Source organism: Peromyscus leucopus, chromosome 22, assembly GCF_004664715.2.
Source record: "Peromyscus leucopus breed LL Stock chromosome 22, UCI_PerLeu_2.1, whole genome shotgun sequence".
Classification (NCBI taxonomy): domain Eukaryota; kingdom Metazoa; phylum Chordata; class Mammalia; order Rodentia; family Cricetidae; genus Peromyscus; species Peromyscus leucopus.
This window is the reverse complement of record NC_051081.1, coordinates 29671599-29743687: the sequence shown is the minus strand read 5'-3', so window position 1 is coordinate 29743687 and position 72089 is coordinate 29671599. Positions and strand designations below refer to the sequence as shown.

At 40.8% G+C, this 72089-nt stretch overlaps 1 non-coding gene across 1 annotated transcript; it reads left to right on the top strand.

Annotated features, from left to right (window-relative positions):
- Window positions 1-54123: 54123 nt before the first annotated feature.
- Window positions 54124-54196, top strand: Trnak-cuu. Its single transcript has one exon. It is a non-coding gene; the product is annotated as a tRNA-Lys (tRNA).
- Window positions 54197-72089: the final 17893 nt, after the last annotated feature.

Genomic DNA, 72089 nt, shown 5'->3' with positions numbered 1-72089 from the left:
TGTATCCCCCTTTCCACTCACCAGTTGACAGAGACACAGGTTGTTTCCATTTCTTGGCTACTGTGAAGAGAGCTGCCCCTCAAGACTGGGGTGCAGTGACCTCAGAAAATAACCCACTCACTTTGATTTCGGCATCTAGGGTAGCTGTCATATAACCTTCCTGCTTAGATATGCCAGTGTGGCATGTTATCATACACTGTACATTTCTGGAAAGAACCTCTGGGCTTTGCATGGCATCTACATATGGAAATACATAAACTTATTCTTGGAGCATCTTCCACAGAGCAGTTAAGGCACACTACTTGTTTACGCATTTATGAACCTATCTTATATTCCTCATTGTTTTCTCCCTTTCTCTTAAGTTCTAGTTTGTGACCCGATACACATATGCTTCACACAGTCCTTTATTTATTTATTTTTTTGGTTTTTCGAGACAGGGTTTCCCTGTGTAGTTTTGGTGCCTGTCCTGGATCTCGCTCTGTAGAACAGGCTGACCTCGAACTCACAGAGATCTGCCTGGCTCTGCCTCCCGAGTGCTGGGATTAAAGGCGTACGCCACCACTGCCCAGCCTAGTCCTTTATTTTTTAAAGTAACCTATAGCAGTCATGCTTCCTGACTCATCGTTGGATGAGCAGTAGACACAGACTGGATTAAGATGCTAGAGATGTACTACACCTCTTATGATTTGAGTCTGAAATGTCTCCATGGGCTACAGGATTGGTTGACAGCTCATTACATGCCATAGTACCTCTACTCATGTTTGATGATATCATTTAAGCGTTGATTTGACTTCTGTGTTAACCTATCTGGGAGCCACAACACTTTGGGATTTCCTTGGTGAACTAATGTCATGGTGGCTATTTTGAATAATTTTTTTTTATTACTATTCTATGATGTTTTACTTTATACTGTTAGAGAGTGAATCTGTGCTCTTCCATTTTTGCCAAGTCTTTAAAAAAATATTTTAATCTTGTGTATGTATGTGTGTGTCTTATGAGTTTTCACAGGTAGGTGCGGTGTCCAAGGAAGCCAGACGAGGGCACTGGATCTTCTGGAGCAGGAGTTAAGGCAGTTGTGAGCTCTTTGATGTGGGGTGCTGAGGACTGAAGTTGGTTCCTCTGAGAGAAGAGTGAACATTCTTAACTTCTGAGCCTCCCCTCCAGCCCTTGCTAACTTTTTTCTATACCTCTTTGGTCACACTTACAATCTTTGTATACCCAAATTTATAATGATGTTTAGATTTCCTTGAGGGCATGGAATTTACCGTTTCCATATTTGTTGTCTTGGGATGGTGGTGTCCACAGGCATACATGCAGCTTCATCTGACCGCCCATTCCAGTGTTTTGTATTCATCCCTTCTATCACACTGCATGTTTAAAAAAGATATTTGATACTGTAGTTTTCCAATAGGAACTTATTAGGATCCAATTAATACATCCTCGCAGCACCAGGATTCATGAAGTAGAAGCAAGAGAATTTCTGCAAGTTCCAGGTTAGACATCTATATAGTGAACCTGCCTTTCAAAAAATCCCAACAACCAACCAACCAACAACCAAACAACCAAACAAATAAAACATTCAAAATTACTTTTTAAAAGAAAAGTGCTTTTCACTGAGAGCCCAGCATTTGCTAGTTTCTTGTGCTATGGATGAGACTCCTCCACTAGATGGTGCTACTACATAAGCGATCATACTTGGAACCACACAGGGACGCTTTCTTCTCTAATAAGTAATTGTTCCGGAAAACCTTTGTTTCCCAACTCCAACGCTGCCAGCTTGATCACCACTGTAAGCTGTCCTAGAGTGAGTCACCATTAAGATTTACGGGGAGGGGGAAGGGGGGAAGGACAAGGGAATCCGTGACTGATATGTAAAATTAAATTAAATTATAAAATTAAAAAAAAAAGATTTATGGTGAAACTTTTTTGTGAAATAAACAAGATGATCAATGGGATAGATTGCTGGTAGTTTGTTTCTGCAAGGTACAACATGAGCTATTCTGACGATGACTGAACCCCTTTCAGAAAAGCCATACAGTGCCTGTCAACCAGGAATCACAATTAGCATGCATTTGAAATATTTTGCATTGTAGACAACATTTATTGACATTTGGTATTTATAGAGTTTTGCCAGGAAATCAGCCACTAATCTGGGCAAGTCTAAATGTTACAGACTGTGCACTTGCCAGGAAGATTGATTTAATGGGGGCAGTTACCCAGAAGTCTCTGTGTATGTACTATTGGCCATGGAGTTAGTTCATCCCTGTGTCTATCTCAAAGTTGGAGATACTAGAAAGCAACTTTTTTTTTCAGATATGTATCCTTGGAAGTAATTCAAGATGAACCTGCATTATATAGAATTTACTTTATCATACCTCTAGAATAGAGTCTCAGAATCACCCAAGTACTGAACATTTGGGAGATTCAAAAGCATGAGTAGAAAGGATAATTGTACACTCATTATAAAAGCAGCAATTACGTTTATCAGCACTATTATTTAAATGCTGGAAAATGTACCATAAGTGACATAATGTTATAATAAGTTAATACTTACTTTTCCCTCTAAGCTTTTAACACGCTGCCCCCCACCCCCCAAGTCAAGAATTCTTAACCTAGTTCCCTCAGATGTTCAGAGCTAGAACCCTGTGTGCAGGAACTTTGAGTGGAGAAATTATACCTAATAGAAGTGCATTTTTTCATTATATATATATATGTATATATATATATATATATACATATATATATATATGCTCAGTGAATATCATAAGAAATCACAGTTGTTTGATGCTATACCGTCACACTTGTAGCATATGGAAATATCTCTCTTACTCATCATTAAAGTCATAGTGGTGATCCCATTCTGTTGATGTGTTTATTATCATGCTAACAAAGAAATGCATATATCATTCCACAATACTTTAGAAATAATTTTTTTTATAATTTAATTTTATTTTATATATCATCCACGGATTCCTTGTCCTCCCTCCTCCTGCCCCCATCCCGCCTTCTCCCCAGCACACCCCCCATTCCTGTCTCCTCCAGGGCAAGGATTCCCCTGGGGATTCAGCTCAGCCTGGTAGATTCAGTTGAGGCAGTCCAGTCCCCTCCTCCCTTCACCCAGGCTGAACAAAGTGTCCCTGCATAGGCCCAGGCTCCAAACAGCCAGCTCATGCACTAAGGACAGGTCCTGGTCCCACTGCCTGGATGCCTCCCAAACAGTTCAAGCCTGTCACCACCACCATCCACTGGTCAGTCAATTTTGAGTACCTGATTAGACTCAAGCATGGCCTAAGGATCTTTCTCAAGAGTGCTTCGAAGGATCTTCCCCGTCTCCTCAGCAGAGTTAAAGTTGAAAAGCCTCCGTTTTGCTGAGACAGCTTCACTTTAGAAATAGGACCTGGCCCATGCAGACAAACAGGAGAGCAAGGGCTGGAACAACTGTTGATGAGGATCCCTGCTGTCTTAAGCTTTCTCCCATAGTGCCTATAGTTCCTAAAGAAACTTAACTTCCTGACTATTAACTTCATTTTATTAGAACACTGCATTTGAGTGAAAACATGCAGGTGTCAGTGGAAGAGAATGCTTTGCTGAGGTAATGGCCTCCCGCTGCCACCTAAATGCTGAAAGGAGATTGAGGTGTTCAAGGCCAGCTTCGTGGGGTCACTGTGTAGTGACTTCATTATACCCACCCCTGGTACAGCTGGGGACTTTCCCTTGTAGAGTGTTTGCATAGAAATAATTTAATCGTGCATTTAGAAATACGTTTCGGACAGAGTTTCATTAGTTACACACACACCATTAAAGAATTCCACAATACAAAAGTCTTCAAAACCCCTGATGGAAGTTGGTTTTGAGAGAGGGCTCTGGATGACCTGAGCACTGTGTTCTCTTCCTGTACAAACCCAGCATCCCTCAGAAGGTATTATCTAAGGTCGTGAATGTGATACAGAGCAGTAACCTCAAACAGAAGCCGTGGTTGTCCTTTCATTTAGCTTTAGAACTGAGTTTAAAAAGCAACAATTTCAAATGAAAGAATGCTCATTTCCCCCTAAATTTATCAAAACTCGAGCTTTTGTGTGTGTGCTTGTGTGTTCATGTATGTGCAAGGGCATGTGGGTGTGTGGGTATACGTGCATGTATGTATGGTTCAGATGTCAATCTCAGGATCTGCCCACCTTGGTTTTTGAGAGAAGATTTTTTCATTGGCTTAGAGTTTGCCATGTAAACGTGGCTGATCATCCATCCAGACATGCCTGTCTCCTCCTTCCTAGGGCTGGGATTATAAATCAAGACACTGACATCTGGCCTTTTAAAAATGTGAATTCTGAGGGATTGGATTCAGGTCCTCATGCAAGGCAAGCATTTTACCACTGAGTCATCCTTTCAGCCCTCCCCCTTAGGGGGAACATTAAGAACTCAGGGGAGAAAAGGCAGATTTATTGTTTGTCTACTTGGTAAAAACAAAACAAAGCAAAACACTGTGGTACTGGTTCCTGATCTTGTAAAGACACATTTATTTGGTAAGCATGAATGATTGCATGGCCAAAGGACAGCTGTTGATGCTGTCCCCTCATTCTAAAGAGCCCTACCTTGTGACCAAGGTATTTCCAGGTACTGTGGCTCCTTTACATGTGGGAAATCCTGACTCACTGCTAGGGTTGTGGACTCTCTGGCTTATATTCTGAGTATCTTTGCCTCTTTAGACATTACCTTCTTATTTTTCTTAGACTCTTCTTTTCTCATTGTCTCCAGGGATTGCTGTTCCCCTCACAGGGCACTGCATAGTGATTGGAGACATATACTCCATTCTTCCTACTCAGTCCGTAAGAGCCTGCATTACGGATGCTGGCAAGATGGTTCAGTGGTTAAAAGCACCTGCTCGACAAGTCTGACTATCCAAATTTTGTCCCTGGAACCCATGTGAAAAAGTGAGATGCAGTTCTGTATGTATATCAATAGTCCCAGAACTCCTATGGTGAGATGAAAAGCAGAGGCAGGAGGATTGCCAGGAAGGAAAGCTCATGGGCCAGCCAGGCCTGGGATTTGCAATGCAGCAGAAACAAAAAAGACTGCATCAGCGTGGTGCAAGGAGAGAACTGATGTCCAAAAGTTGTTCTTTGATCTTCACAGACAGACAAAAGACAGACACATGTGCACACACACGCACATGCACACGCACGCGTGCACGCACACACCCACTTCCTTCATTGTGTTCATCAGTTAGGAATCTTCTAATGCTTACTCTACACTGTCACAATAGTTTTCCAGTACTCGGTCCTTGATGACTTAGTACGTGTCCCAGTTAGTTGTTATTGTCAATGTGATACAACCTAGAGATACCTGGGAAAAGGGAACCCCAACCGAAGAATTTCCTAGATCAGATTGGCCTCTGACCATTCTGTGAGAGATGGCCTTGATTGACGCTGACCACGAGCCAGTGAGAGAGCGTGAACTCCTCCATGGTTTCTGCTTTAGTCCTGCCTTAACGTCCCTCAAAGGTGGATTTGACCTGGAAGTGTAAGCTGAAAGGAACCCTTTCCCAGCCAAGCTGCTTTTGGCATTGGTCTTTGTGACAGCGACAGAATCAAGCCAGAATGGGATGCTGTATGCATCACGGTTCTAGACCAATGAAGCTGTCTGTCCACTGGGGCTGAGACTCCAGTCTCATTGGGTTTGACCACGCATCCTCTTCTCTTCATTTATCTCTCTTCAACACCGAAGGCAGTGCCAGCCGTTTGGATTGCCTCTGAAGTCATTTCAATTCCTTGAATTCTTCAGGAGTTTTCTGTTTCCCTTTTCATGGTTCACATCTCTAGGGTCATCAGTATTGACAGTACCAATTCTCTCACATCCCCAAATACATCTTTCTGTGCTTCCTGGAAATATGTCCTTATTTTATCTGTCACTCATTAGTCAAAGTATCTCCAGTGCTTCTGTCGTATGACACACTGGGTACATGGCTTGCATGCCATGTGAACTTGTATTCCAGATTTTTTTCTGAAGCCTTTCTCATTTATGAGAAGAAAATGCAGATGATTAGACCATCACCAGTCAGTACCTCTTGGTCAGTGCTAACATTCCTCTCTTGCTTACAGGGTTGGTGGTCACAAAGGTTTCAGGAAAGAATTTGCCAACACATGTTTTCACATGTTGGCTTCCTTAGGTGTTATTGGTTCTACTCCATAAAACATTTAATAAAAAATTGCAAAAATGGAGACTCCATTGTTTAAAATACTCACTGCTTTTGCTGAGGACTTAGGTTCAATTCCTACCACCTGTAGGGCAGCTCACAACTATCTGTGACTCCAGTGCCAGGGGATCTGATGCCCTCTCCTGGCTACATGGTACATAGACACACAGTGAGGCAAACACACACACAACACACACACACACACACACATACACACACACACATAGAAGAAAATAAAAGTTTAAAATCCTACAAAGTTGCCAGTGAGGATTAGCCGTCACACACCCCTATGCAGCCGGACGCACACGGTTTTTGTGCCTAGATCATGATGAAATCAGCTCTTCAGATCAAGACAGTGAATCTGCCAGGACCAGCCAACTATATAATGACCACTTGTTCTTGGCACGCTGGCTCAGACGTTTCTGCAACAATCATCACCCAAATGCAATAAAAGAAGCTTTTTGACCATGACTGATAACGGCACTAGTCTATGGGTATAAATTCAAACACTTAGAACATGTCATGTTCAGGGAACATTATGGAAAGGGCCTGGAATGGTAGGAAGAATCAAGGGACAGTAAGGTGTGCTATGAAATGATGTTCTCTGGATATGACAGGATTGTTGCACTCAAGAGCAGGTGGAGGGCTGGAGAGATGGCTCAGAGGTTAAGAGCACTAGCTGCTCTTCCTGAGGTCCTGAGTTCAGTTCCCAGGACCACATGGTGGCTTCACAACCATCTGTAATAGAGATCTGGTGCCCTCTTCTGGTGGGCATGCATACTTGTAGGCAGAACACTATATACATAATAAACAAATTAAATAAATCTCCAAAAAAAAGTTCCTTTAAAAAAAAAATGGGCAAGTGGCAGCTGTGGCTCTCTGCACATGAGCCCCCACCCCAAAGACATGAAGGCAGGAGGAGGGCTGGTTGGGAACCATCAGGATTAGGAAGGGGACCGGAGAGACTAATAGGGGTATGTACGATAACAATAGCTTGTATTTACACGTGAAAGTGTCAAAATTAAATACAAGGGGGGAAAAAAGCAATTCCAATCAAAATGTCCTTAAACAAAAGAAGAGAGAGTAAATTCTTTTTAAAAACAAGCTAGGTTTGGTGGCTCATGCTCATAGTTCCAGGATGCGGAGGCTGAGGCAGGAGAATTGCCTCAGTTTTGAGGCCAACTGGGCTACAGAGAGAGACCTTGTCTCTAAAACTAAACCAAACCAACCAACCAACAAAAACAGCAAAACAACAACAAACCCCCAAACAAACGAACAAAACAACCCCCCCCACCAATGGGAAATATAACATACCATTGCATTATTTTCTAGGCTTGTCCTTGCAATGCAACCACTATTTCTGACCCCTCCCCCTAGTCTCCACTATGGCAGTGTGTGCCGTAAAAAGGGTAAAAACTGAACGTTGACCTTCTTCTGGATTGAGAAGCCCAAATGACTACTACGCTAAACGACTATTTATTTAATCAGTACAACCTGCACACTGAGCATGTACTTTAATTTTGTACACACTTCCCCTGTTTGAGAATCTTTTCATAACGCTATTAGCTATGACTTGGATTACTTTTTTCCTATGGTGTGTGTATGTCAGTTTAGGAAGCAGCAGCATTTACATATAGAAACCACAAGGAGGCGCTCTGAACTTACATAAACAAGGGGAATAAATACTTTTTTTTTTTTTTTTCTCTTTCTCATCTCTCATCTCTGCATCTGGGGACAGAAGGACTGTCTTGAAGGATAATTACTTCCAAGATAGAATTTTATCAGCTGAGTCTTGGGGGAGTGGTAATAAGCAAATGCTTATTAAAATGTTGTGGTGGGAGGTGGCAGAATTCTACCTAAGTCAAATTGGACAGATGCAAATAAAACCAAAAGCCTTTCTGGGCTTGTTTATTCCTTGGTTGAAGGTGGATGTGATATGGAGGATTTCTGTCCACATAAGAGACAGAATGGAATGAGTAAAGGAAACTCAGTTTATCAGTAGTTCTGACAGACAAACAGACATGTAAGCAGCTTAACTCTCCAGATAGAATGTTTCTCCTAGGACTTTTTTTGGGGGGGGGGTGCTATTGAGCTGTTTTCCATATATTTATTCTCAGATCAGGGAAGCAGGAAGTAAAGTGCATCATGAGATGTTTCTACAAATATTAATCAACTGAAAAAAGTGTGTTGTAAGCGGGCAAGATGAGGCAACAGACATGGAAACTTGCGAGAGGGTCAAGGTGTGTTTGTTGGTCTGTGTTTTTGCCTCTGTGTTTTGTGTCTGTATAAAGGTCTTTTCCGACAACTGGAAAAAAAAAAAAAAGGGAGGGTCAAATTGGAGTCAGGCAACTGCTGGGCAGAATTGGGTGGAACTTGGAAATGCCATTGTCTCTTTGATCTGCGGTCTTGATTCCCCAACTTGGCTTTGAGATAAGGGTGGGGAAATTGGCCTGCTCCACTCCTGCGGCATGACTCAACACTTCCTTGGTTCTCCGTAGTTGGGGCATTTGGGAGGCTTCTTTCTTTCTTTCTTTCTTTCTTTCTTTCTTTTTTTCTTTCTTTCTTTCTTTCTTTCTTTTTTTCTGCTTTTTTAAAAGCATTGTTCTAAGTTTAGTAGAAGTAAATAGGGAAAGAGCCGTACTGGGAATTGCCTTCGTCGCTTTCCTGTTGCTGGGATGAGACACCCTGGTAAAAGCAATGGAAGGGAGCAAGGCCAGCCTCTGGCTCACAGTTCAGTGTTCTGTCCCTGGAGGTGGGGAAGTCCAGGCATCTGGAGCTTGAAGCAGCTGGCCCCAGGACATCCAGAGTCAGTAAATGGAGGGGGGCGAATGCTCGATGTTGCTCAGTTCCTTTCTCCATTTTCTGCTGTTGGGAATCCCTGCACACAGAGCGGTCCTGCCCACAGTTAAGATGGGTCTTCCTATCTTCATTAGTGTAACCAAGATATCCCCTCACCCCGTGACAGGTGTGCCCGGAGGAGGCCTGATCAATTTTCTAGGTAATTGGAGAGTCTGCCAAGTTAATGATTAACACTAATCATCACAGGTATGTTTGATATTTTTTTCAAAGAAGGGCTGTTTAGACCCATAACCAAAAAAAAAAAAAAAAAAAAAAAAAGACCTTTCCAGCAAGGTGACATTGGATACCCTTCTGCTATGACACCTTTGCCTTCCTTTTATTTCTGGCATCTGAACAGATGGTGTGCAGTTGCTTGTAATATGCTCCTACCGCAAGAATGCAAGCATCCCTTCAAAGTCAGTGACTTTGCTTTGTGTACAAGTCCCCCTAGAATGCAGAACTCCTGTGCAGAGGGAGCTCTCAGTATTTATTTGTAGCATGAGTACATGGATGAATGCATAATGAACACGAATCATTTTAACTTCTTTTTTTTTTTTTTTGGCATTTGAGGTCTAATTCACAATATTTTAATGTGATGTCTTTCCTACTTTATTATTAGGAAGTAGGTAACCTCTCAATGTTAACTCAGGTTTTCACTACAGAAGGAAATCTGCACCTTCCCATTAGAAGTGTGGGTCTACCTTCTACACCAATGGAGATGTAAATTAGTACAGCCATTATGGAAGCAGTATGTAGTCTTCTCTACTACTAAAAATAGACCCGCCACCCTGCTACCAATGATGAACCCAAAGGAAGTGAAATAAAACCAGTATGTCCCAAAGTTGCTTGAAGAACTGGGTATGATGATACATCACTACAGTCCCAGCACTTAGGAATCTGCACAGGAGGACAGACAGCAAGGCCAACCTAGATATTGAGGGTCTATCTCAAAACAAACAAACAAACAAACAAACAAAAAAACAAAAAAACAAAAAATAGGACACAGCCATATTTTGTTTCTTGCAGTTCTATTCACATCAGCGTCATTTGCCACAAACATCAATGTCTACCAACTGGTTGACCTGTAAAGGAAATGTGGTATACACACACACACACACACACACACACACACACACACACACACACACACACACACACACTCATAATTATCAGAAACCATGGATCCTTTCATTTGCAAAAACATGGACAGAGCTGGAGATCCTTAGGCCAGCACAGGAAGGAAAACATCATATGATCTCCCTCATGAGTAGAATCTTAAAAAAAAAAAAAAAATGTAGAAGTTGAGAGCAGAATAGTGGTTACACATGTTTGGAGAGAACGGTGGGATGGGAGAGGAAGTTCATGGCACAAAAATTATTGCTTGATAAAAGAAATGAATTTTGGCGTTCTGCAGGAAAGTGAGGTAAATATAGTTAATAAAACACGCTACATATCTCAAAATGGCTAGAAGAAGAGTTAGATTGTACTCGCTGTAGCAAAATGAATGTAGTTAAGGTGATGGATATGCCTTTTACCCTGCTTGCTCACTATCTGCAGAGTAATATAGACATAATCAAAGCATCACATTGCATGGCGTAAATATATACAAACATGATATGCCAATCAAGAAATTAATTAAAAAAAAAAGGTAGATCTGCAGATCAACAGCCAATGACGCCATCTGGGGATCCCAGTGCAGGATCCCTCAATCAGAATCTGCACTTTCACATGACAATGAGATGAATCATGGATATTACAATGTAAGAACTGGAAAGTCAAAAATAATCAGGACTTTCAAGCAGACATATGACTAGATTAGTTTGGCTTTAATTTCTCCTGAGCAAAGCAAAAGAAGAAAGAAGTGGGGCTTAGACAAAACGGAGACTTCCCTCTCCCTGCTGGGGGAAAACGCATGGCTTTGCACGCGGTTAGCACAGACTTCATCGAGGAGCTGCATCCCAGACCTCATGAGGGGAGTACTATGCACAGTCTTCATCACATTGTCGTTTTATCCTCAGCACATCTATGTCATGTCCTAAACTGCAAGTCTTTGATATTTATTTTAAGTTTATTTTGGCAAGAACACTTAACATGAGATCTAGCCCCTTGACAAATTAAAGCGCCTGCAAGGCTTCTGCTGAGAAATCTGCTCATGATCTTATAGAAGTTTCTAGAAAGTGACAAAAATATGTCTGTTCTTGCTGCTCTCAAAGTCCTCTGTCTTTGAAAGTCTGATTATAATATATCTGGTATGGACTTCTTTACATTTTTCTTCATAGCTTTCTTTGGATTTTTTGAATCTGTATCTCTAAGTCCTTTCACAGATTTGGGGAGTACTCGGCTATTTCTTTGGCAGTGGTCTTGAGTTTCCATAACTTATGTATTGGTCAGTTTGACATTGTCTCAGATAACTTGAGTAGTTTTTTTTTTCATTATTCTTTTTGTTCCTCAAATTGAATTATTTCCAAGGACCTTGAATTTGCTTATCCTCTTTTTTTTTTCCTACTTGATCTAACCTGATCTTGAACACCTCCTGTGAATTTTCAGTTAGACTATTATCTCCATTATTTCTGGCATATACTTTTCAATGCTTCTCTAAAGAACTCTTTGTTGGGGATAGAGAGATGGCTCAGTGCTAAGAGCATTTGCTGCTTTTGCAGAAAACCTGTGTTTGATTCCCAGCATCTATTTGTTGTCTCACAAATGCCTGCAAGTCCAGTTCCAGGGAATCTAATACCCTCTTCTGACCTCAATGGGCATCAGTCACATATCTGCTACACACATATACACACAGGCAAAACACTCTTATACATAAAATGAAAAAAATTCTTTAAATTTTTTTTTGTTGAAATTCTTCGCTGTGTTATTTTCTGGAACTTTGTTACTTTGAATTCTTTGTCAGGGAAGTCATATAACTCCAATTATTCATGTAAATTGATGGGGATTTATGTTTTGTTGTCAGGAATATCTTTGTCCAATTCTTCTTTTTCCTTTACTTGGTGTTGGTTTCTGAGGAGTTGAGAAGGCAGACACCTTTCACAGAAGAACTGGTATTGAATGGAAGCAGACTTTCTCAGAGATTCTGGGGGACGACTATCAATTATTTTATTGCTGTGAATTGATCTCTTCTTAGTCAACTGCAGTTGTATTTGGAGTTTGAGTTCTGGTGAAAGGGTGATCAATACCACTCTGCCAATTTTGAGGTTCTTGGCTCTGTATTTGTTTGAGGTGTGTCTTTTAACTAATTCTTGAGTTTCTCAGATAGGGAATTTATTTGTGAGCTGTTGTTGAGTCCAGATGTTTATGGGTGAAAAGTGGATCTAGGGCTTCCTACTAAACCATCTTGCTAATCTTTCTGATTGGTTTCTTTCATCTTTTTTTTTTCACATAAGTTTATTTTTCTCTGAAATTTGTGTAGTTCTACTTCATGGTTAATAAACATATGGATTGTTTTGTGTCTCATATAAGAGTGTAATTTATTTAAATGTCTTGTCCTAAAGATCATACCTCTGTATGCACTAGTATTTTCCTCATCTCTGTCAGATGTCAGAAAAGAATTTCAGTTCTTCCAAACACCTTTTACGAAGACATTCTTTGTCTTTGGACTACTGCTTCAGAAATAAATGTTCTCTTTGGACCTGGAGTTTCTTTGCCTTTAGTGGTTTAGAAGTATTTACTGGAGATTCCTGAAGTGGCAGTGCATTTGACTAAGTAGTACCTTCATTGTAGCCTCTGCAAAGGTTAATTTATAAGTATTGCCGATAATCCAATAAAAACTCATTCTTGAAGATGAAGGAATGGGCTTGAGAGCTGGCTTAGTGGCTAAGAACACTTGCTACATGAGTATGAGGATCCGATTCCAGCACCTACATGAAACATCAAGCACGGTCACACATACCAGCAACTCCAGGACTATAGTGACCTAGGCCACCTAGCTTCAGTTCAGTTAAAGATGCCTTCTCAAAGGAATAAGATGGAGAGTGATAGAATGGGATATCTGAACTCTTCTTCTGGCTCTTGTGTGTGTGCACACATACACACACACACACACACACACACACACACACACACACACACACGCACAGTTTAGAGAGGGGAAGATGCTAACTGCTTTGAGGGAGAGGTCACACAAATGTCCTGGGCCAACATCTTAAGATTTTGTTGTGTGTTGAGCTCAGGGAACCTTGCAGAAGAGGATCCCGAAGGCATGGGAGAGACACAGGGGACAGAGGACACCAGGAGAACGAGGCCCTCTAAAACAGCTGAGCAAAGCTCCTATGAGCTCACAGAGACTGAAGCAGCAGGCACAGGGCCCCAACAGGTCTGCACCAGGTTAACTGCATATATACTACATATACTATAGCTTTCAGTTTAGTAGTTTTCTGGGATTCCTGAATGTGTAAACTAGGGGGTTCTTGATGTTCCTCTGGTGGCTCTTTTATTTTTCTGTTGACTTGTCCAACCTCAATATGATGATTTTCATTTTATCTTATTATATTTTATTTTACTATATTTTGTTGTTATCGCCTAGAAATCTGTAATTTTCTAATGAGACATGAATGGATGGGAGAGGAGGTGGGAGGGAACTGGGAGGAGTAGAGGGAGGGGAAACTCTATTCAGATAAAAAAGAAAAATAAAAAGTTTTAATTTTTTGTTAAAACAAAATAAATAAATCTCCTTTTCTTCACCATTCCTATCTTCTTTGATGGATTTTTTCCTGTTTTGTTTTCTGGAACACATAGGAAAGTACTGTGTACTTAATAGTGCTCACTAGAAATACATGATGTGAAATTTAAAAGATGACTCAGCTACACCTGGAGAAAACAATGGACAGACAGAAGACCCAATCGGACAAATGTGCCATGTATTCTGAAGACAGAATCCCAGTTTCAAGGACAGTTTACGACAAGTTCCACACACTTCCCCCATCCCCTCCACCCCATGCAGTACTGGGGAACCAAACACAGGCTGTTGCATGTCCCAAGCAAATGCCATTCCACTAAAGCATCATCCAGTCCCTCTCTGGAAATTTTCAAGTTGTTCCAATAATTATAACAATGATTGGAGATGACTACGTTGCTTAGCTAATATGTCTTTATTGTCTGTAATCATGCACACACAGATTTCATTGCAAGGGTGTTTATTTCCTCCGGGAAACTGTATTCATATATTCATCTAGGTAAAAATTCCAAATGCCAAGAGACCATCATTGTGCCTCATTCATATTCTCCAGTGATGATCACATCATCTTTCCTCGGCTGAGTAACAAAACACAAGCTCTTTCTTCTGTCTCAAAAGGTGAAGGGGAATGCACTTGGCTGCCTTTGTTTGTTTTTTCCCTTGTGCCTTGTTAGTCTTAGAGAAGTCAGGACCAGCTCTTCCTTCCACTCTTGGTGGTGCTCACACACAGGGAAACAGGGTGTTTTCCGTCTTACCAAGGTTAGGAGGGTGACTATTTAGAAAATAGCCTGACAAAAATAAGTTTTGGCAAGTAGGCAGTAAATTACACGGTGATGCCAGGGTTCTGATACGCTGTCTATAGGCAGCAGCATCACATTGTGAGGTTTCCTTACAGCTTGTTTTCTAACTGACACAAAACACCGGTACCCAGTTTTCATTTCACCGAGTTTCTGCCATACTGGGATTTTTTTTTCTCCTTGATTTTTTTGTTTTTCATGCAGATAGCTGTGTTCCAACTGAATCCTGCATATATTCACTATTAAGGTCTGTATGTTATGCAGATACTTTGATTCAACTATAATATGAGAGTGATGGGGAAAAAAAGTCAGCAATGGAAATAAAACCACAGTTTAGATGAAGATTCATTAAAAAAGCAACCCTAAGACTACAGCGGAGGGAGGGAAGGCTGTGTGAATTTAACTTTTCCTTTTCTCATCTTTATACTTATTTTGTCATTGCTCAGGCATATGGAAGATTAAAAATCGTATTTGATTTATCCTTTCCATGCTTGCTATAGTAAAATAACACTAATAAAATGAGATATCTGGGATCACAGAGGGTGACAGGTCTTGATATCTCCTAAACCAAAAAGAAATAGAAAATGTACTGCTATACCTTAAAGTCAGGGAGAAAAGAGGCATTCTTAACAGATCACAGTCTAAGGTGGCACATTGAGAATCGAGAATAATGGAGTAGGAACCCCCAAAACTGACTCCTCTGTAAAAGTAATGAGAACACAAAAATTTTAAAATAAACATTTTCAAAAATCTGGAAATTAATCAAGATTTGCGATAATTTGTAGAACGTCTAATATTCACTAAGATTGGTTGGATCCCAGCAAAGCAGCAACAGTCACAGTGTTTGAATTTGCCCTCTGACTAGAAGATAAGCCAACTGGGATTTTCTAGCCTGAAAACAACCATAGTACAACAATCATAACAAACAGCAAGTAGAATAAGCCTCAGAGACATTCAGCATACTGTGAAGTGTATCAATGAACACATAATGGCATCTCAGAGAAGAGGAGAAGGGGTTCGGGGGTGGGCAAGAGAAGGTTAGAGGAATAATTTCCTAGATGGGCTGAAAACCATCAATCTATATATCTAAGAAGCTTAAAAAGCCTTCGTTTAAAAAGAAACCCCAAAGAGACACATTGAGATACAACCTAATTTCTGTTGACATTGTTGAAGGCTAGGAAAGAAATAGGCAGGTTATATAAAACAGAGAAATAAGTCACCATGTACACTGTCCAGTATGATGAACAGCTAATTTCTCAGTAGACACACTAATGCTGGGCATGTATGAACATTAGATATGCTGAACATGGAAGAATGTCAGAAAAGAATATTATATCTTGCAAAACTGTCCTTCAAAAACAAAAGGCAAATGTAGGCACGCTAACAATAAATAAAAGAGAATAGTTTCCTGCTACTAGATTTGCCATATGTATATATAGTATATATGTACACACACACACACACACACACACACACACACACACAGTACTAAAGAGAGTTCTTCAGCTTAATTGAAAGGACACTGGAGAGTAATCTGAATCCACACAGAGAAGTAAAGAACATGATCACATGATCTAAGGAAATAAAGATTACAGCAGGGTGAAAGTTGTCAAAATCAAAATGGAGTCACTTGTGTCAAACCTTAAGTGGGGTGGGGGTGGGGATTAAGGCAGGAGGTCATGAAAGAAGGGATTTCGTGAACGGGTGCTTGCTAGCAAGGGTTGGCACAAGACCACCAGAGCTACCACCCTGAACAAAGGTAGACACAAACAGTACTCCTGTGAGGACATAGCCACCATTACCCCTTCAGACCTCAACTGACTCCACTTTCATGCAAATAATGATTGTTTTCATGTACTATTTTCATTCCTCCCGTGACTTTAAACCTTACATATTTTATTTCTGGACCCTGGAGATGCTAACACCTTTTTTTTTTTAATTTTTAATTTTTAAAAAAATTATTTTACATACCAACCACAGTTTCCCCTCCCTCCTCTCTTCATTCCTTTCCCCTCACCTTCTTTCTAACCCTCCCCCCATTCACACCTCAGAAAGGAGTAAGGACTCCCATGGGAGTCAACAAGGGCATGGCATATCAAGTTGAGGCAGGACTAAGCTCCGACCCCCTGCATCAAGGCTGAGCAAGGCATCCCACCATAGGAAGTAGGTTCCAAAAAGCTAGCTCATGTGCCAGGAACAGATCCTGGTCCCACTGTTAGGGGCTCCACAAGCAGATCAAGTTACACAACTGTCACCCACATGCAGAGGGCCTAGGATGGTCCCATGCAGGCTCCCTAACTGTCAGTCTAGAGTTGGTGAGTTCCCTTGACCTCAGGTCAGCTGTCTCTGTGCGTTTCCCTGTCATGATTTGAACCCCCTGGCTCATACAATTCGTTACTGGATGAAGGTTCTATGATGACAATTAGGGTAGTCACCAATCTGATTACAGTAGATGGTGAGTTCAGGCATCCTCTCCACTATTTCTAGGAGTCTAAGCTGAGGTCAACCTTGTGGATTCCTGGGAGTTTCCCTGGCACCAGGTTTCTCCCTAACCCTATACTTACTGACCCCCTCTATCAAGATACCTTTCATTGCTCTCCCTCTCTGTCCCTCCCCCAATTTAATCATCCCGATCCCTTATGTTCTCATCCTTCATCCCTTTCCCTCTACCACCCCCTCCAGTTTACCCAGGAGATTTCATCTATTTCCCTTGCCCAGGGCGATCCATGCATCTCCCCTCCCCCTTTTTTTCCAGAGCTGAGGACCTAACCCAGGGCCTTGCACTTGCTAGGCAAGCACTCTACCACTAAGCTAAATCTCCATCCCCACATTCCCCCCCTTTTTTTTATTACAGTGTTCATTTATTAGTAAATTTATTATCTTGGGAGAATCTATGTTACTTAGGTTGACAGTAGGAAAAAAAGCAGAACAGAAAAATAATAAAGCAATCAATGAAAAGAAGTTTGACTTTCTAATGTTCAAGAAAATTGACAAATTATTACCTAGACTGAATTACTGAAAAAGAAATGAGACTTAATTACTCAAAGCCAGAAATTACATAAATCACTTTGACCAACAGGGTTTTTCATAGGAATTCAAGATGACCAAGAGAACTGCATACGCAGGGTTGGGGGGTAAAGGGACCAAAATAACCTTTGGCATCGGAAAGTATTATATTCTGGCCCAGATGTGAAATGCTATTTGCAGAGCATGACACAGCAGTTGCAGACATGACCTCACAGTGGCTGCGGCTCCCTGTGCTGGACCTGCTCGAGACTGGGTCTGTCCATAGCCAATCATGGATCTAGAGGGGACATGGGTCCCTACCACTAACCGATAAACTTTGAGCAACTATGGAGTCTGAGGGAATGGTAGGTATTGATTTTAGTGGTTAAACCCACCAGGATCCAATGGATAATTCCAAACCTGTGGCCACACAAGCCGTCCTGGTTAAAATCAGAGGGTCACAAACCAGAACGAAAAGGAATGGATATAGGAAAGGACCTGTGAGGAGGAGGGGGCTGGATTATAGATGTTAGGGAGCTAAGGGATGGAAAGAATGAAAGCCTGTACATGTGTAAAATGTCAAACAACAAATTTTATCAATAAGGACAATCTTTACAAAGCTATAGCAATCAAAGATTACGTGGCATTTATTGGCATAAGAAAGAAACACACAGATCAATGTAATCAATTTGGAGTGTAGAAATAGCTGCCTGCTTCCCTTCCCTTTTTGTGACCTGGTCTTGCTTATCTTCATACTTGAAATCTGGTCTCAAACTTGAAGCAATCCTCCTGCCTCCACGTCCCAAATTCTGAGATTACAGGTGTGAGCCTCCTCACTCACTACACTTCCTATTTTTATAGTTCCTTCACCTTTGGTAGGGGACCCAATGCAACAAAGAGGCTAAAGGAACGTATTTCAGCAAACGTGCCAGCTGAGAATGAAGTCGGATGACTCCCATGTCGTGCTGTATAAAAAATTAACTCCAATGAATCTACATGTAAAAGCTAAACTTACAGATTCCTGTAAGAAATAATAGAAATCAACTTTTGTTATCTTTGTATTGAGGAATCATTTTTTGGTTATGACAAGAAAGTATAAGTGATAAAAGGGAAAAAAAACAGAAAAAAATTAACTTCAAAATGCAAAACTTCTGATCTTCAAATGATACTACCAAGAAAGTGTAAACAATCCGGGTATGGTGGCACACATCTGTACTTCCAGACACAGTGAGGCAGAAACAGAGAGATCTTTTGAGCCTAGAATCTTGGGGCTAGTCTGGGCAACAAACAATCAAAAAACAACAAAAAACAAACAATAACAACAACAACAAAATGGAAAAGAAATTTAAAACAGCTTACAGAATGAGGAAAATATATTTTAATTTTTATTTTTTATGGGTGTGAGCATATGTGTGTGTACTGACTATGTTCAGGAGCCCAAAGGATGTCAGAAGAGGGAACTGAATCCCCTGTAACTGAAGTTACAGTTCTAGGCAGTTGGGACCCTAACATGGGTGCTGGGAATCGAACGTGGGTCCTCTGCAAGAGTAAGTAAGAGCAGTAAGTGCTCTTACTGGCTGAACCACCTCTCCAGCCTGCGGACAATGTTTTTATTTATTTATTTATTTATTTGGGGAGGTTTTCGAGACAGGGTTTCTCTGTGTAGTTTTGCGCCTTTCCTGGAACTCGCTTTGGAGACCAGGCTGGCCTCAAACTCACAGAGATCCCCCTGCCTCTGCCTCCCAAGTGCTGGGATTAAAGGTGTGCGCCGCCGCCGCCGCCGCCGCCGCCGCCGCCGCCACCACCACCCACCAGTATTTTTAAATCATTTACTTGATACTGGATTATGTACTTCACCAAAAATATAAAAAGTATCTGTTATAACCTAAAATAATGTGACAAGTAACTGAAATATGATATAGGCAAAGAATTCATGAGGGATGCTTATCCAATATATACATTATATACCATCATATTATAAATATACAATCAACAGTTGAGCAGATGTTCAATATCATTAGTCATTAAAAAATGTAAATCAGAACCATGAGATGCCACTTCCAGCCAACTGCAATGTCTGCAGTTAAGAAAAGGTAAGCAGCACATTCCCACCACGATATGTTGAAATGACAGCTCTTATACATTGCTGGTGGGTTGTAACATGGCGCAGTGCTTGGGGAAAGCAGCTTGGCAGCTTTTCAAAATCCCAAACTTACAGTTAGCTTAGGATTCAGCAGTGTACACCAAAACACACACCCAAGTAAACTGAAGAACTACCCCTCAAACCCTGGACATCAGTGCTCATGGCAGCTTTTCTCTCTCCCTTCCTTCCTTCCTTCCTTCCTTCCTTCCTTCCTTCCTTCCTTCCTTCCTTCCTTCCTTCCTTCCTTCCTTCCTTTCCTTCCTTCCTTCCTTCCTTCTTTTTTCTTTCTTTCTTTCTCCTCCTTCTTTCCTCCCTCCCTCCCTTCCTTCCTTCCTTTCTTTTTGTTGTGTTTTTCTTTTAATTCATAAGATTGTGATACTTATCTATGTTGACTATGATCCTTCCATTTTACTGCAGATAGTACAGATAGTACTAGTACTATGCTCATCATTGTTTAATATGCCACAGTATGAATGTACCATTATTTTTTTGGCAGCTTTATTTATAACAGCGGAAAAGCTGCTCAAATCCCCATCAGTTCCTGAATGGGTAAAGGAATGTGTTATAGTGAACGCTGCGGTGTTTAACAAATCGGATAAACACCACCAGGGATGCTATGCTATCTTCTACACCAAACAACCCACCTCTGTGTAAATTTCTAGTTGTGTCAATGCTTTGGGTTTAGAGTTAACCTTTGTCATATAAAATACAAGGGGTTGTTTTAGTTTTGCCTGTTTTTACATTTTACCTTTCCTATCCTCTGGCTGGATCATATTAACCTAAACCTAGAACCTTTCTGTATTAGTTGCTCATGGGTGAAGTCACACAAACTTCATCTGCTATCATCTGGGAGGCCAGGAGTCTAAAATATATTTTTATTTTCTTATTTCTTATACATTTTAGAATTATGATTACATCACTTTCCCCTTTTTCTTTCCTCCCTCCAGTTCCTCTCAATTCCCCCCTCAACTCATACCCCTCTAAATTCATAGCCTCTTTTTCTTTGATTATTGTTGTTATATATATGTTTATATATATATACACATGTAAATATACATACATATATGCATATATTACATATAAATATGCATTAATACAACTTGCTGGATTTGTTTTGGTTGTTTGTGTGTGTATGGTTTTGGTTTCATTACCAATTTCTCTCCAAGGGAGGTATTACCTGAGTGATCTATCAAATTAGAAAACTAACCCAGTTGAAGTCATTCTTGCTGATCTATAAATGGCAGGTGATGAAATTTCCTTTTGTAATTAACCTATGAAACAGAATACTTATTAATCCAAGAGATATGCAATGATTAACATTTTACACCTTGGAGCTGTGTAAGATAAAGCAGATATTTTCCATGAAAACCTCAGTATGTGAGACAAGGGTTTAGATACACACAGGATAGCAATACAATGTGAGGCGAATGAAGTTGCATGGACAGGACATGTCTGCTGAAGTATCAGGTTTTGGGGTGATTTTTAATTTGAGAGGATCAGCATGGGTGCTCTGAAGAGAGTATTTGACTATATGGAGACTTAGTCATGTCTAAACTTCTTGTTAACTTGACATACTTGGGAACAGGGAACCTCAGTGGAGGAATTTCCTCCATCAGGTTGGCCTGTGGCCATGCTTGGAAACGTTTTCTTGATTATTGATTGATGCAGAGGGAACCATCCCACTGTGAGGGTGCCTTCCCTGGGAATGTGGTCCTGGGTTATATAAGAAAAGCATCAAAGGTCACAGAGCAAGCTGGGGGAGCGGCCCAGTAAGCGGTGGTCCTTTCTGCTGTTTGCCTCCATGTTCCTGCCCTGACTTCCTCTAACGATGGCCTATGGCCAGTAAGCCAGATAAACTTGGTCCTCCCCTAAGATTATTTTAGTCTGCATTTGGTCACGGCAACAGGAAGCAAACTCGTACAGGCTTCCTTTCAGGCACTTACAACTTTTTTCAGTATTATTTTCTGGAATTCATTCACCTTTCAGGAAATCCTGGAATAACTCTCTTGCTTGGCCAGGGAGAGATATTTCCTTTCTGGTATTCTGGACCTATCATCATAGTGGTGCACATGTGGAATCCCAGGTGGGAGGCCGAAGCAGAAGAAGGAGGATAGAATTCTAGGCCAACCTGAGTTGTACAGAGTGACTCTATTATTTATAAATACATAAAATGTACAGGGAAGGAAATATTTTTTTTCCCCACTACAAATCTCTGGAAATATTTATGTTCGAAAGAGGGCCATACTACAGGTCATGCAGTAGCTTCAGATAAAATATTGATGGTAAACCTGGTAGACCTCACTGAGCAAACAGCATTCTTCACCTTTCTGTTTTGTGGATGGAGCTCCAATATGACATCAATTCTTGCTATTTCTAACCGGTTTTGAATAGTCTTGGTAAAGAAAGCCAGCAAGTCAGAAAAAAAAAGTTTAAAAACCAGCATAAGAGAGTGGAGTTCCGCTGGCGGTGGTGCCGCACACCTTTAATCCAAGCACTCGGAAGGCAGAGCCAGGCAGATCTCTGTGAGTTCGAGGCCAACCTGGGCTACCAAGTGAGTTCCAGGAAAGGTGTGCAAAGCTACACAGAGAAACCCTGTCTCAAAAAACCAAACCAAACCAAACCAAACCAAACCAAACCAAACCAAAAAAAAAAAAAAAAAAAAAAAAAAGAGAGAGAGAAAGTGGAGTTCCTCACTTTCCCATTCTCTCTGCCTCTCTTGACATCTTAAATCCATCCAAGCCACAGTGAGAATGCTGCTTCAAATGGAAACTGTAATGCATGGGGTACTGAAAGCTATGCCACACAAGAAGAATTATCTTCATACAAAAATGGAATCGCCAGGTTAAAGTTTAAATTTGAGCTCAACGTTAGTATTATGCATCTTTATCTCTTTGAAGTTCTTTATTCTGGTTGACTCTTGGCTCCAAAATTCCACAAGGTAGTGCCATGAATGAATTTGTTTTCTCCTTCTCTCTTCCTTTCCCTTCCTCCACTCTTCCCCCTTTCTCTCCTCTTTTCCTCCAGTCTCTCTGCTTTCTCCTTGTACTTCCTGCCCATCAGTGTTTTTATTTTCTTTCCACTGTTAAAGACTAAATTCGTTGACGCTTTAGTTTTCCTTGATCTATTGTTGTAGCCCATGTTTTCATTAACATTCTTATCTCACCCTCATATTAATCTTTATTTTATTTTTTGAAATTAAAATGTAATTACATCACATTTCCCCATCCCTTTTCTTCTTCCAACACTTTCCATGTACCCTCCTTTCTTGCTTTCTCTCAAATTAATGGCCTCTCTTTCTTTAATTGTTATTATATAATTTATTACATATATGAAATATATAAATATAACCTGCTCAGTCTCTATAATGTTATTTGTATGTATAGGATTTCAGGGTTGGTCACTTGCTCTTTGAAGCATCAGACATCTTTTGTGCTCAACATGACTGGGTCTTTTATAAACCGATTGGCCCCAGTTTTTCCAGTGTGTTTTTTTCCTATCAGTCAGGAGTTCTTAGCCGTCTTTCATGGGGAAGATAGGTCCCATCTGAAACCTCAGGGATGAGAGAGAGCAAGACAGTAGGCTGGGCGTAGAGTGCTGGCTTAGCATGCTTGGTACTCTGGTCCTCAGCACTGATTACTTTAAAGGCAAAGGGGGTAAATAGACCACGTGACCCTTGGCATATGTTAAAGATTCAAAAAGTTGGTTGGCTGAAGAGAACTTTATAATTATGGAGGGTCAGATAGTTGCAGTTCTAGAACCAAATTATCTTAAGCTACTGTTTGTCCCTTGATAGCCACTCACTGGCTACCTCCTCTGTCTGACTTACTATTCTTGAGATTATTAGGTGAAATCTTTGGAATAACAGACCACCGAGCTCACACCAGCCCCAAACTAGGAATGTTATCAGACAACATGTATACCTATACCAGAGATCTCTCTGCTTTGTATCCCACAAATATGATATTTCCACCACCATACTTCAAAAATGCCTTGATTGTTGACTTGAAATGACTTGAAAAAAGTAACTATTGTTTGTTCTGCAACTATAAAAACAATGTATTTTTACGTCGGAGCCTGATATCTGGGGCAACCTGCAATGTTCTGACCACTGTCACTTACATTTGGTGCAAGAATAAGCTGTCTTACTCCTTTTGAGGGGAGGGTTGTATTTCGCATCAACAGTACCAATTGAGCTTTTGATTTTATTCAAATTACATTAAGGGCCTTTTATTACCGTAGGATTTTTACTCCAGAGGTAGAACGATGGTGTAAAGTAAGAGCAGTGTCTGGAGGTGAACAGTGGCAAGTGCCAGATAATCCTTCAGTTTTGCAGATGTGTGTTTGTCGATTTCATTTGAACATGAAGAAAATTGATGTTCCGGAAATCCAAATTAAATTATGCAAACATAGGCTGTCCGTAGACTAAAAAGACCGAAAAATTAACTACAGTTAATTGGATTCCCTAACCAATTTCCTGCACACAATCCTTACTTCCTTCCTATTTCACTCCTGGAAATGTATTAATGTCACTTACTAATCTCAGGCAGAACTGCTTATTTACTGGGATGGTGAAGTAATTACATCATTGTTTCTTATCAAAGGACTTTATTTTTGTTCCTATCTGAAATAGAATAGGCCAAAAATCTAATTTATGTCAACAGTTTACAAAGCTGAGTAAATGTCAGTACACACATGAAAGGAAGCTTTGCTTCTAATTCATTGGGAATAACCAAGATGACACAAATATATAACAGCATTTCCTTCCTGGTCCAAAGCTTGGGATGAACTGAAGATGTGTTTGCATGTTCCTTCTGCTCCTGTCTTCTGCATTCCCATTTCCCTCTGGATCTTGCACACCTAAATGGTGCTCAGGGAACAACAAAAAGAGCCTTTTTGTTTAGGACAGGGGCTCACTATATATACAGTCTAGGCTTGCTTCCAACCCAGTCTCCTTTTGCTTGCTGGAAAGATGCTTTGCCAATGTATTTATGTATTGCCAGGGTTTGTCTGTGATACTGGGTTACTTACAGTGGGTTGCTTGCTGGACCCTCACATTAGATAACTCAATTCAAAGTCTCTGTTTCATCCAGGTAATTCTCTCAAGCTGCAGGCACAGAGGGGTCCATTTGGATATGACTGGTCAATACAGAATTTTTTTTAAGTGCCCACAAGGAAAGGCTCAATTTGAAATTGCACAGAGAACCTCCTTTGTCCTACAAAACAGTTGGATGTGGAAAAAACCACCTTTTATTTACACAGGAAGTTCCTAACAATAGATCTTGATTCTGCTATTAGGCCTCCTCTTTCTCATTTTTTTTTTTTTTTCTAGGAGAAATTTGAAATTCAGCAAGAAAGGAGCAGGACTGTAAAAGAGCAGGAAGGTTTGAATATGCTACTGATGTACCCATTAACCTTTAGAGCAGGGCGTCTCTATGTTGCGGCTCTATGCTTAGAGTCTGTTTACAAAAGAAGGCATTAATCAAGACATATGAATCCATTTATAATGCTTTTGCATCTGTCGCTGACTCCAGGGCAAGCTGGAGAGTGAGATGGCTGCATCCTGACATCTAATTTTAAGCCAAGGTCTTCACTGCTCAGAGATTTATCAGAGAGTCAAGCAGCCAGTGTCTTTTATGATGGACACCTTCTCCTTCTTGTCGGAGTGGTAAATGGAAAAGACAGAGGGAGGAGCTGCCATCTACTGTAGCCGTGTTAAAAAAAAAATCACATCAACACCAGGCCCCAGGCTTTCATTAGAATGCCTCCTTCTTAGCTAATTACTGTCAGCATTAAATTACAGTCAGGAGGCCCCACTCAATACCAATTCATTCATTTTAAGTCACAGTTTGGTAGAGAACCTGTAGTGAAAGGTCAAACCTTTATCCACTAAGCCTTTTATTTGTGACTAAACAAAAATCTTGACAAGTAGCATAATTTGAGTCAAGCTGGGCTACACTAAAGACCGATTAATAGTTATTTTTTTAATATAATAAAGATTTGCTCTAGCCTGAAGTCTACTCCAGAGGACTTCTTGTATATATCAAAAGACCAAGAAGCTTGTATATTCTTTTCTTTCTCATTTGTGCCTTGTATCTTTTAGTGTTATGAATCTTACAAGTCAACAAGCAACATTCTTTTAAAAATATAGATCTAAGTGGTTGTCTTTCACCGCTGTGTAGAGAGGCAAAGTTTTTTGGCCGTGTTGGGTTTGTGTATGTTGATTAGATAGGCATGCTATCCTGACCCTTTGAATTTCCTCTTGCACAAAGGTGGTCAGGTCAGGGTGTTACGGTCATCATGTAGACAGGCTGTGATCTGCTTAGGTGTGCTGTGGGTTTGAAAGGGTACCCTGAGTTATGAATCTCCCAGGGGTTGCGTTTATTTCTTATGATCTAGTCAATTCTTTGGTTTATTTAGCAAAAAGAAGCCAAATGTGCTGCAGCCTAACATGTATTTGATGCAGTTTTGAAATGAGGCCATTTTTCTAGGGAGTAGAAGCAAGATTGAAAGGACAAAGTAAGCAATTCAGCGTATCTGAAACTCACAGTGTTGAGTGATGGCATTACTTTGCAATAAGAAATTCTTCAGATCTTCTGGGCTTGGGTTTTTAGGACATTAGGTAAAAGCTCTTAGGAAAGCACTAATTTTAAATGGTGAATATATGGAAGTCAAATGTCCAAAGTGTAGTATAGTCTAGGCATCTTCTTGAGACAGACTAAAAAGACAGAGGAAATGGAAGGGTCATGAGAAAGAAGAGCCTCTCCCTTACTGTGATCTGGTTGGTGTTCTTTGATGGCTGAGAGTCAAGAATTTCCACTCAATGGACAGAACAACTGGAGAAACCACCTATACAAAAAAGAGACCCCCTCTTCTGAAGAGAGAGAGATACCCCAACAATAACCACTGAACCATGCTCAAGGTAAAAACGTGGGAACTTTTACTTTGCCCTTATCAGCATGCCTTTCGTATTAGTGATCTTTCACAAAGCACTTTGTAAACCAGCTTGTAAACTCATGGACAAAAGGAAATTCTGTAAGATAAGAAAAATGAGAAACTAGTTCACTTTAATTAGCACATACGCTTTTAGGCACCATTATGGCATTTTCAAACAAATCATGTTTTAGTAGATTCTCCTTCCTTCTTCATCTCTCCTATCCCTTGGATCCTCGATTCCCCCCTTGTAAGTTGGCAATATTTCTTTCTCTTTCATGTCCTATTTGACCTTTGATCCCTCCCTCCCTCCTCATCACTAATTTCCATCCCTTCTTGGTCTCCTTTCTAGTTCTTAAACTTTATGCACATTTATAGACATACATGCATTACTCATAAACATGCACATGTATGCACACACACACAGACACACACAGATAGACAAACAGACATATACATACCAAGCTAGTATCCACATATGTGAGAGTTCCTGTAGGTCATTTTTTTTTTTTTTGTCTTCTTAAGTCTGGCCGACCACTTAATATAATACTTTCCAGATCCATCCATTTTTTTTGCAAATTACATTTTTTTCTTTGCAGCTGAATACAATTCCATACATAAATGACATTTTCACCATCCATTCATGTGTTGACAGACATCTAAACCAGTTCACTCTTTAAAATTAATTTTGAAATCAACTTAATCTTTATATTGAGTTGTAGGTTATGTTCTTTGAACGATGCAGCTTCATGGTGAAACCACACAATCACATACTGAGCTATTGTTATCTCATTTAGCATATCTTTTCCTTAATATGAACACACTTAGATTTATCTTTTTGAGTGTGCACATTCCTTTGCTTAATAAACTCCAATGCATTTTGACTCTTCCTGGTATCATTTTATTCAGTATAAGTGAAGATCTCAGCTGCATCTGAGTCGAGCTCTCGGAGGAGAATTCCCCAGACCATTCAACCATCAGTTTCCTGCTACTCTGGCATTTGCCCACATGATCCTATTTATTTAGTTCTCATGAGGATCGTACGAAAGGCAATCCGATCTTAAAGATGAAGACTGTCAAATTAGAAGTTAAATGTCTTGTGACCACGTACTGTTAAGAGGATCGAAACACATTCTGTTTCTAACATAAGTATTCTGTCTCAGAAGCCACTTACTTCTCTGCTATGTATGCTCTCTTCTGCATGTCAGAATTTCCAGGAGGGGAAGGTGATGCCTCTGTTGATCACATGTTGCCATGACCCGTGTTCAGTGTTCATATTTAGCACTCCTCAGCAGCATTCTTGAAAAGACAGTCTGTTCTTTGTTAATTGCCTACCTGCTGGGGGGATGTCTTTTTGTATGCTGTGAATATACATTGTTCCCATTGGTTAATAATTAAGCTGCTTTGGCCTATGGCAAGGCAGCTTAGAGGCAGGAGGGAAAGGAGAGAGACAGGAAGAAGAAAGGTGGAGTGGAGGAGACGCCAGCCTGCTGCCCAGGGAACAAGATGCCAGCAGACCGGTAAGCCACGGAACACATGGCAAAACATAGATGAATAGAAATGGGTTAATTTAAGATATAAGAACTAGCTAGCAAGAGGCCTGCCATAGACCATACATTTGTAAATAATATAAGCCTCTGTGTGTTTACTTGGGTCCGATCAGCTGTGGGGCTGAGTGGGACCAGAGGAACCTTTCGACTACACCTACCCAAGAGTTTTTCTTGAGTTTTAATTTTTTTCTTTACATCAGAGAATGTAAACAGAGCAAACAGAACACTGTATCACTCTAATTTGTGCACTGCCTTTTCTCCCATCTTACGTAGACTAGAAGGATGGCTACTCACGACAAGGTCTGTTAACTTACAGTTTAAATGACTTGGGTGTGGGAACGTAGCAGTGTGAGGACAGGTGGTATTTGGATGTTTGGTCTCACGGGAGTTGCATTTACAATACAAGCATCACACTCACATTTACTTAGTCTTCTAGCCTGCCTCTCTCTTTTGGAGAGTAGGAAAGGTAACCTTCCAGTTAATATGCGGTTGGAAGTTGACAAAAATGCTTGCTAATGAGGCATTGATTTCACAGGTATGTTTGTGTCTGTACTCCCCACCCATGAGTAAATAAAAATAAGTTTCCATGGTTCCTGGCAATGTGTTGGACACTGGGGATGGGTCAGTATTGAATAGGGTAGGGTGATAGTTTGAATGTAATTGGCCCCATAAGCTCATAGGAGGTGGCAATATAAGAAGGTGTGGCCTTGTTGGAATAGGTGTGGCCTTGTTGGAATAGGTGTGGCATTGTTGGAATAGGTGTGGCCTTGTTGGAGGAAATGTGTCATTGTGGGGTGGGCTTGGAGGGCTCATATATGCTCAAGCCATGGCCAGTGTTCTAGTTCACTTCCTATTGCCTGTGCAAGATATAGAACTCTGAGCTACCTCTCTAGCACTGTGTCTACCTGGACGCTGCCATGTCCCACCATGATGATAATAGACTGAACCTCTGAACTGTAAGCCACGCAATTCAATGTTTTCCTTTGTAAGAGTTGCTGTGGTCATGGTGTCTCTTCACAGCAATAGAAACCCTAACGAAGACAGGTAGCATCTTTGCTTTCCAACAACTGGGCAGTAGAAGTAGACAGATATTGACAGTGATATGTGCTACAAAGTGGGAATGCTGGGAATGGAGGCTAAGGCACGTTTTCATACAACATGACTTTAGAAAACAAAAAAAGGTATTTGTTAAGCAGAGGAATTAGAGGTGCCACGACAGGAAAGAGGATGTAAAACACCGTAGCCCAAATGCTGTGGATACAAGGTTAAAGATGGGTAGACACGTTGTCAGAAGGGAGGCACAGAGTCATGAGAGACTTGTGGATTATAGAGCTCAGACATTGTCTTCCAGATCACTGAGAGTCACTACTGGGCCTTAGCAGGGACATCACCTGATCAGAGAGATAGTTGGTTGCATCACTCATCAGTGTGGGGGCAGATTTCGTATGTGTAAGAATAGATGTGAAGAGACTGACACCAGCTTTAAGCACAGAGACAGATTCAAATAGCACTGTTCCTCTTAAGTGATTCTGCAATTTGGTGTTGCTCCTGCCTCTGCATTGCTGGGTCAGAAGCTGCATCCTAGCCTAGCATGTGAAAGGCCCTGAGGTGAATCACCAGTCCTGTACGAACAAAAACAAACAACGACAAAACAACAAAAGATGAGTTGAATGATCTATGTGGTTACAACGGCAGCGTCTGCCAGCCAATGGGGTGCCAGTCCCTCAGAGGCCCGTTAGCAGGATGCAGTCTACCTCCAGGCTGTGAGCAGCTGCTGGAGTAGCTAAGGGCCAACAGCTGGAGCCGTATGGCCGCAAGGGATTTGCGTCTCATCTACAAGCACCCAGTTGAGAGCTCAGATGCAGCAAGGAACCTGCTGCCACTAAATATGGAATTTTAAATGCTCCCTAGAGCATCCTTATAGAGTCGTCTTACTCACTTGCGAGTCTTCTTAGGCCTTTGCTCTTGCTCTGCCTGGAGCATCTTTTACTGAGTCCTTTTACGTAACTGGCACCCCGCCTCTCACTCTCCCTCCCCCCGCCCCCCAACAAGGTTTTCACTTCTAATATTTTTACGAAGAGAGCTCGTCTGATCCTCTTTGCGTTGTCAGCTCCGCCCCCAACAACCACTGCCTAGGATACTGTTCTATTCTATTTTCTTCAAAGCAGACCACCATCGGCGCACACCTCGTTATTTGTCTCTCCGCTCCCGGAAGGAGCTTCGCTTTGTTTCCTGCGGTCTCTCCTGCATGCAGAACGATTGCCAGTCACACGGTAGATGTTCAACCAATATCCGATGGATGAATACATACAAATTAAATGTAAGAGGACAGGCATTAAGAGAGTTGGAGCTTTTCAAGTAAGTGATACTAAAGAACCTAAAAAAAAAAAAAAAAGAGTCATTTTTTTCTTTGGACATTGGTGAGAAGCCAGTGTAAGAACAGAGCAAGCAGCTAATCAGTGTTCTCCAGTGTTCCGTCGCCCACTGAGAACCCCTGGAGACTAGCTCTTGATCATGAAAGATGGATATGCCTCTGGCCGGTGCTTAGCTCTAATAGCCAACATTCAGGATGCACATACACACTTTTTTTTTTTCCTTTGCCTCTGGGAAGTTTGAGGGCTCTTATTATTCTTAAGAAAAGTTTTCTTAGAGGCACAAGAATTATCTATGAAAGAGACTAGGGGATTTTTTTTAACCTAAGAATCACGAGGAGAATTTGCGAGGGATTGACAAGACACTCCCCAATAATCACCCTACATCATTCTTTCTCGAAGATAGAGACGAAGTGGAAAATGGGGTCCTTTTCACACGTAGAGGCAAAGAGGCACTTAGCACAGCTTGAAGATTCCAATTGGCCTGGGAATACTGCTGCCAAACATGGCTTTAATTTGAACCTGAGCTCCTCCGAGAGACAGACTTAGAGTGTGGCCTCAAGACAGTGCTACCTGCCGCAGGGCCTGTGGGAACCTTCCTTTGGAGAGAACCTTCCTTTGGAGTGCCTCTGGCTGCTTTATCCCTGGCAATGTTCTTCATAGAGTGGCCTCTGCCCAGGAAGCACTCATGCTTATTAGCGAGTAATGGAAGACATATCCGGAAATCACTTATCCAAGTCCTAGCCAGGCATGCGAAGATGCCATTCTATCTAAACTCATTCTTTCACATGGGATAATATTATTTTGAGGCAGGGTCTCCCTGTATGGTTCAGGATGGCCTCGGCTTTTATTCCTGCCTCAGCCTTTTGAGTGGCTGGTTAGCAACTGGCGTTAGACATATGAGCCCAACTCTTACTGAATGTAAATGTCAAGATTTGTTTAGGAGAAGGTTGAGTTCTTTAAGTCCATGATGATTCCAGGAAGCGTTGGTTAATTATTAAAAGTGCTGAGAATGTGAGGGAAGATCTCATTCATCTTTGTATGTGTGTGTGTGTGTGTGTGTGTGTGTGTGTGTGTGTGTGTGTGTTTGTGTGTTTGTGTTCATGTCTGTGGGTACAAGGATACTTATTTAAGATGGAGTTAAGATTTTTACTGGTTTAGGAAACTGTAATAATAGGATCTCTTCTAAGACCCATGACCTGAATCTAGCCAGTGTGCTGGTTCGAGACGTTTCTCTGTGTAGCTTGCGCTTTCCTGGAGTCACTTGTAGCCAGGCTGGCTCGAACTCACAGAGATCGCTGCTCTGCTCCGAGTGCTGGATTAAGTGCGCACACGGCAGCTTTTTTTTTTTAAAGTGGATTTTGGGGATAGAATTCAGGTCCTCATGCTTGAAAGGCAAACACTGCCATCATCCCCACAGCCCAGGTTGCTATCATCTCAATGAAGAGGAAAAAGCCAAGACCTGTCAATGCAATGTTGGATCTAACTTGAGGCCCACGCCACGAGAGGGAACCCATGACCTACAATGCCTGGGTGGCCAGGAACTGGAGACTAGATAGCCCAGAGACCTAGGGTAGAGCCAAACATGATGGGCCAAATGAATGAATGAATGAATGAATGAATGAATAAATAAATAAATAAAAATAAAATAAAACCAATGACCTGGTTGCTAAGAATATTTTGCTATACTCATAGATCAGTCCAGTCGTCATCCGAGAGGCTTCCTCCAGCAGCAGACGGGAGCTGGTGCAAAAACCCACAGCCAGACATTATGCAGAGAGAGTCTAAATTGGAGGTCTCCATCCGGTCCATCCCTGTAGAGATCGAGAAACCCCATGGCAGAGGGGAAGGAAGTACTGTAGAATCACAGGGGGTGGAAGGCACCAGGAAAACATGGTCCACCGAGTCAACTAAGCAGGGCTCACATGGGCTCACAGAGACTGAAGCAGCAAGCATGGGACTTTCAGGGGTCTGCACCAGGTCCTTTGTGTGTATATGTTAAGGCTGTTAGCTTGGTGTTTTTGTGGGACTTCTAACAGCGGGTGTATCTCTGACTCTTTTCCTCCATTGGATTGCCTTGTCCAGTCTTGATGTGAGGGTTTTGGCCTTGTCTTATTGTATCTTGTTTTGTCCTGTTTAGCTGTTGTATCATGGAGGTCTGCTCCTTTCTGAAGAGGAAATGGAGGGGGAGTGGATCTGGGGAAGAGGGAAGGTGGGGGAGGGTGAGTTGGGAGCAGTAGAGGGTGGGGACACTGTGGTTGGGGTGTATTGCATGAGAGAAGAATCTATTTTCAATAAAAAAAATTCTGGAGGGGGGAAATGTTTTCACTCAAAGATACTTAGTGAACATCTAAAAACTAAAAATTAAAACTAACCCCAATTTGCAATTACAAGGACATGCAGTGAGTACTTGATTGAATAGCGAAGAGACATTAAAATACCGTGAGTAGTTAACATTTTAATGTAAGATTTCCTTAGAACCTGGTTAATTACTAAGTGTCGTCTGAAAAGAAAAATAATAGTACTTATGTGTGTGTGTGTGTGTATCATCACTATTGTATAAAAATACTAACAGTAAAAAAAATAAAGAAAATAAAGAAAAGAGCTATCAGGGCATTCAGGATGGATGTGCATGCGGAGTCAGTTTTGCTTACGGAGGTTCTACTGAGTGGTCAGGAAAGCTCAAGGAGGAAGTAGGGTGCTTCCTGGTGTGGTGAATACTGTTGCATGGTGTTCAAATACAGCACAGGCAGCGTTTGTCAAACATACAAAACAAAACAGAAAGATCCCCAAAGGGACTCAAGGGACAGAAGATGGCTGTTGAGGGTCTTTGCAGAAAACATTCTCTAAGTACATATAAAGTGATTTTACTAGTTGTTCTTTTTTTCCTTAAAGGGCTACTGATAGAATCTGGTAAGGTATTTCTTTTTAAGGCAACTGATTCATCCAGAAAATTATTTTTAAAAATCTCCTGCCTGGGCCAGGTGGTGGTGGCGCACGCCTTTAATCCAGCATCGGAGCAGAGCAGCAGATCTCTGTGAGTTCAAGGCCAGGCTGACTACAAGTGAGTCCAAAAGCGCAAAGCTACACAGAAAACCTGTCTCAAAAAAAAAAAAAAAAAACAAAACAAAAACAAAACAAAACAATACAAAACAAAAAAACAAACAAAAAACCCCCAAAAAAACAAAAACAAAAATCTCCTGCCTGAAAACATATGTTTGTTGCCAGACTTGGTAAGCCACATGAAGTGGGCTGGGCAAAAATAAACACAGACCCTATATTTTCACTATTACCTGCAGCAGATGCTTCCAGTCTGAAGATCTTTATTCCCAACTATTCTTCTTTTTAAATATTTATTCTTTGAAAATTCAATGATGTCTAAATGTATCTTGGTTATATCCATTCCCTACTCCCTGCTTCCATCTCCCCAATACTCTCCTAACAAACATATCTCCCTCTCAACTTCATGCCTTTCTCTCTCTCTCTCTCTTTCTCTCTCTCTCTCTCTCTCTCTCTCTCTCTCTCTCCTACTGAGTTCAGTTAGAGCTGTCCATATACACACACAGGTGTGGAATCATCTTCTTGGGCAAGGACAACCTACAAACAAAAGTGACTTTGTCGTACCCAGAAGCCATCAGCTGCCAATAGCTCTTTAACAAGGAGTGAAGTCTCAGGAACCCCCTGCTCCATGCTAGAGTTTGACTTTGATCTTATGCAGGTAGCCATAGATGCTGTGAGATCATTTGGGTAACAGTCATGCTTTGAGTAGAGGACAGTATTAGTCCTCCACATCCACTGGTTCTTATCTTCTTTCTGCCTCCTCTTCTGAGATGTTTCCTGTGCCTCAGGGAAGGGGATAGATGTCTTAAGGTTGAGTACTCACAACCAATTATTCTCAGCACTTTGAACAATGGATCTCTGTACTAACTATTACCTACTGCAATACAAAACTTTTCTGACTATGGTTAAGAGGAACGTAAGTCTATGAATATATACACAGATATTCAGAGGGCAGGTACTCTGACAACATGACCATTTAGGAAGACATTGGTAGGTTCTCTCTTTGGGCCTCCAACTTCCCTAGCCATTGATTTTGACCATGTTTACAGTTCTGGGCATGAATTCCCTCCTGTGGATCAGGTATCAAATTGAATCAAAAGGGCAATTGGTTACTCCATAAACAGTCTTGCCATTATTACACTTGAGGGCACATCACATAAACACCAGCCAGCAGGGAGAGAATCCTGGTGACTTAAAGGTTGGTTTCTGTCTCCTGACACCAAATTGTGTGTGTGCCTATAGAAAGAGGGTCTTGTAGGCAAGCATGAGCAATAGCAATAGCCTGTCTTGTTTTGGCTACCTCTGGGGCCTCACTGACTAGTAGCTGATAGGTAGGTACCCATGACTGGCATGGAGATTTTCATTTAATGACTCATGTTTTCTGGGAGCAGCATTGTTCACCTCTGTGTTGTACCACCCTTCAAACTTAAAAAATATTATACTTTTAATTAGTTGACAAACTAATGGGATTTAATAAGGCATTTTCATACATCATTAGTTTGTTTACCTATCTCCTTTCCCCACCCCTACCTCTATCCCAGCTTAATTCTTGATCAAGACCCCATATGGGGTCATGTAGCTGAACAAGTTACTTGGTAACAGTAAAAGGTTTCTGAGTGCACAACAACCAAAGATTGTGTGCAATGAATTCACAGTATCCTGGCAGTGGCTGCCCGTGTTCCACTTATGACATCACCACAGCTGTAGTTCTGAACAACATATCCACTTGGTATTGTGTGTGTTGTCCTACTGAACAATGCTGATGAATATTGCCAGACATAACTCAGCTCAGATTATTCCATGTTATGAACTGCAGTGTTCCTACTGGACATACAAAATTCTTCATTGAAACATAATAGCTTAATTATGGAAAACTCAAGCTTTAATATTTTTTCTAGTATTATTTTCAACATTTAAAAACCAGGATGTCTGAAAAATTAATCTTAGAGTTGCTAACTTGGGTTTCATAAAAAAAAAAATCATTAAATAAAATTTGTCTTGGGATTAGAGCAGAATTTTCAGCAACAGAAATGGCCTTAAATATGTTCTGTCATTATGGACTAGTGTGAAGCAGCCAGCATTCTCAGCATTGAGAATTTTAAAATCACAATATTGATCAACTCTGAGAAATATTGAGGATGCTCTAATCCTGTGATATTAAATATTCAGCCAAGATTTAGTTCTTTATGCAAAAATAAGATCATATATCTTATTAGTATGCAAGTTTGCTTCCACAAGGCCATTTTCATGTAAGTATATAATGTACTTTAAACATATTCCCTTCCCTCCATAACTCACCACCTTACATTCTCTCCCCTGTCCCTCTCCTCTCCTCTCCCTACCATTCCTCCCCACTCCCTCCTCTCCTCTCCCATTCTTTTTCTTACCTCCCCAGAACACCTGTGCTTCTACTTTTATATCATCTTGTGATCTGATTGTGAAATATGAGACACAGATGCACATATCGGAGCCCTTGGCCCCCAGGTGCTCTTTGAGAAGGGCCATAGAACCTTTAGGAGGTGGAGCTTTGCTGGAGGAAGTAGGTTGCTGGGGGTGGGCCTTGGAGCCTTTTAGCCTGGCCCCACTTCCTGTTTACTCTTTACTTCTTGAGTATAGATACAATAACCAACCAGCCTCCTGGCTTTATGTAACCATAAGCTGGAATAAACACTTTCTCCCTTAAGTTGCGTTTGTCAGCTTTGTTTGTCTTCTACAATGATAGAAAAGTAATTAAAACACATCTGCACACGTGTGATTTTACACATCTGTGAAATGAGGCAAATGAAAGAAATGAGGTTGACCTAATTTGCTCAATACTACCAGTAACTTGTGCAGCTATTTTACCTATGGATCTGGGATCATGTAGAAAAATTCTTGATTGAAATAGGGTCATACATAAAGTTTAAAAGGTGTTGTTCTATTTTACTCTTTTCAGAAACTTAGACCTCTGTTTGAAGGAAGGAAGAATTTGCCCATCTTTTCCACAAACATACCCTCGGCCAGTTCTTTTTGAAGTGTTATTTCCAGAAACATGAGCTTTGGGTGATTTTGTGTTATAAATCAATCCACTGCCTTTATCTAGAAATTTTAATGGTCTACCTTAATCAAGGTGTGGTCAATGTCTTCATTATTTTTATTTTTATTTGTCTATTTTTAAAGATTTATTTTTTTTATCTATAGGTGTTTTGCTTGCATGTATGTATGTGCATCATGTGCCCACAGAGGCCAGAAGAGGGCATCAGTCTCCTAGAACTAGAGTTACAGATGATTGTGAGCTGCATTGTGGGTGCTGGGAATCAAATCTGGGTCCTCTGTGTTCTTAACCATGGAGCAATCATTATTTTTAAAATAGACGGTAGCAGTAGTTTTTAAAAATAACTTGGCTATGGGGATATTATTCAGTGTATAATGCATGTGTAGCTTATGTCAGACCTCAGCAGATTCGTTTGCTGTGATGATAGTAGCATAGGATTTTACTTGCTTCCCCTCTTCAGCAAGGATTATAGAAATCTTCACAAATTCAGCTTGTCATGGGGCACCTCTTATTCTTGATATGACAATAGCTTACTGTGGAAGAAAGCATTCATCTTTCCCTGCATTCTGGGGTCTTCCTGATGGACCTATCTTTCTCTGGATTAATATTATATTATACTGTATACCCATCCCAGAAAATCTGGATTATTTATAGTGTCTTGTCATATTGTATGATTTCTTATATGTTTTTTATTTGGAATATTCTCAGAGCCTGGGAACTCCTCTTCAACTGTTTCTGATGATCACATTTATAGTTTACCTTCACTGTTCATTTCCAGTGTTACCTTGTCCATCCAATCTTTATTTCGCTATCACTTCATTCATTCATTCATTCATTCATCCACTCACTTATTAATTATATTATATATATATATATATTATATATATATTATATATATCTCCTACAATATGCCAGATAATAGATTAAGAGGATAGAAAATTAAGCAAAATAGGCATTTGTCCTTGTCAACATAGTTCTGATACTACAGGGTGGGAATGGACGCTAGATGTTGAATGAATAACCACAACATAGATACACAGTTGTGAGTTATGTTGAATGTTTATGAGGGGAGTTGATTGTGTCTGAGAAGCCAAGGAATTCTCTCCTCCCTAGGAGATATTGTGGCTACCATATGAAGATGGGGCATTTTTAGCAAAGAAAATCACAGTGGGAAAATCAGGAAGTACAGAGGGCAAGGGCTGATTTAAGAATGTAAAGGACCAGAGCAAGGAGAGGATGGGAGAGTGGTAGTGCAGGATGAAGAATTAGGCAGAGGTTAGAATAAGTCAGACGCTATCATCTAATTTAAGGAATTCAGGGCATTATAAAACTAACGCAGTCCCTGGAGTGGTTGACTCGGGAGGGTGTGTAACTAGATTTATGTCTTTACAAGCTCACCCTAGCAGTAGTGGGCAGGACACCTTGGAGGCAGCCAGAATGATAACACTCATTAGGAAGTAGGTGGAATCCACACACATGGTACACGATGATGGGTTGAGCTTCGGGATAGCAAAGGTGACAGACAGAATGACTGAGAGAATCTTTGGAGGTAAAATTTAAAGTGCTTGGGGAATTAGGGAAGATTACTACAGCCTGGCTTGTTTAGCTTGGGTAGATCTTCGTGATATTCCCTAGCAATTCTGTGCTATTTTCAGATATTCAGGATAATGCAAGAGAAACAGGTGCCACTCTGATTCTTCTCAGCACGGTGAGAAGGAGGTATGTATGCCTCAGTCATCTCTGTTTGCCATTTTTCTTCTGCACCACAGTAGAAGAGAGAAATAATGCTCGATTCAGATTTGGGAAATCTGAATGTGACTGAAAGTTAGGCTTTTCTTTCAGTGTGGCTTAGAATTTTTAAAATTTCCTTTTTTTTTTTTTTTTTTTTGGTGTGTCTATCATTACTTAAGTTATATGAAGACCAAATGATATGGGAAATGGAAAAATATTTTGGAGGGATCTGTTGAGAATCTGTTTTGATTGTGTGTCTTTTCCTCCTCTTATTTGAAGGGCCATCCACTTCTCTTAGCTCACACAAGGAAAAGTATGTGAACTAATTAACAAAGGACCCAGTGAAGGCCAAGGGCAATGAAGAGGAGTTGGTGTTGCTGCACGCTTCATGGATGCCTGTGCATTGTGTCCAGCTCTCTCCACATGTGTTATATGTTTGTGAGACATTCTTTTTTAATTGAGCACATTGGCCAGTATTTGTCTTCATTGAAAATCAATCCGTCTCACACTGTAAGAAACTACTTAATAAATGTCAAGGTTACCTGTTCATTAAGAAGGCCTCTCTAAACATCATTAGAACAAATGCCATAGGACATCTTGGAAGGTGAACGAAGGGTTCATCTTTCAGTGACATAGATTTCAAATACTCCCAGACACTAGGACCCCTAAAACTGTGTTTTTTTTTTTAAATTTTATTTATTTATTTATTTATTTATTTATTTATTTGGTTTTTCGAGACAGGGTTTCTCTGTGTAGCTTTGCGCCTTTGCTGGATCTCGCTCTGTAGACCAGGCTGGCCTTGAACTCACAGAGATCCACCTGGCTCTGCCTCCCAAGTGCTGGGATTAAAGGCGTGCGCCACCACCGCCCGGCTAAAACTGTGTTCTATTACCTAGCTGGTGTGAAGATTGTGAAACGCCTAATGGTATTTTCTTAGATGATTCTAGGGAATTTAATTTCTTCATTTTCATGGGGTAAAGTAAGTAATTGGAATATGTTCCCAGCAAAGGACAACCGCTTGCACGCTGATCTTTGTTACTGACTCAGGATGACTCTGCTAGAATGCAGAACGATATTCTCCTCTGACCTGTTTGGGTGCTCTACCTACCCTGAAGTTCCGTTTTAGCTCTGGAGTGAATATGAATTGTAGCTAATGAAACTCTAGGAACAGCTGTACAGAATGAAAAGGCCAAACAATTTGGGATGAGATTTGTCAAGTAGTATGTCACAAAAATGACATATTTTCGTTTTCCATTCTCCATCATGCTTATAATTCAAATCTGAATCTAAATGTTGGATCCTGACCTGGTATATTTCCTCTCTGTCTCAGTGAATTAGGCTCTCTCCTCTGGGCTCAAATGCCCCCATTCCTTCTTTCTAAAATACAACTTACAACACGATATTGTAAATTTCTGACTTCCTGAAGGGAAAGGGCTTTACTGTTACTCATCTTTGCATATAGTGTTTCTACCAGAGTTCTTGTTCCATCGCAAGAGCTCAACATGTTTGTTGAATGAATAATGGACACCTCCTTATTGCACATGATTTCATTTAAGTTAAAAAATTTTTATGTTTGAACATGTATTAATCAGTTTCTGTAACAAATGTATTTCATTTTTTTTTTCAGTCACATTACAACCTGGTGATGTAATGGTTAGTGAATAGGTAACTTTTCTTTATTATAACTTTGCACTTCTAGTCATGATTCTGAGACTTATATTTGTGATGTATAAATTCCTGGGTATACGCTTGTGTAATGGCAGTCTTGGCAAGCCTTTGTCAGGACACTTTCCTCTCATTAATTTACCCACAGAATATTAATTTGAGAGTCTACTATGTGCAAGACAATGTTCTAAGTACTTAGGATGTAACAGTGTGCAAATTCTCTTCCCTGTAGAATTTACATTTTATTAGCAGTAGATAACAAACCATAATCAAACAAAGTGACATTGTATAGTACTTTGGGAGGTGATAAAGGCTATGGAAAAATACAAGGATTAGCAAGGTGAAGGCAATCAGATGTATGTAGTAGGGCTTGTAAGCTTATATTACAAGAATTAAAGAGGGCTTCTTTGAAATCAGGTGACCTTGGGTATTATGAAGTCTTTCCCAACCATAGCCAGGTTACAGTGTGTATATACTACACACAGAAAGACCTCACCATTTAGTCTTTATTATTACTCTTTCTATAGCATCATACCCACCAGACCGGGTTGACTGGTGTAGACTTCAGACTCCCAACTATTTCATTTTCTTTTCTTGTTTCTTTTTGAAAATTATTTCAAAAATTGTATACGTGTGTGTGTGTGTGTGTGTGTGTATGTGTGTGTGTATGTGTGTGTGTGTGTGTGTGTATGTGTGTGTGTGTGTGTGTGTATGTGTGTGTGTGTGTGTGTGTGTGTACTATGTATTGAACACATCCCTCCCAGCTTCCATTCTTTCTTACACTCTAGTCTCTTCCCTCCCTGGTTTAACATATGGAAATATTTTTTCTTTATTTGCAGCTCTATTGACAGAACCTAGGGTGAGACACATGCTAGGAAAGTTCCACCGCTGACCTACAGCCATAGTCCCATGGAAACAAGTTTTTATTTCTCTTCTTGATCTTTAATAATTATGATGCTTTCTTTTTCTGTCAAGTACTGAGCATAGGTTCCCAGTTCATCTCTAAACTTTGCGTCCTTTTGGTGCCAGTGATGAGGGCTGGGGAGGCCTCTGGGAAGGACACAAAGCCGGTGTCTTGCTTAGTGTTTCTATGTTCTTTTTACAGTCAGAGACAGAATTCAGAGATGCAACAAGGGACTTCCCAGAGTCACATCAGCACATCATGAGCAAACTTTAAAGGAGGGGAGGGTTATTCATGAGCTGGAGCAGGGAGAGAGTCACGAATTCCTAGAATGTACGCTTGATGAGATTTCTACACTGTTTGCATTTCAGTTCGGACTGCTTGCATCATGCATCTGATGCTGTGGCCCTTCTGAAACTCCAAGAAAAGACAAAAACAGGCATTGGAGAGAGAGAGAGTAGATCCTATTCTACTCTAGTCTACACACACTTTATTATTTTAATTAATTGTGTGTGTGTTGGCACACTATGGATTCAGAGGATGACTTGGAAGTTGCTTTCTTCCATGTGGGTCCCAAGGATTGAACTCAGGATGTCGGGCTTGGCTGAAAGTGCACATCGCAGCTGGGCCAATCTCACTGGCCCTAAGTTTTAGCTTTTTTCTTCTGTTTTTAAATTATGCTTTTTAAAAATTATCGATTTTGGATGGGGGAAGTGTATGTATAGAGGCACCAGGACAACTTGTGAAAACGTCAGTTCCCCCCTTCCATCATGTGGGTTCTGGAAACTGAACTCAGGTTGTCAGGCTTGGTGGCCTTGAACTTATTAATCTCTTGCCTCAGCCTTCTGAGTGCTGAAAATATAGGTATATGCTACTGTAGCTGGATTGACGTGTAGATATTTTGAAAATTAATTGGTCACTACATGAGTGGTGATGCAGTGGGCATGAAGTAGGCTTGCAGGTAGAAATGGTAGCTGAACCGGATGGAGGGGGTCAAAAGTTCTATTTTGGCCTCATACTTTATGGGAGATCTGTTAAGCAGAAAGGATGCTTATGAAGCATGTGGGAGAGGATTAAGATTGACCTGCAAAACTGAGAATCATCAGGCTATGGATGGATACTATCCACACCTATCCAAGTTCAATCCAAGTTGCAACCCCTCGTATAGTTCCTTATGCTGTGGCGAATCCCCAACCATAAAATTATTTCGTTGCTACCTCATAACTGTAAGTTTGCTTTTGTTATAAATCATATTGTAAATATCTGATATGTGTTCCTGTAGGGGTCTCAACCCACAGGTTGAGAGCTATTGTGATGGAGGATGTTGTTAGGTCCAGAGGACTGAGGGTTGAACTCTGGGGATGCTTAGTAGTGACATGTTTGCAGGAGGGGCAGAGTTACCGCATCGTTGAGAAGGAGTTCCTGGCATCGTGGAAGTTACAATGAAAGGAGGTCTGAGCACAAATCCTTGATGTAGAAAGTATTTCAAGGAACGAGTAGTCAGTCTTGGGGCCGGGTGATGAGTAAGATGTTGGACTAAGAACAATCACGAACAATCACTGACTTTGGAAAGCCAGATGCAATTGAGATCTTGGTAAGAGCCATTTCTGCAGTGTGATGGGGAAAAGGCTGTGCCAAGTAGGTAGAGCAGAGACGAGGAGGGAGGAGAGTATGGCAAGTGGGCAGTATTTTTTCAAGGAGTAAAGAGACAGAGAAGTAACATGTATAAGAATGGACAAGGGACATGGTTGGAAATGATTTTGGTTTTTAGCTGCCTCCTCCTTTCTCTCCCCTTCCTCCTCTTCCTTCACCTTCTCTTCTATTTTCCATTTTTTTGATAAAAGTTCTAGCTATATGACTCCGATTATATTGGAACTTGCTATGCAGACCAGGTTGGCCTCAAACTCAAGACCATTCTGCCTCCTGAGTGCTGGGAGTCTAGGTGTAGACTACTGTGCTTGACCTTTCTTCTTTCTAAGTTGGTCTGCCAGCCATTTGTCATGGAGATGGAAAGCTGGCTACCACAGCTATCAGAGGGAGTAGAGTGGGGGATACTCTTGACGTGGGAGAGATGAGATGGTCTTAGAATGGAAGCCATCTCTCTTGAGAGCCATGGGGATAACAGAGACTTCCTCCCATTTTATCCTATTGGGCAATTCTCTAAGTTCAAATGTTTTGCATTTGGGTGCATGGAAGAGATTTATGTTTAAATTCACTGTCATTTTGGTGGTTAACAAGATATCAAGAAATTACAGCATGTGCACTGGCCATTGACTTACTTTTCCTATCCTTTTTAAAAAACATTTTTAAAGATTTATTTATGTAATATGTTTATAATACATACGCGCACGCGCGCGCGCATGTGTATGTGTGTGTGTGTGTGTGTGTGTGTGTGTGTGTGTGTGTGTGTATGCTTTGTCTGCACACCAGATGAGGGTATCAGGTCCCATTGTAGATGGTTCTAAGCTGCCATGTGGGTTCTGGGAATCGAACCTGGGTCCCCTGCAAGGTCAAGAAGTACTCTTAACTACCGAGCCATCTCTCAGGCTCCTCCTATCCTTTGGTTATCAGTCTGTTACTTTCTCCAGGTCCTACCTTGAATAGTCAGTGTCTTTTCTTTTCCTTTTGTTTTTCTTTTGTGCCTGATGTCTTTTTTTAAATTTATTTTATTTTTTAAATTCATTTTACATACCAATCACAGTTCCCCCTCCAACCCTCCTTCTGCTCCTTCTCATCTCCCCCAACCCACCCTCATCTACTCACTCCCTCAGAAAGGGTAAGGCCTCCCGGGGGAGTCAACAGGCCTGGCACATGCAGTTGAGGCAGGACCAAACACTGCCTCTTCCCCCAACTCTCCGCCACTTGAAGACTGAGCAAGGCATCCCATCATATGGAATGGCTTCAAAAATCCAGCTCATGTACCAGGGATAGATCCTGGTCCCACTGCCAGGGGACCCACAAACAAATCAGGCTACAAAACTGTCGCCCACATGCAGAGGTCCATGCAGGCTTCCCCTGCTGTTGGTCTAGTGTCCGTGTGCTCCCACAAGTTCTGGTCATCTGTCTCTGTGGGTTTCTCTATCATGATCTTGACCCCACTTGCTCCTACAATCATTCTTCCTTGAATAGTCAGTGTTGTTGTTTTTTTTTTTCATGTGCTACTCTAGGGCATGAACTTTTCTTATTATGGAATTTACCAAATTTTATGTTTTTGACCACTTTTCTTGGTTTCTACCAGAATCCAAATCTCTAGCCAGACAGAAATCTTGTCTTTTTCTCTCTTAGATCCACAGCACCTGTACTGTCTGGCATCTAAGCAGAGTAGAGGTGAGACATGCCTGGCACACAGTGGGATTTGCTATACTAGTTTGTTGAAAAAAAAAATCAATGCATGAAATTGTATATGGGAGAGAGTGTTCCCATTCAAATTATGTACCTTTTAGGTGTTTCTAGCAAGATCCTAGGAAATTCGCTCCTAACTCAATGAGAGGCAGTGATTTTGATGGAGAAGAGATGTTAGAGATGCCCATCCAGACAACCATTGTTTCTTTGCACTGTTTCAGATTATCTGAATTAAATTAGGACTGAAAACAAAATTACATTACACTCAAGTGACTTCAGTGACCCAAATTATTTGTTAATAACGTTCCTTACACAAATGTAATAGGTAATCGTTTTTGTGATATTCAGGGAATACTTTTTATCACTTTTGAGAGGGCTTTTATCAGCAGTGGTACGGGCTCCTGTATGTCGGAATCTCAGAATCGATGAGAAGTCCAATATTAATCGTCTTAAAGGCATCAATCTTGTTTTGCGCCTTCATGCTCTGTGTTTGTAGAGCATAGATTAAAAAAAAAGTCCTGCAGCCTCTCTCTTCTTGGGCAGAGAAGTCCCTGGTCCTTAGGCATATTAGTCGTTTTTTTTTTTTTTTTTTTTTTTTTTTTTTATTTAGTTTGTGTGTGTGTGTGTGTGTGTGTGTGTGTGTGTGTGTGTGTGTGTGTGAGATGTGGTGCTGTGGCTCAGTGCTGGGCTTTCTTGTGACCCAGCAATGCCATTCTGTGTCTCCAGTTCTAGGTCCTTGCCCAGATTCTGTGAAGGACACTGCACATTGGATCGTCTTGGGCAGGGTCTCCAAACACTGTTCCCTGTATTCCAGTGTGTGCTGCATGGTGCTAACACCTCTAAGGCCAGCTCTTGAGCTGCTGTGGAATCTGCAAACACTGTCTTTATTTTTAATCCAGGGTTATTAAACTGGGCATTCTCCACTTATACCTCTTCCTTATAATCATCCCAATACGGAACCTTTCATCCTACCTCTTGAGGAGATACAAAGTGACCTAGAACATGTAGCATCAGACCTATCACAGAGGAACCTGTTGTCCCATCTGATGGTTTTTTAGTGGCGCTCTTACCCTGAGAGAAAAAGTCACGAAACACGACAGAATCCACTAACAAGAGTTTTATTAAGACAAGGAGAAAGGGATAGATGTGATCAGGCCTGTGGAAGGACACATGTGTGAAGGGGGTGGGGGAACATGGGGCCTGCCTTTTAAGGGCCAACTCGTACCTGCACACACAGGCCCACGTGGCTACTCATGCACGAATGCATGCATGTGCATAGATCATGTGGTCACGCCGCGAGATTATGTGACCATGCAGCCATGGAGCATGGGTTACTTAGGACGTATGACCCGGAAATGACCAGGCCGAAATTACTAAGTGTCCCGATGGGCATGCGTGACCATGGGGGTGTGGTTGGAATTCCTATCACTATCTAGTGATGAGAAGGACCAGACTTTCAGAGCACAGGGGCTTACGTTCTTTCTTTTAACTTCCTCTGCAGCAACAGAAAAATATCAAATTATTTCCTCAGCTAGCCACATTCTCTATCATGCTCCCAGTAAGTCAGAGCAAGCAATCTATTTTACTGAATGCACTGGGTTCTAACAGGGTACAAAAAGCCCTTTTCATATGTAGAGAACATTTAAAACGAGGCTTTTGCATAGATCATTGGGCCTGTTGTCTTAAAAATTTGTGTTCTGGAAAGCAAAAATAAACACTTAGCTTTGCTGTTTTTAACATTCTTGTTTATTTTCTCTGTGAACCGACCGATTTCCATATGTCTGACTAAAGTTTACACAGCTAATGTAAGGATCCAACTACTGATCGTTTGTTGTCTTTACCTTGTAAGCGAGGAGATTTATTTCAGTTGCCGGAAACACATGCTTTCAACCGGAGTTGAGAGCACCGTGTTTGCAAGCAAAAACTAGTCAAATGCATTAATTTATCTCGTTCCCCCTTGGTGTTCACTATCAAAACCTTACACTCGTCTGGACATTCCCTAGGTCTGGATTCCATGGAAGTTCTTCGTTTTAATTATTTTGGACTTTAGACTTAAGTGACCAAAACACACTGGGCCTCTCAGAAGACAATCATACCGGGGTGCCGGGAAATGAGCACAAGTAGAACCAGTTCATTAGCTGCAAAGGTTTTTACTGCATCCCACTGAGCATGTAACCCCCTGTGGTCAAAAGCATAGCCTGTTTACCTGCATTTGGACAAGCATCTTGCCTTTGGTGCCTCTAAGAAATCTCCCAGTATATAACTGAAGCAAGGGAACTGAATACAAGTAGAATTAATATACAGACTCACTTAAAAATAACTAATGTGCTACACTTGCAGTGTCTTTTTTTTTACATTTTTATTACAATTTTTAAGCTAGCATATGAAAAAATTAGTTTCATTATGGTATCTTTATATGCATATATCATTGTATTTTGCTCATAATGTACCTCCATTATGCCTTGTACTAATGCATATATTTTTAGTCCTGCATGATTTTTCTTAAATGTTATAGATAACACTTTCATTATAAGGGAATTGCCTAGGTATGCCTGAAAAGAAGCCATAGTTTGTGGTGGTATTCTGTTCCCCAAAATGTTGTGTACCCTAATAAATTTATCTGGAGTAGAGAACAGAAAAGCCACTAGATACTTAGGCTAGAAAATGTTGGCACTCATGCCTTTAATTTTAATATTCCAGAGGCAGAAATCCATCTGGGATCTCTGTAAATTCAAGGCCACATTGGAAACAGCCAGGCATGGTGACACACCTTTAATCCCAGGGAGTGGTGGCAGAAAGCAGAAAGATATATAAGGTATGAGGACCAGGAACTAGAAGCATTTGGCTGGTTAAGCATTTGGCTGGTTAAGCTTTTAGGTTTTGAGCAGCACAGTTCAGCTGAGAGCCATTCGGATATGAGGATACAGAGGCTTCCAGTCTGAGGAAACAAGATCAGCTGAGAAGTTGGCCAGGTGAGGTTAGCTGTGGTTTGTTCTGTCTCTCTGATCTTCCAGTGTTCACCCCAATACCTGGCTCAGATTTGATTTTATTAATAAGAACTTTTAAAGATTCCTGCTATAATAATTCTATGGCAAATCAACAGAAATTAGAGAGAGAAAGAGCTATCACTGTCCTGTCCATGACAAGCTAAGTGACTGCAGGCAAGCCACTGCGTAGGTGGTGAGGGGCTAGGTGAAATCAGTTTTTCCTCACAGTGTTTGAAAATCTTTCAGGGAGTCAACAGAACTACCAATGCCAAGACACTGTCTCAAATCCACGAACTCAGATGTCGTCCCACGGGGTCCAATACCAGCTTCATGTGGTAGCGTCTCTAATCGATTTCACTTTGTGGCAGGGGCAAGAACTGTTGGACTGAATGATCTTTAAACATTTGCCCAGCTCTCACCTTGCAAAAATGATTCCTGTCTAGTTTCCTTGGAAGGAGCTTTATAGTCGATTGCAGTTGTTTTATTTAAACTGTTGGTGGCATTTTCATTGTCCGAGTCAAAATTTAAATGCTATTTAGTAGTTTGAAGAAATAACTGTTATAATTTTTCACCTTTTCAATTGCTAGCAACACATATCTAGAGAGTCAGGCCATTGAGGGGGGGAGGGTTGGCTGATCTGCCAGTCAATATACAAGTAAATGATACTATTGAGTGACTAAGAGTTACTTGACCATTGTGTCTGTGACCCAATGGCCCGACTAACTCCCTCAGGTACTTGTTCTGTCTCCCCACCCAGAGTTATTGGAAATCTATTGAATCAAAGACGTCCTTTAACTTAACGTATAGGAAACCTTTGAGTACAGCTCCAAACTTGAAGGCTGCTGGGTGGTGCTAATGAGCAGCTGGCTTGAAAAACATTGATTGCATCGATCTGATCTAAATCTTCATAGAATGTAAAATAGAATTTAGACAGCCTCTAGTTAATTGGCATATGTATGGTATAGTACAAGCTGTGCCTCTTATGCAAGTTAATTATCTTTTCTAAGCCAAAGTTCTGATGTGCAACACGGAACTAATAATAGTGCTTTTTAATTGGATCATACTGACACTTGGTTGAGAAGACTCATGCAGAAAGGTTAGCTTATCCCTGGTTACCTATTATTAGTAGAATCACGACTATTACTATTCTTATTATTGATTTCTGGCCAACGATGGTTATAGCCAAATCCCCAGTCATAAATTTATTCCCTGCTTCTCAGTCCCTGGCTTCCACATCCCCAAACTTGGTCTCTAGAGGATGATATTGTGAGAAGCTGAGGACTGAAAAACTCCTTCAAGCACTGTCCTTCAGCATTTTTTAGCATCTTCTTTGTTTAGTTTTTCCTTATCTGAGCTCTTTGTTCCTTGGATGAATCATGAGTGACCTGGCTCTTTTAGACTTCTTGTACTTCCAGTTCTTCATGTATTCACTCACTTGCTTATTCATTCATATATCTAGTCACTTATTAATTTTCTCATCCAAATCAATACTTGGTATTTTAATACACTGAAAAGCTTCTTTCTCGAGGTAGAAATAGTTGATAACCAAGTGAATAAACACAGCTATTCTCTTTTCTGCTGCTTTGAGAGTTAGGGCATTCCTCCAAGTAGAAAGAGACCTACAGGGCAACTATATATTGCCTCTGAGAGGCTATAAGAGCCGCTCCCTCCCTCAAAGCCAAAGCCACATGTGTAGGAGAAATGGTCTTTCTGGGATGCCAGGAGAGACAGGTGGTATCTAGATGGCAGAGCCTAGTCTATTGCCTGGCATGTGGTGACACTATTATTCTGCCTCTGTTCTTTGAGTACTTGTATTGAACTTCCAGCTACCAGCATCCATACTGTCAGACAAATAGCAGTGTTCAACATTATTTATTTATTGGAGGTGTGGCCAACCTCTATGAGGTGAGAATTGCAATTGACTACCTGGGCTTGAAATCCCAAGCAAATTTGGGATTTCCAAATCAGACAGGTTTACCTGTATTCCCATTCCTCAGCAGGCTGAGGCAAGAGGATTAGCAACTTGAGGAGAGCCTAGGCTACATAGCGAGACTGTGACCTCTCCCTTCCCGGAAGCAAAGTATACAAACTTGTGCTTGTTGCCTTGGCATCACTGAGGCTCTTAGAGCTTGACAAGGATGAGCAAACCCCAGTGAGCTTCTCCATGTGGTCACCTCAGTGCTAGAGCGATGACACTGGTGTTAGTGTTGCAGCAAAGTTCTGAACAAGGTCTTCCTCTTCTGTCCATGTGGAACCTGCCGGCTAAAGGGAATGACTAGGGCCTCAACTTGCATCAGGGACCCTTGCTAACCATTGTTCTTTCTAAAGAACGTCATAGGCACCTGCAGTACTGATGGTTGTTTGGTTTGGTCATTTTCTGTGCACTGGAGATTTTGAGAAGGGCTGTCATGCATGTCCACCTTCATTGATTCAGAAGCTGTGTTTCTGTCACTTTCTGAAATGTGTCCTCTGTGTATGCACCATGCCATAGAGCATTAGCATAATTTTGACCTCTCCTTTGGGAGATCTGGATGAACCTATAAAAAAATTGGGAAGGATGTGTCTATACAGGCAGGTGCTCAGCATTCAAGGATTTGATTGTGGAGAGTTTTTAACCTGACCTGAACAGTTTTCTAGGTCTTATAAAGACAATTTGTGCCAGGCTGTGGTGACACACACCTTTAATCCCAGCACTCGAGGGGCAGAGCCAGGTGGATCTCTGTGAGTTCGAGGCCAGCCTGGGCTACAGAGTGAGTTCCAGAAAAGGCACGAAGTTACACAGAGAAACCCCATCTCAAAAAAACAAAACAAAACAAAAAGTATTTATTGCAAAAGATTTTGAGATGAGAAGAAATTATATAATAAAGAGGATGGATTAATTTCATAGGACTATATGTATGAACAACATACATATCTCTTTCTGCTTTGTGGTGTTGACACAGACTAGAGGGTATCTAAAGAGCAGAATTTATTGGCTCATGGTTCTGGAGGCTATAGAGTTCAAGGACAAGAGACCAGCTTAGACATTTTTGGTAGGGTGTGAGGAGAAATTGTGTGTGTCTGAGAGAGAGAGCTTGTGTGTGTGTGTGTGTGTGTGCGCGCGCACACACACACACACACACACACACAGAGAGAGAAATATAAAATTAATTCTTATGAACAGATCAAAAGAAGCCAATCTTTGTCTAGAAATGACATTAATTCACTCATGAGGGCAAAATGCTCATGGCCTAATCAACTTTCAAATGTTTCACCTCTGTTGCCTTTGGGGGCTATTCAAATCTTAGTATCCTCCTTAATTCCTCTTCCCTAGACAAATGTGTTAGTTACTTTACTATTGCTGTGATAAAACACTATGACCAAGGCAATTTAAGGAAGAGTTTATTTTAGCTTAAGTTTCCAGAAGGATAATAGCTCGTCATTGCCGGGAATCACGCCAGCAAGCAGCAGGCATGGAGGTAGGAACAGGAAGCTAAGAGCTCTTACCCTGAACCTCAAGCACCAAGCAGGGAGAGCAAACTGGAAACTCCAATTCCATATGTAGTAACGTACATCCTCCAGCAAGTCTGTGCCTCCTAAAGCTCCCAACAGCACCACCAATTGGGGACCAAGTATGCAGATATCTGAGCCCATGGGGGACATTCTCATTCAAAGGATTATAATGAGAAAGTTGCATTTTGCTTATTCACTTAGTATTGCATTTTAAATTTTTACCATGTCATCGTACTCCGGAAAGATTATCTTCAGTAGCTGCATGGGATTCTGTTCTTTGGGTAGATAATTTACTTATCAATTTCCATATGCTTGATCCTTGGCTTTTGAGACTAGCAAAGCAATGTTTTGTGAATAGATAATATTTTGAAAGTATGAATGTTTAGTGATATGGATGATATTCCCCAATGAGAGTCCCATTATGGGTCAAGACCATGTTCAATAGTTATAATCATAAAAGGAACTTGACTCCTCGTTATTAGCTTCAATGAGATTAGTAATATGTTGCTTGTTCAATACTTGTTTCTAAGCTTATAGCACAATTAGTTTTTCAATGAAAATTGCCATGGTCTCGATTCAGTATTCCACCTCTTTATCTAATGAGCTGTTCTTTTAAGACCCAAATAAAACCAGAGAGTTCTGTAGGAAAACTGCCAAAAGTTTCAATTCAGTTCTGCATTGATTGTTACTTTTCAGGAGAAATAGTCAGAATAGCCTACATTTTCCCATGAAGTAGGTCTTGGGGCTTAAAGGATCAGAAGCTAAAAGAACAAAACATAAAGGCATGTAAAAATGGAATCATGAACAATAAACCCTGACTTGTATACAAGTTTGAACCTATGAGGAAAAACTCAGAACACAGAACTGGAGCTCTTAGGGCCCTGGGACTGACTGATCAAAGTGAGCACTGTACTTTGCCACCAGAGTCCACACTGACTTCAAACTGAAGGCACCCCATGTGGGGGAAGCGGGGAGCAAGCACTTTGTGCCACACGGAAAGTTTTAGCAGATTCCACATGCCTTGTAAATTCTATTAAATCTGCCCTGTGATAGCTCATGATGATTCTTAAGAAATATCTTTCCATGGAGGCATGCTTCATGGAAAAAAAGTCAAATTCCAACATGGTGGGCCCCTGTACACATTAAAAATGTATGCTTTACATTTTGCTTGTTATTCTAGGATTGTTGGATGATTAAAAAAAATCTCTCTTAGTTTATTAATTTTTAACTAGATCATATATTCACACCCCATAGGTGGTTAAAAATACACAGGGGTCAGAGGACATACAACAAAAATCTTCAGGTGTGGGCACTCAGAGAGAATTGAGACATAGGTGTCAGGAGTTTGACCCATGTTCTAGTAGATCCAGTATTTATTACTATTTAATGTCTGAATAATATTTCACTATATGATATATCACGTTTTGTTAGCTTCTCATTAGTCACTAGACATTTATGTTGTTTCTACATTCTGGCTGATAAATACTGCCGCTATGTGGGTGGAATGAGTTTGTTCAATATTGCACAATTTATAGATGGTAGATCTGAGGTATGACCTCAGGTTTGTCTTTTTCAGAGCCTGGACAATGATTTCATATTGATTCTTAGGCATTAACATAAGCCCTGTCTTCCTGTGTATGTGTGTATACATGTTCATGTGTATGTGTACCTGTGTGTGGGTGTTAGTATATGTACATATGGAGGCCAGAGGTTGACATCCAGTCTTCTGTTTGATCACTCTCCATATTAGTTTTGAGACAGTCTCTCACTGGACTTGGAGCTTACTCGTGTGGCTAGTCTTACTGGTCAGTGAGGACCAGGGATCCTGTTTTGTCTGTCCCCTCAGTGCTGGAATCCTGGATGCTGTTGCTGATCCTGGGTTTTTACGTGGATTCTGGGCAAGCAAAGTCAGATCCTATGCTAAAACAGCAAGCACATAATATTGGGGAAATTATAAAGGCCACTCCACGTAGTTAAAAGGAAGATTTATTTAGTGGATGACTTACAAATGGAGGAATAGATAGGTTGCGGGGGTCTGGGGAAGGTGCATCACAATCCAGCGGTGTTCTCTGGAGCTCTGCTCGGTCAACCTCCACCGTCCAGGGTCCAGGCAGAGAGAGCGCACCCAGAGAGAGCGCTGGCCCATCCAGCTCTCAGGTTTCCAGTGCCTCCCCTCGCCCCACCTCGTAGGCGTGACAGTTGCCAGAGTCTCAATGGGGGTTGGAACTTCCAGATCCAAGCTGGAATGGCTACCCACTACATCTCCCCCTTTTTGTCTAAATAAGAAGGTTCTAAACTAATACAAGACTATATACAAAGGAATGGTTATCAAATATTGTCCAGAAATAATGAGGGATAATGACCTAGATAAGATGGAACTACAACCAATGCAAACAATATCAAGCAAGAAACACACACTAAAATCCAGAGAAGTATAGAGCATAGGTAAACGGCATGTTATAAAGATCATTCAAAGGTGTCCTATCCTAAAGAACCTGAATCTAATACTTAATATGTTCTATCTAAGATATTATATATACTAAGTTGTAACTATAACTGCTAGTCTTCAATCCCATCAAAGACCTGAGAAGGAACATAATGGTACCTGAGAAATGGTAGACGGATGCAAGCAACTTTCAGGAATCTTGCAAGAGTAGACCAAGACAGCTGGCAGCCTGGACAGTCACCTAATGTTTCTCAGCATTGTTGGTGCATTCAAATTGGCTACAGGCCTAGAGTATCTGACAGACCATTTTCAGAAGCAGGATTTCTGAAAGACCATCTTACCCTGTCTTGGCAGAGTACAGTGGTCGCTTTCCTTGTGTCCCGCTTGTCCAGAAAGGACAGCATTTTATTTGTACTGTCAGCCATCAAGGCAAGGGCAGTTCTTTGCCCAGTAGGCCATTTTGTGCCAAAAAGACAAACTTCCAAATGGAAATGTCTTAGAAGCCCAACATTCTCTCGGGATCAATTGGTGCAGCCAGGAGCAATTGTGTCTCACGTCAACAGAATTCTAAGTTATTTAAATGCCATATTCTCTAGGTCTATGAAGTGTTTGAAGATTACCTGCCCATCTGACCTATGTATCTGTAAATCTGGATAACCTAACTAATGTAACTATAGAGATGACAGGCATAGGCGACTATAAATCTATAAATCTTATCTACTGAAATAACCTAAGGACTAAGGCTTCACGTAAATAAGGTAAACAGTCTATAAGCAAATGTATGGTGAAGAACGATGACTTCAAAATTGTGACAATACACAAGATATTTATAACAGAGGTAGGAATATATAGTGCGGTATGCAATATGACAATAATCTTAAATATATATCAATATACCGAATATCCTAACAGAAGTAGAACATATATAAAGTATGACAGATATAAATTTACAGAACCAGCCCGGCTAGCTCAGTCGGTAGAGCATGAGACTCTTAATCTCAGGGTTGTGGGTTCGTGCCCCACGTTGGGCGCCAGATATTGGGGAAATTATAAAGGCCACTCCACGTAGTTAAAAGGAAGATTTATTTAGTGGATGACTTACAAATGGAGGAATAGATAGGTTGCGGGGGTCTGGGAAAGGTGTATCGCAATCCAGCGGTGTTCTCTGGAGCTCTGCTCGGTCAACCTCCACCGTCCAGGGTCCAGGCAGAGAGAGCGCTGGCCCATCCAGCTCTCAGGTTTCCAGTGCTTCCCCTCGCCCCGCCTCGTAGGTGTGACAGTTGCCAGAGTCTCAATGGGGGTTGGAACTTCCAGATCCAAGCTGGAATGGCTACCCACTACAACATAATGTGGTGATATATTGTGTCCCCCAATATATTGTGCACCTCAGTAAAGCTTATCTGTGGATCAGAGGACAGAGCCAGCCACTAGATTAGACATAGAGGCCATACAGTGGTAGCTTCCACCTTTAATCTTAACATTCCAGAGGCAGAGATCCATTTGGATCTCTCTGAGTTCAAGGCCATGCTGGAAACAGAGCCAGGTAGTGGTGGCACACATCTTTAATCCCAGGAAGTAATATGGCAGGATACAGAAAGGTATATAAGGTATGAGAACCAGAAACTAGAGGCTTTTTAGCAGCAGTTCAGCTGAGATCCATTCTGGTGAGGACTCAGAGGCTTTCAGTCTGAGGAAACAAGATCAGCTGAGGAGTTGGTGAGGTAAGGTTGACTGTGGCTTGTTCTGTTTCTCTGATCTTTCAGATTTCACCCCAATATCTGGCTCTAGTCTGTTAATAAGACCATTTAGCAGTTTGTCTTACAACATAATGAAGCTTTCTCCTGGCCCTGGCCCTGGTTGTTATGAAGCCTCAATCTATATGCACATGCTTGGGTCTAGAATAACTTGTGGTCTCTCACTCACTAGAACCAGAAAAAAATCTAACCAGGTAACTAGACCTCTTGCCAGACTCTTCCCAGTAATATATAGCATTGATTTTAAATATAACATGTGGTATGATTTCATATTATAGATAAAAGCCTTTGCTCAATTCAAAGTCTTCTGTGTTAGGGAAAAAAGTAGGACATTATCTAAAAGAACATTTGTTATGATTTCTTTGGAAGTTCCACATTATGTCTGTCTCTCAATTGTTTGTGTCTCCAAAGACTAGACTATGAATACGAAGAAATAAAAAATTGAAGCAAAGGAGAAATTGTTTGCTGACCACTACTGTTTTATCGCTTGTGTTGAATGTTCTCTTTTGGTGCTCCCCGGCCATGGAAAGGCCCACAACTCATATAAGCAAGAGGAAGGGGTATAGAAGAGCAAATAAAACAAGGGGAGCACGCTTTCCACTTCCTGGTAGCAACTGAGTGGCAGCTCCCCCTGCAAATGAGACTCCCCAATGTGCAGGAGCCCCCCACAGTTCTCTTCCCCGCAGCAGCTCCTGCTAGCTGGAAATCACCCTCGCTTCCTTCCAGCAACAGCTTCTTTGTTTCTGTAGTGCTTGTCAGGGAAAGCATAAATGGGGACACATTGGAGTGCAGTTGTTTAAAACGAAGCACTCAGTGCCAGCTGGCGGGCATGCTTCCCTCCCAGGGCACCTTTCAAGCAGGGGCCAAAAAAAAAAGGTAAACTTGCACTGAAGCCAGAGATTGTGATTTCTTCAGCTCTGCCCAGTCTCTCTCTCTCTCTGTCTTTCTCACATACACACACCTTATCTCTTTTTTAATCAAGAAAATCCAAAATCTGTCCAAAAGGAAATTTATCAGAATTGTTCTGGCACTGGAGGCAGAAGCTCATAGCTGTCCCGTGCCCTCAGGCTCCACATAAACAATGCTGTTGCTTGCCAGGACTATAGATGCTCAGGTCTTTCTTCACGGTACTGCATGCCAGGAGTTATTTACCTTCATCCCAGGGGGTTAGGAACAGAGCAAACCGTTGAAACCCAGTGTCAGAAACACTTCAAACAAGTGAACTGCAGGAGCCTAGATTTCATGGCAAAACCACACCAACAACAGCCAAGATAATGTATCTCCTCCAGAAACCAGCATCCTTAGTCTAGCTTCTGAAATGAATGAAAAGCCATAGGGGTTTAAAGAAATTGAGGCTGAGGTTGGGAGAAACAGTGGATCAATGGAAGTGTGAGAACCGGAGTTCAGTTGGAGGGACCCCAAAGCTCACAAAAAACCCTGGTCATCATGGTGGCTTACCTGTAATTCCAGTACTAGGAATGTGGGGACAGGATCTCTGGGGCAAGCTGGGTAGCAGATTAGACACATTGGCTAGTCCTGGGTTCAACTGAGAGACTTCTTCAAGGAATAAGGTTCTGAACAATCTAGGAAGACTTCTGACTTCAGCCTCATGTCTTCATGTGCACACACTCATATATGAATATACATGCACATAGGCACACACACAAAGATAAGTGAGTAAAAAATCAGGAAACTGACATTCACGAAGATGTTGAGTGAAATGCACTGTAATTATGACCTTAAATGAGGACCACACATTTCATTGTCATCCCCGCCTCACAGAACTCCGAGTCCTTTGTGCATGAGTGTGTTTGGATTACATAATTCCCTCATGAAGGATAAAAAGAAGGTGGATCCCAGAAACTCTGACAGTTGGAAACCAAAGGCCCTCCAAGAACCAAGTGAGCTTTATCTGTCAGTGGGAAACATTTGTCACAGGTTTGTATAACATTTTAGGTAAAGTCATGGAAAGAATTTGGTTCTATGATGAGGTATTTCTCCTAGGAGCCCAGTGTGACTGTTTTTTTTTTTTTTTCTTTTTTATGCACTAATTCATGTAAGAGGAAAAGAGTGAGCTGAATACATGTGTTCTGCAATGTCATACCAGAGGGGACTAGATGAAGAGAATGCTCATTGAGAGGGAAAATGGAGAACAAAGAATCCTTCAACAAAGTATGTTGGAAATGGGTGACGTTATACAACCTGTCTCTGTTCCCTTCACACATGCACACATCCTTCCTTAGACCAGTGACAGTGAAGGAAAAGAACAAGTTATGTTTTCATGTACAGGGGACGTCACTCTTCAAATGGCAGTTCTGTGTATTTTCATGCCTTACTGTTAATATATTTGAAAATCACTTAATTACCCAGCTAGTGTCTGTAATAATGACCTGTCCTATCTGTCTGTCTGCCTGCCCCCCCTCTCTCCATCAATCATCTATATGCATCTACCCATCTATCCATCTATCATCCATCCATTTATCTATCCATCCATTTATCTATCCATCATCTATCTATCTATCTATCTATCTATCTATCTATCTATCTATCTATCATCTATCAAGACAGAGTCTTATTATGTAGTCCTGGCTGGCCTGGTATGCTCTCTCTATATATTAGGTTAGCATGAGTTCAGAGATTCAATTGCCTCTGCCTCTTGAGCTTTGGGATTAAAGGGGTGCACCACACCTGTCTGACCTGCCACATCTTAAACATCCAGGAACTTATACTCTGCTTCTAACTGGACTTGACACAACTTGTTAAGAGAGAAGATATTGGGGTTGGCAGAAAGGCTCAGTGGTTAAAAGCACACTGGCTACTCTTCCAGAGGACTAGATTTCAATTTCCAGCACCTACATGGTGTCTCACAACCATCTGTAAACTCAGTTCCAGAGGATTTGACATCTTCTTTTATCAGGCTTGCAAGTGGTACACAAATGGACATGTAGGCAAAACACTCATCCACAAGAAATTAAGAGAGAGAAAGAGGATAAGTTGCTCACATAGGAGAAAAATAGTAATTCTTCTGGTCAATTTGGGAGCTAGTTAGTACTTTGGATAAAGTAATCTTCTACATGTTATCCTAGCACTAATCCATGCTTGAAAAGGGGGAGCTTTAGTCTCTTCTTAGTGGTAGGTCTAGGCTCACTCAGTGGCTAGCCTAATTAAGGTAGGAGCTATTTGATTTTTTAGGTAGGATTTATTCTGATCTTGGATGCAGAGAACTTGCCCTCCTATACAGTATAGTAAGGTCCCGATGGCTCTAATGGAATTTACAAGGTTTAGATTTAAGATTTTGTTTAATCCTACTTTATTCTATCTGGAAACAGTTCTGGATCCTTCAGTAAACAGAATTACTATATCTTTTGGTTAGCTTTTTCTGTTTTCTTCACTTCTATATTCTTTTCCCTCTGACATAAATTATACACACACACACACACACACACACACACACACACACACACACACACATATATATATATATGCAAAACAGTTCTAGTCTGTCTTAATTCCAGATACTCAGGAGTATGATGCAGAAGGAACACAAGTGCAAGTCCAGTGTGGGCAACTTAGTGGTGTTCTGTCTCAAAACAAAAATAAAAATAGACTGGGAATCTATTTCAATGATTGAGTACTTTCCTAGCATGTGCGAGACCTCAGGTTTACTCTCCCATACTTCAAAAAAATTCTTTCTCTCTCTGTATCTGTATTTAGACAAAACGGGGGAAATGTTATGTGATATTTTGCTAAACCTTGCTTGAAGTCAGAGGGCAGAGCTAACCACTAGCCTACCATAGAGGTTTGGAGGACTATAGACAGAGAGGAGACAGGAAGTAGTAAGGCAGGGCTAAGAGAGAATTTCAGCCTCTTTTTTGGATGGAGGAATTGAAAAGATAGGAAGCAACTGTGTTCTCTGATCTTTCAGGTTCTTACCCCAATATTTGACTCCTGATTTTTTATCGATAAAGATTAATTAGATTAACACTTCATTTAACCATGCCTTATAGTGAGAACATCTGAAATCCTTTCTTCTGGCTTTAGACACTGTGTTGCATATTGTTGTAGTCATCTCGCTGTACGATAGTACCCAAATACTTTGTTCTCCTAAACTTTCTTTCCATCCACCCTGAGATCTTGTGACGAAAGTCCCTTCTCAATAACACCACCTCTTAAGATGACAGAGTTGAGGACCACATCTTCAGTTCATGAGTCTTTTGGGGACATGTCACAGCCAGACAACACCTACAAGCAGAGCAAGCAGGTAGTGCAGTTCTCATCAGGGACCATGAACTATGTTCCCATCACAACTGAAAAGTATAGGAACAGACATCAGGGAAGACAAGCATTAAAGAAGGTACATGATGCTGACTGGCTGGTTTGGGACAGCTTTTAAGGCAATTTTCTTCCTCAGACTTCTACATCATGGAGAGTTTTATAACGAGCATGGATCGCTTTCAAAAAAAAAAAAAATGATGAAATGTCTATGGCTTTCTTTTTGTGTTTTGGTTTTGTACTGGCAACTGAACCTAGGGCCTTACTATGCAAAGCAAGTGCCCCGCTGCTGAGCTGACTGTTCCCAGCCTCTCCCCGTTTCTTTGCATTTTATTCTGATACAGTCTCACCCACGCTGGCTTTGAACTTACTTTGTAGTTGAGGTTAGCCTTAAATTTGTGATCCTCTTGCCTCAGTATCCAGAAGAGCTGGGATCAGAAGCCTGTGCTACTAGGCTTGGCTGAAGTCTTGCTGATGTGAGGAGGAAGGGATTTTTCCAAACACTTTTATTAAAAGAATTATGAAGTGAGTGTCATTAATTAATTTCTTAACAGAAGCTTGGATTTCTCAAAATCTCTTTAACAACTTTTCTTAATCTATTAATTATGCTTGCTGTTTTACATATCCATTGCCTGTTTTCTTGTCACAATTAGCAGTGTGCTTCTCAGACTCAGATGTGAATATTTTTAGATAGCTGTCAAGTTGAGGAGATGTTTTCCTTCTCTCTCTCTTTTTTTCCCTGTAAGCAAGGATCTCCATAAAGCAGAGGAGGTGCTGATGGGTGCACAGAAAAAAAAAAAAAAAAAAAGGATGAGAACAAATGCTATGGACTATGGAGATGGATTACTCCATATATCTTACTTGGGACTGACGCCATTCTCTAGGGCTACATACATTGCCCAGAGTATCCACTGCCCTAAGAATGGTGTGTAGATTGAGAGAGCCAATGTGATACAGTCTCAATGCAGATGCCACAGAGACATGTGGAGTTGGCATGATGCCTCAGAGCTGTGTCCAGTTGGGATAACAGTCCATGAAATTTACCCTTTCTATTAACATCTGGCAGGAGACAGGTTGAGGGAGATACGCTCTTCAGCCGAGCAACCTCTTAGGGATCTGACACTTGAGGGCTGTTTGTCAGCAGCACTCACAGTGGTTAGACAGTGGCCTGGAGCCTATCACAGAATCTACTTCTTGGCTACTCCCCAAACTTCTGTTTTGGGATTTAAAGGAGGTAAAAGATATGTAGTGGGTAGCTGTTCCAGCTTTGACCTGGAAGTACTACCCCCCTGGTGAGGCTTCTGGTAACTGTTACACCTACCTATGACTGGTCCCTGAGGCGGGGTTGAGACAGGACCCCTTAAGACCCAAAATCCAGATATGCCAGCTCTTTTGGTTCCTGATGATCCTGGACGTTGGATGGTAGACCGAGCAAGTGGAGTTCTCCAGAGAACCCAGCTGGATGGCACCTCACCTCTCCTGGATCCTGTGACCAACCAACCCCTTTACTAGCTGTAAATTATCCCCCAAAATAAACCTCCTTTTTAACTACGTGGAGTTGCCTTAATAAATCCTATAAAATCCCCCTTTTGTAGAAGAGGAAACGGACATTTAAGGCATTGAAGTGCCTTGTCGAGGTTGGTAGGTGGTATACCCAGTACTTACATCAGGGAGATGGAGTCTAGACTGCACGTGAGGTATACTCTGTTCCCTGCCATAGATCAAGGGCTTTTTATAATTCTTACATCTGCAGGGCTGTGGTTTGGATGGAGTCACCAATGGTGCTAGCCTGTCCCCTTCACCAAGGGTTAGTCCTTGGTTCAACCCACGGAAAGGCCCTCTTCAGGTTCATCTCTCTAGGTGATCTTTTTTCAGGTGGCAGATACGTAGGACACCAGACACGTGAACTATTTCACATTGAGATATATCACTATAGCAGTTTACTTGCACAATTGAGTTCAGATGTTGCGTGTGTGGGAGTCTGGGACACACTGAAGAGACAAATCTGAAGGCTACCACAGGCAGGTTCACCTTGGTGATGGTTTTTCCCTCACATTGACCCTGTCTGAAAAAAACCTTGTGCATGCTCTTTCCTAGACCACAGAGAAGACTGTTCAGAGTGGCATAGCACATACCAGGTGCATTTTGAAAATTCAAAATAGGGTTTATTTTTACTTATTTTGTTAATCAACCTATCAAAATTAGTAAAATATGCTCCAGGGCAATGTGGGGAAAATGGCCATGGTTCTTTGCTGGATTTCAACTCACTTCTCTCTACTCCTTTGTTGCTTTAAGCAAAAGCCTTCAGGTGGTGGCAGCACCACGACTCTTTGTTACCTGGGCTGCTAAGTCCTGTGCCAGGTGGTTGCCTAGCAACCCTTGTCTCTTTTGTTACGTTTTTGTCAGAAGGTATTTTTGTATTGTACAATGCGATATTTTGTATTTATGCTTATGGATGATTTAAAGTGCCATTTGTACGCGTGTGTTAGAGTAGTACAAATTCAACATGGGTCCATCAAATCTCTGAGTAATAATTATGAGACCCTGAAGCCTTATTTGGTGGAACTGCAAGCAATCATGACCCCCCCCCACACACACACACATCAACAAGGCACTTCAGAATCCCGCAGGAAAGTACAAAGAGCTCAAAGAATGTGCTGTGCGTAATGGACTGCACGATTCTGATGAAATGTAGCTCTTTAAAAATACATATGTTATTAGTGCTCTCATGGGCTAAATGTACTTTCATTGAAGAGATTGCCCAAAGTTGCTTAGTACTTGAAGTTACAGCAATAAAAAAGGTACAGACAATAGAAAACAGGTAGGGTACCTTCCTTTTTTTTTTTCCTTCCAGATCTTATGATCATGATAATTTACTGTTTTTGTCTCAGCTTGATAAAAGGTTATGATTTTGTATGATTTTCATTCTAAGTTTCATGTTATGAACTTGGTTTTGCTGGGTTACACAAAGACCCTGTAGAGTGATATCTGGAAGGGTCAAGAACAGGATCTCTGTGAGGATTCCTATCAGAAGCCAGGTCATTTTATAACCTGGAGAAACTTGATTCTCATCTGCAGAGATAATTTTATCGATTGACCGATTGACATTTGTAACAAATAAGATTAATAAATATTGATTTTTTTTTTTTTTTTTTTACAAGAGCAGAAATCATTGATTGAAGTGACCGTAACTAGAGACATTCAGAAGCTGGCACAGAAATTTTCACACATACTAGTTTCTAAAAGAGGTTGTTATGGTTTAAAAAAACAATGTCATCAATAAAATAGGTTTTTAAAATTACATTTATTTTTACTCTTATTTGCCTTCAATATAGAACTGAGGGATACATTAGAAATTTTAGTATGATAGCATTAGAACAGTTTCTCATTTTAAAAACAGTATTTTATTTTTAGTGTGTGTGTGTGTGTGTGTGTGTGTGTGTGTGTGTGTGTGAGAGAGAGAGAGAGAGAGAGAGAGAGAGAGAGAGAGAGAGAGAGAGAGAGAGCGAGAGCACCCTAGAGAGGTGCCTGTAGAGGCTAGAACTTATTGGATCCCCTGGAGATGGAGTCACAGTAGTTATGAGCTGCACTGGGAACTGAACTCGGGTCCACTGCAAGAACAGTATGTACTCTTAACTACTGAACTCTCCCTTTAGGCCCAGAATAATTTCATTAGCTTTATGCTTTTTCAGTTTATCATTTATTTGGCTTACCTTACATTTTGTATTCACAGTTTTCATTTTTTCCCCTATGCTGTCATGATTTAGCGTTTTGATGCTCTCCAGTGATCCTCTTACCCTTCAGTACACATCTCAGCTGCCCTGGCCCCACTGTTCAATAGAATTGGGAGCAAAATCTGTGGTTGCTTCATTTCCCGAGATTGATCTTGTGGAGGTGTTCTAACTAAACCAACCTTTTCTGGATGGGATCTTGCTTTTGCACAGTCCCTCAGAACTTTGCATGCATTTTTTCTTTTTTATTAACAGCTTTCCCCTTTATTTTACATACCAACCACAGTTTCCCCTCCCTCCTCTCCTCTTGCTCCCTCACCCCGACTTTCATCTAACCCCTCCCCATCCACCCACTCCTCTGCCATCTCCATTCAGAAAGGGGAAGAGGAAGACCTACTTCCCTTGGATTGGAACAAGGCATGGCACATCAAGTTGAGGTAGGACTGAGCTCCCCCCGACCCCATATAGGCTGGGCTTTGCATATGTTCTTAATACCATGACTGTTGGTTGGGGAAGTCAAGGGCTGGTCAGTCTTAAAACTTCATTTCATTTCTTTATTACTTTATGACACAGGTATTCTCTGAGCCCAGTAGTCACTGTGATGTTGTTACCCTCTTTCCCCAAAGCCTTGGTCATGCTACATTATCACGAAAGGGAAACAGGACCATCTTCCTGCACTTGGTCCTGTGAGGGTTGACATGAAATACATGGTGCCACTTGGATTTGAATTTCAGATAAACAAATACATTTTAGTACAAGTGTTGCCAAATACAACTGGACATCCTGAAATTTTACCTAGTAAGTCTGGAAGCCTTAAGTGCCAGTCTCATTGAAATATTTCATCATGAAGTTCACCCACACCAATGATTTTTGTGAAGATTAGCATTGAAAACTTTGGGATTTGTTCCATGCTTTTGCTTTCCTTATGTTTTCTATTTTGTGAGGGGGATTGACAAAAAAAAATATTTCTCAAGTGTGCATGCTATTTTTAACATTGTTATAGGATTTTAAAAAATATCAGCTATATCCTCCACTTCATCTCTCTTTAAGATAGGGTCTCATGTATTCCTTGGTGACTTTGAACTCAATACATAAAAAGGAGACTCTCAACCTCTGATTCCCCTGCCTCCACCTCTCAAATGTTGGGATATTAGGAAGGAAGTTTTCAATGGGTTCCTTTCTTGGATGCATGTGTTTTTGTCTTCTCCCCTCCTCTCATCCTTCCAAGAGCCATGGGGTTATCCAGTGCACTTATTGCTCTCCCTGTAGAACCAAACTCACCCATCAAGTCTACCTTTTGGTTTTTCTTTCACGAATCACTATTCTAAAGTAAACTTTCATTTTTAAAGTGGCAGTGTTATTAGCTGATGTAACATACACTTCTTAAATGTACAGCCTGATTAATTCTTACCTTTTTAAACTGATGTAACATACCCAGGCCAAGTTCTGGAGCTTTTTATTACTACTAGAAGGTTCCCTAGTGTCCCTTCTTTGGTATAATGTTCTACCAGACTCCAAAAGGTTATTAGTCACTTCTAGCATCAGATTACTATGGATTCTTCTCAAATTTACAGCTTGTGGGTGGCCAGGCTACTCAATGAACCTCATGTTATCAAGTGCATCTATTCATATTTAATTCATTTTAAGTCACTCATATATATATGAACATTTACATATAATATAAATTTATAATAATACATATAAATACTAATATATAACATTTATATGTAATATAAATTTATATATAATACATATAAATACTAATATATATATATAATAGTAATATTAGTATAATAGCAATAATATACAAACACACACATATTAGTATTTACTCAGTCCAAATGTGGTTTTTACTTATTACTTTTTTTGGTAATGAGGATGTTTCATGCCATGGCTTTTCCCAGCAGGCTTACAGAGTGTGCATGCTACTACCTCTAATTCCTCCTCTACTCTTGACCACAGATGCACTTTGGGATCCAGGAGTTGTAAAGAAGCATCTTTTTTTTTTTTGTTTGTTTGTTTTTTGTTTTTCGAGACAGGGTTTCTCTGTGTAGCTTTGCGCCTTTTTCTGGAACTCACTTGGTAGCCCAGGACGGCCTCGAACTCACAGAGATTCGCCTGGTTCTGCTTCCCGAGTGCTGGGATTAAAGGCGTGCGCCACCACCGCCTGGCTAGAAGCATCTTTCTTAAAGTGTTTTGTTTGCATTTTCAGTTTCTACCTCTACTTCAGATTTTTAATTTTATAACCCTGGGATTAGAAAAACTGTACCTTTCCCTTTCCTATAAACTAACTAAAACCTGTTTTGTACATTCCGAGAAAACCTCCCTTTATTTAGAGCTTATGGGACATTTATAGAACAGACCATAAGAGCGTCACGGTACATGCAAAGCATGTTATAACCACCCCTTCCCAGTGTGTAGACATTACTTGCATTGTCTCTTGGTATCTAATGTATAAGCTTAGTCAGAATTGTTGTTGTAGATTCTGTTCTTTCTGCCTGACAATGTACAGACTTTTCTTCTTTGACATTTTGTTTCTGTTTCAATAGTTTGCTGATGAATCTTTACTCACATAAACTCTCTATAATTTTTTTCATTCCTGTCTTCGTTTTGTTCAGAACATGCCATCCTACTATCACTTCATATTTTCTATCTCATTTAAACCACTCTTCTCCCATCCAAGTACTAACCAGACCCTGCTTGGCTTCCTAGATCAGATGAGATCAAATGAGAGAAAAGCTAAGAGGGAGGAGCAAGAAGAGAAGGAGAGGAGGATGCCAGTGGCCAGCCACCTAGCCACCTAGCCACACAACCAGCCACAGACTAAGAAGTGAAGAAAGACATATAGAATAAAGAAAGGTAAAAATCCCAGAGGCAAAACATAGAAGAAGATAAACGGGTTAATTTAAGTTAGAAAAGCTGGCTAGAAACAAGCCCAGCTAAAGCCAGACATTCATAAGTAAGAATAAATCTGCGTGTTTATTTAGGAGCTGGGTGGTGGGCCCCCAAAGAGTAAAAAAAACAAAACAAAACAAACAAACAAACAAACAAACAAACAAAAAAACAACTACAGTAGTCCTTTCTGACCTGGGCTTTATTAGGTGGTAGGTAGTAGGATTGTCTTTCATCTCTAGTTTGTTTGTATTTCAATGTGTTTGAAACTTGCTGCCACTGGACTCTGAGGTAGGACTCCACCCCATCTAGTCTATGTTGGAAGTATTCACATCCTTTGCTGTTTCATATGATGAATTTGCCATCATGGGCCCTTCCATTTAGCTTCTGTTTATTTACCATTTTAGGTTAGTGCCCTCTTGCAGGAGGTAGGTGGAAATACAGCTCTTGGACTCACTATTAAGGTCTTCACTTGATTTAAATAAAGGGAATTATATTTACCTAAGTAGATCCTTCAGTTTCTATTTATTTTCCCACACTGTCTCCATATCTTTTCATCAGTACCTACTTTGGCAGAAGAAATAAATAGAAAACAACATATCTCCAACTTTACATTCCTAGCATGTATTGTTTATTTAATAAATGCTTTTTGAATTGACATTTGTATCTTCTTCTATGGATTGGTTGTAACTGCAAGCACCTAGTGCTTTTCACAGCCATAGGATTTCATAGTGAACACTTTAGAACTCTTAATTTTTTTCAAAAAGGGAAGCACCTATTCCTTTTAAGACTGTGGAGTCAGGTTTGGCCTCTTAATTTGGTGTGACTTTTCTTAAAGACATTCACTGTGGTCTTTTATGTGCTGTTACCCCTATCTCCACTTTCACTAGGGGTGATGGTTTCCAGGTTGTACTTTTGGTTATTCTTATCCACCTCTTGGAGAGCACTCAAGTAAACATTCATTTTTGTCTCCTTTTAGGGAAAACAGCCTCAAGTTGTTATTTTAAAACACAGTGTGTTTTCTGGTTGGGTGTGAGACTTTCTCCATGGGTGTGGATATACACCTAGTACTGTAAACCAAGTTCATACCCTATGGGCAGTTAGGTTGTAGGCTCTATGAGGGAACATACTAATGCTGTTTTGCTAAATAGGCATATTGTCAAACTGATTTCTAAATATTTGTTTGTGCATATGGATTAGCTCTACTCTCAACTTTGGACAAGGATGCTCCTTTTTGCTGCGGCTGAAAGTTAACACAGAGGTTTACATCTAGTCAGGGTTCTAAGGATAAGTGACCATTGAATGCTCATCTGTAAATAAGACATCTGTGTCACGTGATGGTCCAAATCCTAGGGGTCATGACAGAAGACAGAATGGATAGACATAAGATCGGGAGTATTGGGAAAGTGATGCGATGCCATTAAAATATTGTCATGAACACAGCAGCTATGCATACCTGCACATGGCCTTAACAAGCTTTTGCCTTTCAATATTTCATCATGAAAGAGGAAGCTGCTCAGGAGGCCACATCCCTTCCTGAGGAACTACTGGCAGTTAGTGGTTGCCAGGAGAAGGAAGAGGACATTTTCTTCAGTCACAGGAGAGGTGGCCATGCTCCAGCAAACAGCCTCATATTCATATTTATACAAACAACTCTAAGTTTAGTGGATGCAGAAAGAGACAGAGACAGAGACACAGAAAGAGACACACACAGAGAAAAGTAGGAGGGGGGGTAATATCTGGGACAAAGAAGAAAAAGGAAGTGTTCAGAGGGAGAGGGAGGGGATAAGAAAGGGCAATGAGGATGAATGTAATCACAATACATTTTATATATATATATGTGTGTGTTTGTGTGTGAAGCTGTCAATAAAAAAATAAAAAAACTAAAGAGACCAAAAATTCCAGAACATAAAAATGTGAGCATGGAAACTGTGTTTATTGGACAGACTCAAGTATTAGTGCCTCTGCCTTTTCTGAGTTTCCTTGTTGATAGGTGTAGGAACTGCTCTTGTTCTTCCTTGGTCTCCAGAATTCTTGTGGTTCTCAGTTCATCCTGAATCAGCGTATGATGATTCATGTTTTCTCTTCGATTTCTTATTTCTCTGTTTCCATGGCTATCCGTCTGTAGACTCGACATTTTTGGTTAGGCCTCTGAATGTCGAGTTTAACTAATTCCCCCATGGTTACTTTCCTTGAACTTGAATTTCCTACCTCCAGTTTTCTGGTGTTTTAGTTCCCAAGTCCACCATCACACAAAGCCTGGATGTAGAGCTTATTTGTTACAATGGCCCAGTGACAAACATTCACTGCTTCAGATTCTTTAGACATTAGCTGAATGCTTTCCCTGCACTTTCACTTGGGTGACGTCAGCAGGCGGAAGTAAAGGACAGGTGAAGGTGGGGTGTAAAACCCCCAGGATATTTGGTTTAATTATTGTTATTGCACTAACTTGTTCAGAAAGGTGAAGGAACAATGTAGTCCAATTCTCTCTATCTCTATCTGGTTCAGAGTTTTTTTTTTTTTGGAAGAGAACACAGTGTGCAATGAGGCTTTCTTTAATGCAATTTCTTTGTTTACAGTAAGAGTGGAACACAGGCTGAGCCAAGGAGTGTGGATCAATGCCTCGGTTTTCTTGTATTTGTTCGTTCCAGAATTGCCGATTATCAATCAACCATTTCATTGGACCACTCGGCACTCTGATTGTCCGCTCATAGAATTGGGACCTCGATCTATCATGATTCTGTAGCCTAATGGATGCTCTCTTGATTGATGAGATACTGTAATTTTACCAAGTGTCCTCACCCATGAAGAAAGCCCAAAGGTTCTGCATAGTTGGGTAAGGTTTCTAATTTTTTTTTTTTTTTTTTTTGTCTTGGATCAAGATTTCTCCAGTTTGCTGGCAATTGGTCCAAAGGAAATTTTCAACTTTTTGAAAATTTAGAGAACTTTCAGATTGAGAGAACAGAGGGGAGATGAACATGCAAAAGTCTAAATCATCACCATTTCCTTTTAAGATAGTTCGCTGAAACAGAACTATGGCATTTGAAGTACCTGGAATGATCTTCATTAGTGAATATTAATTTGTATACAATAGTAAGTGTCATATCTAATGCACATATGTTTTGAGCTGAAAAAGATGTCACAGGACATACACATTGCTTCTCAGAAATTGCATAGGAATTTTAGATGAAGGTAAAAACAAGAATATTTTTAAAGTGATGAATGGACTATTAGGCCATTTCTTTTTAAAGACACCATTGCCTACCCCATACTAGGTAATTTTCAGCCATTATGGGTGTTGGTGAACAGTGCTGGTCAAATGGTCCACTCTTGAAAATATGATACAAGTAAAAAATAAAGAAATACAAATTTTGTGCAATGAGAAACAAAAATCCATCAAAAGTCTTCAAATGAATGGTCTGTACATCACACAAGCAAATGGAGGAGTGAGTGGTGAGAGATTCAAGGAAAAAGGCATGTCTAGAAGAAAATGCCAAGACTATTTTATCCAGGAGCAATTGGGCACCGCACATTCGCAAGGGTATTCAGAAGCAAGTAATGTGAATTTGAGTTATTGAGTTGTTATGGTTACAACTTCTGAAATGACATCTTTTCCTGTTTTCTCTTAAGACGTGATAATTTTCAGCTCTGGTTCCAGCTTGGGGTGGGTGTGGCTTCTTTATATTTTTTCTTAAAGAAAAGAACTGCCAACCCTCTTTCAATAAAAACTGATCTGTGATGGGAAACATCTTCCTTCTTGTATTTCTCCTACACTGGCAGACTGAATTCAGAGTGGAGTCCATTCCTTGAGGCCAGCCTGGAGAAGGAAATCCTGCTCTGTGGTAGCTGCTGCAGACGTTTCCAGTCTCAGAATCCATGGCAGCATGTAGGATGCTACACTGCTTCCTGAATTTCAGTCGAACAAAAAGTGCCACAGATATGTAGGACCTCCATACTGCTCATATTTCCATTATACTTTAGATTTAGCTGGACAAATTAAGCATACTATAAAGAACTCATGAGCTCACTCCCTTTGTGTGTTAGGTGCCTTAGTTTTTTCCCTTCACCAAGAATATTAATTATTCCTGTTCATTCTTGAATCAGATGACAAATATCTTGTGTCTTGTCCAAATATATAGGTCTACCATACTGAGAAACCCTGTCAACATGTCTTTGCATTATGCAGTGGTACAAACCTTAATGCTTGGTAGTTACGTATTACTTGGCTTAGAGGATATTGTGCCTGGAATGCATCTCTCATGATCAATAGCCTTTAAAACCAGGAACTAGAACAGCAGGGCTGTAATCATTGGTTAGAAGAAGAGGTCCTGGGTCATATCTCTGGTCCTGAGAGGAGATTATTAGAGGATAACCTTCTAAACCAGAACAAAGAAGGCCAAAATCTTGTAAGATGACTGTCTAGCAAAGCGCTTTCTGGTAAAAACAAGGAAATATTATTGTCCTCTCTTAAGAGTCAGTCCCAACAGGCCTGTCAATCAACTGGGTAAGACTGTGTTGCTCAGGAAAAGCTGCCTATTTCATAAATAGTACAAAACCTACTTAAAATAAAGATTAAGGCAGCTGTCTCTTTGACTGTGGTGGTTCAAATAAGAACGACTCCCATAGGCTCATATATTTGAATGCTTAGGGAGTGGCACTACTTGAAAGGATTAGTTGGTGTGGCCTTATTGGAATAAGTAAGTCACAGGGGGGTGGGTTTTGAGGTTTCAAAATCCCAGGCCAACTACTTCTTCAGCACCATGTCTGCCTGTGTGTGGGCTACCATGCTCCCTACCATGATGAAAGTAAGCTAAACCTCTAAAACTATAAGTAAGCCCATTAAATTCTTTTGTTTGCTATGGTCTTGGTATCTCTTCAAAAGAATAGAACACTAACTAAGACATTGACCATTGTCTATTCTCATCCCTGAGCATGTACCAATAAACTTTGTCTGTCTTCTATAGCTCTCTCTCTGAATTCTTTTGACATCAATCATAAGGATGGGGGAGCCAAAAGGGAAGCCATACCAGATTCTGGTTGACAGCAGCACAGGTTAAAATCCAGGGCTGGACAGTGAGGGGCCTCCTGTGTCTCTATCCATAGGCTGCTGGCTTAGTTGGCTGGTCCATTGAGAAGAAAGATGTTCCCTGTGGATCTAGAGTAAAGAACATAGATTTTCCTTTCTAGAAAGAGGACAGAAAGCCCAGAAAATGGAATTAGACCAAAGAGAAAATGATACTAAAGGCTGAGAGATCTGTCTCATGGGTTTAGGAGGCAAAGCTGCAGCAGGACATAGGTGTAATCAGAAAAGGGGCCAATGAAAGACTGGTGCTGGCCATGAGGCTGGAATCATCTCTGGAACATTGGTTCCATTCTGACCCAGAGCTTACAGGTGTTGTGTGTTTTCAGATCTCTCAATAACCGAGCCTTATCTGCTTGTGTTTGCTCAAAGGTAAGCTAACGTATATACTTTTATAGCCCATGAAGAATCATGATTCTAATTGACCAAGATATTGCTCTCCTATATTTATTTTGGCCACAGAGACACCAAGTGAAGAGAGATGACTGCTTTTAGCAGCAGCTGCCGGAGAAATTAGCACAGCAGAAATGCAGTTACGGTGGCACTTCCTGCGATGAATAAAACCCACGGGAAACATGTACTTTACAAGGAAATCACCATGTTTGAGAAAATAGAAAACCAAACAATTATAAATCACAGAGTTGCTTATACTTCTACTTGACTAGAGTGGAAAAAAAACTTCAATAAATAATAAATCTAAGCAATCAACCAAAAACCTGTTTCAAAGCTTGTGCTGTCTCTTCAGAGTCTGAGCTAAAAAGAATTCTTTGAGAAAAGTTTCTTTTGAGCTACCAGTTGATCTTGATTTCTGCGCTCTCCCCAGGATTCCTATCCCCAAGGAAAAAAATCCTTTCCTCTGCTGAGTCCAGTTGTCATGGTCCCTCTGGCCCTCAAGGTTCAATAGCTTTCTGAATTTCTTCTTCCCTACAATTATCAAGAAAAATCCAGAAGCCCAAGCAAGTGGTCCACCCTGATTGTTAATTGCCTGTCTTCTAACTTGTTGTATTTGTGAATGTATTCCCTAGAGCAGTTCTTCAGCTGTCTATGGGTTCTCTGTGACCATCAGGAAAAAAAAAACAATCAAGTAAGCAAAGAAACAAATAAACGAGGGAAACCCACAAAACCCCCTATGTGTCAAATTAATTTGGAAGATTCTGGCGTGAGCAAGAAAATGTTCCCATCTTCATGCAAATCT